Source organism: Myripristis murdjan, chromosome 24 (genome assembly GCF_902150065.1).
Source record: "Myripristis murdjan chromosome 24, fMyrMur1.1, whole genome shotgun sequence".
Lineage (NCBI taxonomy): Eukaryota > Metazoa > Chordata > Actinopteri > Holocentriformes > Holocentridae > Myripristis > Myripristis murdjan.
In genome coordinates, this window is record NC_044003.1 from 681,847 (window position 1) to 753,935 (window position 72,089).

The following is a 72,089-nucleotide window of genomic DNA, read 5'->3' on the forward strand; positions in this document are numbered from 1 at the left end:
AGATCTCCTGCAGGCTTTGACCAGTGGCAGCAGCCCCAGAAGAGCCTCCTCTGAAGCAGAGTATTTCTTCAGGTCAAACACCTCCAGATCTTCTTCTGATGACAGTAAGATGAAGACCAGAGCTGACCACTGAGCAGGAGACAGTTTGTCTGTGGAGAGACGTCCTGAACTCAGGTACTGTTGGATCTCCTCCACTAGAGAATGGTCATTCAGCTCATTCAGACAGTGGAACAGGTTGATGCTTCTCTCTGGAGAGGGATTGTCCCTGATCTTCTCCTTGATAAACTGGACTGTTTCCTGACTGGTCTGTGAGCCACTTCCTGTCTGTGTCAGCAGGCCTTGTAGGAGAGTCTGATTGGTCTGCAGTGAAAGACCGAGGAGGAAGCGCAGGAACAAGTCCAGGTGTCCATTTGGACTCTGTAAGGCCTTGTCCACAGCACTCTGGTAGAGGTGTTTTAGTTGGGAGATTGATTGTTCTTCTGACAGCAGATTGACTCCAGAGTTGATGAATGTCAGAAAGACATGAACAGCAGCCAGAAACTCCTGAACGCTAAGATGGACGAAGCAGAAAACCTTGTCCTGGTACAGCCCACGCTCCTCTTTAAAGATCTGTGTGAACACTCCTGAGTACACTGAGGCTGCTCTGATATCAATGCCACACTCTGCCAGGTCTGCTTCATAGAAGATCAGGTTGCCTTTCTCCAGCTCCTCAAAAGCCAGTTTTCCCAGAGACAGGATCATCTCCCTGGTCTTTGGAGTCCAGACAGGATCTGTCTCAGCTCTCCCATGATACTTGATGTTCTGCACTTTGGACTGGACCACCAGGAAGTGGATGTACATGTCAGTCAGGGTCTTGGGCAGGTCTCCTCCCTCACTGGTTTTCATCACGTCCTCCAGAACTGTAGCAGTGATCCAGCAGAAGACTGGGATGTGGCACATGATGTGGAGGCTTCGTGACGTCTTGATGTGGGAGATGATTCTGCTGGCCTGCTCCTCATCTCTGAATCTCTTCCTGAAGTATTCCTCCTTCTGTGGGTCAGTGAAGCCTCTCACTTCCGTCACCATGCCAACGCACTCAGGAGGGATCTGATTGGCCGCTGCAGGTCGTGCGGTTATCCAGAGGCAAGCAGAGGGAAGCAGGTTCCCCTTGATGAGGTTTGTCAGCAGAACGTCCACTGAGGTGGACTCTGTAACATCAGTCAGGATCTGGTTGTTGTTGAAGTCCAGAGGAAGTCGACACTCATCCAGACCGTCAAAGATCAACACAACCTGGAACTGCTCAAACCTGCTGATTCCTGCTTCTTTGGTCTCAGTGAAGAAGTGATGAAGAAGTTCCACCAAGCTCAACCTTTTCCCTCTCAGCAGATTCAGCTCTCTGAAAGTGAATGGAAATGTGAAGTGGACATGCTGGTTGGCTTTGTGTTCAGCCCAGTCCAGAGTGAACTTCTGTGTTAAGACTGTTTTCCCAATGCCAGCCACTCCCTTTGTCATCACTGCTCTGATTGGTTGATCTCTTCCAGGTAAAGGTTTAAAGATGTCTTCACATTTGATTGGTGTTTCTGGTCTGGCTGGTTTCCTGGATGCTGTTTCAATCTGTCTGACCTCATGTTCCTCATTGAGCTCTCCACTCTCTCCCTCTGTGATGTACAGCTCTGTGTAGATCTGATTCAGAGGTGTTGGGTTTCCTGCTTTAGCAATCCCCTCAAACAGACACTCAAACTTCTTCTTCAGGTTAGATCTGAGTTCATGTTGGCACCCTGCGAGAGTTTCTGAGTGAAAAAAAAAAAAAAGAAAAAACAAACAAATGGATATTGTATTAAATGTAATCTTAGTATTTCTTGGTAAAAGTATCTATTGACACTTTTGAACTCTAAGAGTTTAGCAAAGGCTATTTCATTTTGTCTGCAATCATTTCCATGACAACAGTACAATGACATGGTTAAAGGATAACGCTGGTATTTTTCAGCACGGGCCCTATTTGTCCACCTTTTGGGGTTCAAATGTTTGATAGGGACTAAAAATGTTTGAAACTGGTCCTGTACTGAGTAATATTGCTTCAGCCAGCAGCTACAAAACAGGCTAGTTTTTCTGTCCAATTACTTCCTCTAAAACATGGTTATTATAAGTGTCTTACAACATTATGGAAGAAAGGAACTGGTATGGAGTCAGGAAAAATAGGTACAAAAAAGGTCAGGTTTGGGAATTGAGCTGCAGTCTCTGTGACATGATACCAAATCTGTCTCGCTTCACGCTGTCTCACAGCAATGGCTGGTGTTGTGTATGTGAGGTCCTGCGTCTTGTGCGCCCACCATCCACCCCGACCGCCTCCCTATGTGGATCTAATACTCATTTGTAAAAAGTGTCAGAGGCTGATATAATCTAATTGAAGTTTTTTGGTGTTCAGCGGAGCTCAACTCGGCTGGTTTAAGTGAAAAACTGAATTTAAAATCTCAGAGTTTAGGAGATCTGGGCATCGAGTGCACAGCCAAATAGAGGGAAAAAATGAAGCAAGATTAAAAACAGATTAAGGCTAAGATTTTATTCTGGGCACTTCATGTCCCTCATGGTTGGTTCCTCATTCAATAGAAAGAGGCAACAAAAAGCAGAACTTAAACTTCACAGATTCTGAGGAGTGCCAGGTTATGGAAAGTTCCAGATTATCCTTGATAGTGATTTACCTCATAACTGCTGGTGGAAAAATTAGTCCTGACTGTGTGCGGCCAAATGTGAAAAGCAACATTTTTCATGTGAACTTTTTGTTCTGATTTTTACACAAAAATTAACAAACCAACACTTTAACCAGGTTATCTGTGGGGATTGTGCTCATTCCACCTTTAATCTCACCTTTAATTTAATTACAGCAGAGGGTAGAAATACAAACATTTCCATTTTCCCATCATTCCTCCTTTCCATTCTGTTAAAGGAGTTCAAAGCCTCTTACTGCTCTGCAGACGCTCAGCCAGCTCCTCCTGCTTCATTCTCCTCAGGAAGTGCAGTGTGATCTGCAGAAAAGCCTCTCTGCTGCTCCAGCTCTGCTCTTCCTCCTCACCGTCCAACACCTCCTCATCCTCCCTCTGCCTCTCTAAGCATTCTGGGTAATCTGGACTCAGAGACCTGTGGAGGTTTTTCAGCTCCTTCTTCACAAAGGTGACCATGTTCTCCTCCAGCACCTGCAACAGAAAAATAAAGGAAACAGACTTCCACATTAAAATCTGGACACAAAACACCAAATCAAATCCAGGTCAAAGAGGCTGAAAGATGTAAAGAGAGCAGCACGGAGACGATTCTGAGCAGAATGGTTGTTTTTCAGTTGGTATGTTGTTGTACATTTACACACCATAAATATGGAGGCCAGGTCTGTTTGATGCTGCTGGGCAGACTGAGCACTGGGAACCTCTGAGCTCTGCTGGTGGACTCTGTGGAGGACACACACACACACATGCACACACACACACATACAATGTTTTGAAAGAGGAAACTCTTTTGAAACTCTTTTGAAATAATTACCCATGATCCACAGAGTGCTTTCTGCTTTTGAAGTCATTACGATTCTCCATTGACTTGTCACTCTTGGAGGACACACAACTGGGCTCAGGTTCAGGTTCAGGTTCAGGTTCAGGTTCAGGTTCAGGTCCAGGTTCAGGTCCAGGCCTTCAACACAACACACACACAGCTTTTCCTGTGAATAATGCTGCTGTGCTGATTTGCCTGCTGAGCTCTGAGATGGAGAACAGTCATGGACAGTAAGAGATCCTCGTCTTACCTCTGAGCTGTGGTCTGGCTGTCATGTTCTCCAGACAGAGTGGTTCTAGAGGCGGGGAACCTCCTCTCTCTCTTCCCAGCCGGTTCCATAGCAGAGCCAACACAAACACAGCGGCTGATTGATGACAACAAGCTTTCCATGACAGGATGTGTGCTGTCTTCCTGTCAACACCATGTCACATATATAGAGTGAACGTAACACTCAGAGCAGCCGCCCTTTACATCAAACCCACTGAGCAGCTTCATCTACAGAGGACTTTGAATCCTCTGGGACTCTTCACACATGGACTGACAACAACTGACAGACAGAAAAGTTTCATTTCATCATCTAAACAAAATTCACTTTGTTTTACTTTTACTTTCCAAGGGGTAAATTTGTGAATGGTCACGTGATGTTGCTGTGACGTCTGATAGGTGTTATATCCAGGTCAAGGTATGACAGACAAAATTTTAAGCCTGTTTAGAAGAAAAAAATAAACCAAAAATTGATTACTAATTTCTTGCTTTTTTTTTCAAGCTGCAAATGCTCATGTTTCACAGGGTTAGTATGAAAATAGTAGGTGATCGTTCTAGATGTTACAAAGTGTAAAAGTAATATAGCAGGTGAAACAACAGGTGATGTTTTCCTCTCCTGGTGTGTCAGTGGCAGTGTCTGTTGTTGTCTGGTTGTTTCTGTATTTTTTACTGTTGAAATGATCTCAGATCACACTCCCTGACTCTGACTTGGGTCATCAATAATAATTTAAAAAAAAAAAAAAGAAGAAACAAAAACAATTTAAACATTTTAGATAAAGTTGATTATGTCATGATCTGTGTTGAAAATTATGACCCAATGAACATTTAAGACAGGGAAACATGAAAATCCTGTTCTGCGTCACAGCGTCAGCCCTGTGTGTGCGTGTGTGTGTGTGTGTGTGTACTGTTGATCTGAGAGTGATGTCACTTTCCTCATGGAGTCAGTCTCAGAGGATCGTGTGTAGATGGTAACCTTAGATTTGCGAAATTCGCGCATGCACACTAGATTAAAAACAGTGGCACTTCACTCTGCCTTGATACCAACGTTAATACTGACGGCATCGCGAGAGTTTCGCAAATCCAAGGTTACCTTCCTGAGAGGCGCGTATCAGGAGAGAGTGGGGGGCGCAGAGAGAGCGAGGTAGACGATAAACAGAGAGAGAGAGAGAAAGTAGACAAAACAAACGTCTTGCAACCAGGAGAGGTTCACACACACACACACACACACACACACACACACACACACACACACACACACACACACACACACACACACACACACACACAGCGGCCTGTCCTCACCTGTAGTGAGAGCGGGGAGTCCAGTGGAGTCCAGCTGCTTCACAGTCTCTGCTCTGCTCTCCTGTTCACTTTCTGACTGCTGAGCACTTTCACACAACTCCCATTAAAAAGAGTCAACTTCCTGTTTCCACACAGCGGCTGCTAACACAGGACACTTTGGAGTCAACTGGACAATCTGCACTTTGAGCACAGAGGGAGCGGCACGGCGGATTCAGAGCAGGATGAGGCTCTGATTTCACTTTCCCATTCTGTTTACGGAGCAGGAGCGCCACCAAGTGGACATGAAGGGAACTTCTCTCAATCCTTTCCCTCCGTCCAGACAATATAAACTTGAACACCACACCTCTCACCTGGGAGACACAGATGGATTTCAAATCCATCGTTTCAAGATGTTTTCATTCCAGCGCCAATATTGTTTACAGTTTAAAAATATTTCTCATGACAAGAATCCCAGTCCGTTTGAATCTTAACGAGCAAGCTCCTAAATATGCTGCCCTCTCCCCATTTGCTGTTAATAACATATTCGACCCCCTTTTGAGTATATTTGATTGTTGTGCATGTAACTGCATTACTACAGGAAAATAAAAAACAAACAAACACTTATTTAACACCTTTTTAATCTATTTTACTGCGTTTTAAATCACATTACTTCATTTGTTCCTTGTTCTTTTTAATAATAATACTGATAATAATAATACTGATAATAATAATAATAATAATAATAATAATAATAATGTATACAGACTCAAATGACGGTGCTGTTCTTTGAATCCCCAGGCGCTACGAGTTTTCACTGTAATCCAATAAAGAGACATTGCAAATCAATTTGTTTAGGGATGCAATATATTTTTGGCCATAAGGTGGCGGTCTACGTGCTGCTGGTGCTGTTCCGACTGCTCCTCTGCTGCTGGTGCATTTATTTTACAGGGTCCATGCTGAGTTACAGGCAGAGACAGAAAAGACGCTTGATGCTCTGTCCGGAGATCAAACTTCCCAGCTGATTTGCAGCCGCAGTCCCTGGGCAGCTGAGCAGAGCTGCAGCACACACACACACACACACACACAGTCACATTCACAGGGCTTTTCAAATTAAAACACCTCTTACTGTAAAATAAGGATGAACAAGCCATTTAAGACGCGTTGTGAGTGCAGGATTGATTTCCTCGTAGCTGAAAAAGTCTGAGGTCATTTTGATATGAGATGGTGAAGAGCTCCAGTTTGTTGTCTTGATAGAGGAAGCAGCCAAAGCACAAGTGGAAGATGTACAGGAGAGAAAGCAGTTTGTCACAGCTGAGGAGCTCGTCATGCACAGCACATCCATTCCTCCAAGGCAGTGGTTCTCAGACTTTAGGAGAAGTAACATGGAAGGGCGCAAGGCAGTAATATCGCCAAGGGCGACAACATAGGCAGAACCGCCACAGGTTATAGCCGCACATCTCTGTGGGAAATCTTACAGGTACTGTCCGTGGTGCTGAATCTGACTCAGCGGGTACTGTCCGTGGTGCTGAATCTGCCTCAGCAGGTGCTGTCCGTGGTGCTGAATCTGCCTCAGCAGGTAGCTACTGTCCGTGGTGCTGAATCTGTCTCAGCAGGTACTGTTCGTGGTGCTGAATCTGCCTCGGCAGGTAGCTACTGTCCGTGGTGCTGAATCTGTCTCAGCAGGTACTGTTCGTGGTGCTGAATCTGCCTCGCCAGGTACTGTCCGTGGTGCTGAATCTGTCTCAGCAGGTACTGTTCGTGGTGCTGAATCTGCCTCGGCAGGTACTGTCCATGGTGCTGAATCTGCCTCCGCAGGTACTGTCCGTGGTGTTGAATCTCCTGAGGCACTTCATTCTCTTTATTATAGAAAGCTCAAAGCTCTTATGGCGTTTAAAGCTCCATAAAATTTATGGAGGATCTTGTTCAGCTCTTCTTTACTTACAGGTGAGAAATCAGCTGTTTGCCCGTGTTTGTCAGGTAGTCTTGTAGACATTTGACGGCCCAAGACGTTGACCGGGCCGTACCGGCTTCATTTCCTGATCTCTCAGCTGATCCAGCTCTTCACTCATCACTCTGGCGCAGGGTTGGACTGGGAACCCTTTTCACAACAGGCGCCAACGCCGTTGGCTGTTGCGCTAGACTTTTTCCCCTTCTTTTTCTTTTTCTTTTTCTTTTGCTCGGCCCAACGGAGAAATCCCCGGTTTCCCCGTACGCCAGTCCGCCCTTGCTCTCGCGTGTCTCGGCTTTTTCTGTTGTCCTGTCTTCCTCGTTCAGCCATTTATCCAAACGAAGGTCGCCGAAAAAAATCAAAATTGACAAAACGGTCCATCATGCAGGCTAACAAAGCTGAGAGTGGCTTTTGATGCCGGTTTCAGTGAAACGTTTCGTGTTGCCATGAAAACCCCACAGACCCGGGCAATACGATATAGGCCTAGGCGGAGTAGCCTAATATTTAGCCGTGCTGTCATGTTCATTGGAGCACATTCTAAACGTCTGACCAATCAGATTGCTCGGTCGGATCTACGTGTTGTATAATTAAAAAAAAAAAAAAAAATCTCACGTACCCCTGGAGTTCCTCCAAGTACCCCAGGGGTACGCTTAGCCTACCCCCATTTGAGAAACTGTGCTCCAAAGGACCAGGAGCCGTAAAGCTGCGACTGAACTGTAAAACCCTGAAGAGGAAACTCTTCAAAGCGAAGATGATCATATTTAGAAAGGTCATGACAATGCTGATCAGTAGGCCTATTGTAACCATAGACATAAGCACAAGATAGTGACATTAAGTTTTCACTGTTTTAGGGACGCTCAAGACCACCTACACTTCATCTCAGCACCCCTAAATAACACAAACTTAAATAAATAAATAAATAAATAAATAAATAATAACAATAACAACAACACTTATTAGCGTATTACATGGACGCAGATTTGGATGTGCACGGTCTCTACCAATGTCAAGGAACTGATAAATATTCCCTGCCCACATATTTTATATTTCTGTCATCAGTTCTGGTTGTTTCAGGCCTGTGAGCGGCTGCTGGGAACTCTAAGCAGACTGAGTTGCCAGGTTTGTGTGTTTTGTACAAAAAGTGCGCTGTTCTTTACAGAGACGGAGAGGTGAAGCACAACATAAGGGGGATTACCGACATGGCAACCGTCAGCCTGCGCTACGCAGCTGTTGCCTAGCAGCAGCGCTGACGTCAGCTTCTGTTCTGCAAGACGACGCGAGCGGCAGGAGATTTGAATTTAACGGTCGGTGTTTCTGGTTTAAAACATCGACGATTTATGATTCAATCATCACAGCTTTTTTTTTTTTTTTTTTTTTTTAAAAACTAAGGTCTTCTTTGGACAGAGCCGATATCAGTCCGTTTAATTTTTAAACTCCAGCCGTAACGTTTGCTAGCTTGCGTTCGTCGCTCAAACGTCACGGTTAGTTTAGTTTAGTTTAGTTTAGTTTATTTGTTTCACACATGTAGCCTACTCATACAAAAAAGAAAGGCGGGGAACGAAAATAAAGAAAAAACAAAACAAAACAAAACAAAACAAACAAAAAAAAAAACAAGAAAAATATGTGTGAGGTGTGGTTAGAAACTTATAGAGGCTTATATGAAATCCACACCCAAGAAAATATACTATTGTTAAAATACACACAATACAAAACTCACAAATACATATTAAATGTTCAAGTTGAAAATATCATGTAAAAAAGAAAAAGATATTAAGTGGTTCTATTTTTCTAAATCAAGAACAGAAGAACATTTTTAAGTTTCTTTTTGTATATGGACAACGACAGAGAAGAATCAGTTAAATGTTCATAGTTATTCCACATAATAACACCACGATATCTAATATCGTGGTGAATTGACCATAGGATGTTTTATACAGTGGAAGATGAAGATTTTTGGCTTGTCGAGTTGAATAATTATGGAATTGAGAATTACCAAGAGGTAAATCATCAGTCTTATGTTTCACTTGAAAACAAATGTACAGACTTGAAGAACATTGACATCAAAGATAGTTAACAGTTTCAATTTAAAAAAGAGAGGTGCACTTGGAGCAATAGCCTTGGAAAAAGTTGCTATTCTAACAAAAAGCTTTTAATATTTTGTGCATATAAGACGGAAAAGTGCTTGTGTTAGATACGGATAAATTAAAGAATAATATAATATAAGAAAACATGAACTGTGTACAAAATCTCTTATTTTTCTTAAAATCCCAAGCGATTTTGTGAGCTTTTTGCAGACAAAACCAACCTGTTCTCTCCAAGAGAGTTTATCATCAATTAGAATGTCCAAAAACATGTTGTTGAAACTTTAACTATTTCTTCAGTATGAATATGAAGTTTAATTTGTTCACTGTCATATTTCCTATTCCCAGCAAATAGCATGAAATTGGACTTCTTGACATTTAATGAAAGTTTAATGAAACCATGTTGAGTAAATCCTGAGATCGTGATTTAGGTCTCTGATGAGAGGTGTTGAATTTCTATTTGAGACAAAAATGCTGGTATCATCTGCAAAGAAGAAAGGCATTGGTGTTAGATACTGCTGCAAGGTCATTAATATAAACAAGAAATAATAAAGGTCCTAAAATGGACCCTTGAGGTACACCATATTGTATTGTATTTCTTTGTGACTCGTGACCATTAATAAGAACATATTGGTTTCTATTGTGAACATAATTACTGAGCCACTTGTGAATATTACCATGAAAACCATATCTAAACAATTTCAAAAGCAAAATAGAGTGGTCTACGGTGTCAAACGCTTTAGAAAGGTGTAAAAATACACTTATTGCAAATTCGTTATCATCTAATGCTGCATGTATTCTATCAGTAAGTTCTAAGAGTGCCATATAAGTTGAATGATTTTTACGAAACCCATATTGATGATTATAAAAAATATTGTGTGTTTTCAAGTGTTCCAGGATTCTTTTGTACACTAGTTTTTCTAAAATCTTTGAAAAACAAGGCAATATAGAAATTGGTCGATAGTTTGTAAAGGATCCTGGATCACCTGTTTTAAACAACAGAATGACTTTGGCTATTTTTAAATCATGAGGTATGGTACCAGTTTCCATGGACAATGCAAAGATAAATGTTAAAGGCTCAATAGTAGAAGAAATGTTTTCTTTAATTAAGGAAGCACAAATACCATCATGACCAGGTGCAGATATTTTTAATCCCATTATAATGTCATTAACCTCTTTAGAGTCAGGCAAATCAAATTAGCAAGGGATGGAAAATAACCTTTTATATACTCTAATGGGTTGTGTTTTGTATCAGCTATTTTTGTAGTAAAAGATGCACCAACACTAGAAAAGAAAACTTTCAGGCTATATCATTTGGATCATTAAGAGTAGAATTTCTATCGTTAAAGGTTGAAGGAAATTGAGTTGAGGCTTTTTTTCTTTGAAGTAACTGATTAATAACTTTCCATGTAGCCTTGATATTCTTTTCAGACTTTGTAAACTGATCACTGTGGAACCGTTTCTTGGCAGCTCTAAGGAGATGGGTGTATTTATTTTTATGAGATTTATAAGTAGCCAAATTTAAGGGGTTGGTGAGAAAAGACATTTTCTGTTTATTTTTAAGTTTGGAGGACTTTTCCAACCCAGCAGAAAACCAAGGGTTATAGTATTTTTTTTTTTCCACTATGAACAGACAGAGCAACCAGTGGAAAACATTTTGTGAAGATTGAATTAAATATTTCTATAAATTTTTCATATGCTGAGTTTACAGTTAAATTTTCTGTAACTGATTGCAGAGCTATTTTTTATTTCTCGGTTTGAACGTCTCAGTTTGAACATCAAACCAAGAAGAGAACAATATGGAGAACATCGGGTTCTTTATGAAGAAGAAGCAAAGTGTAAGTAAGAACTGAGCTAAGTTAAGAATGTTCTGGAATCACAGCTGAGCCAACAGTCTCCATCTTTGATGTTTAATAAACTTCATACCCGCCGCTCTTTTTCACGACTGGATCACCAGCTGAGTTATTAGAGGCCGGTTCATTTTTACATCAATATAATTTCTATGGAAAGTTAGCCACAGCATCCTGATGTGTTTGTGAATGTGATGCATCATTTAATGAGGGGAATCTAGCAGCAGGTGGCGCTGCAGGGTCTCAGGTGAGGTCTCTGGCTGTGAGTTCAGGAATTATTTGAAATAAAAAAAAAAAATAACGAAGTTTTTGAGAGGAATATGTCTGAGCATTGCTGTGGCTCTGTCATGAATGCAGCATTTTATTATCTGCAGAAAACTCTGGCCGTTTATGAGCTGCTGTTAAAATCCAGTGGAAATTCATTTGTTGGTTTGATTTAGGGAGGAAGTCAGACAGGAGAAGAAGCAGCTGAAGAGGCTCAGCTCTATAAGACTTTGTCGCTCCAATGAGGTGAAAACCTGCTTCAGTTTGGATCATCTGGATTCAGGTGTTGCTTCATTGTGAATCAACAGAGCTCGTCGTTGGACAACTGCTATGCTGCGGTGGATTCATCCGCCAGCGTCGGTCTTCTACTGGCTAAACTGGAGCTGCACTGGAGCTACTGGAGTGTCACTGGAACACCAAGCACCAGAGATTGGGACGTCAGAGCACCTATGACGGCCAGCGTTTGGGGTATGTGACAAACATGGCCATGGAATAAATTGTGCGCGCACATTAAAATCAGAAATACAATGTGCTGGTTGCAGTTGATTTAAACAAACTGTCATTTTGAGGACTAATTAAGCCGATGACTTCCTATGAATACAGAAGAGGGCTCGCCCCGGTAGCCCACCGGATAAGAGTGTGCTCCACATGCCCTGATCGCAGGGTCCTGGGTTCAAATCTGAACTCAGGCCACCTGCTGCATGTCACCTCCTCCCTCTCCTGTCTCCCCCATCTTCCTCCACCATCAAATAACCCATGATAATAACCCATGATAAACTGGTGGTGAATGAGGCTCAACTTGTGCGTGCAAGAGAACTTGCAACAGGCACAGTGACAAAATGCTCTGTTAAATTAACATCTCAGTTTACAAAATGAGAGACTACTAAGAACTGTCGTCCTGCTGCTGATGACAGTGACAATGATAGACAGGAGGTTAGTGTTGAAACTCATGACAGTGGTTCAGATGTTATGTCAGTAAACGGTCACGTCAGAAAAACTCCAAAACCAGTAAATCTTTGACTTCCTCAGAGGCGGACAGGGCTGCACTCATGGCTCGTGTGGCTACTTTAGAGGAGAAGCACGCTTTGGAGGAGCAGGAAGATCTCCTAAGGAGGAAGAAGCAGCAGACTGAGCTGGATGCTGAAGTAGCAGCCTCACTATGAGGCCAGCAGCGCTCCACACCTGTGACAGCAGCAGTGATTCAGCTGGACAGGCTGATGGAATGGAGTCTGGCTGAAAACCCACCGGACTGATGGTCCTCTTCCACAGTTTTGCTTATTCAATAACTCTGTGAAATAACTCTGAATGAACTCAAAATCTGAAGCAGTGAATTGGTTTATTATATCACCTTATGCCTGGTATACACTGCGATTTTGGACCGTCCCAGACCAAAGTTGACCGTCGTGAAAGAAATCTTTGATCTTGGCTCCAAAACGGTGGTCCTATGTCGCACTGTGAGGGAGGTTCAGAGACGGCCGTTGTCACGGTCTTGAGTCCACAGATAAGCCGAAAGACTGACAGTGTGAGAAAATTGGGATGACCATCTCACAGTGTGACAGCTCATTTATTATCACTCTTATAGGCCTGTAATAAGGATACTTAAGTCTTGCAGTTTGTTCTGGACATGAGCAGAGATTAACTATTTGTTTAGTCCGGCCCAGGACATGGGCTATGACCAGCCTATTAATGTCTATGTGAAGTATTTTTAGGTACTTGACTTTTGCTCTTTGTCCACCTGGTCTCTCCAGTACTTTACATAATACTTTCACTTCTCTATTAACTACACAGAATAATGATTCATACTTTTAACACCAAATCTGTATTTACATTCTTACTTATACACTCAGTGTCCACTTTCCCCAATCTAATGCAGTTCAGTGCAACAGCTCTGCCATAATTTCTGCCTTTTATAATGTTCAGTTTCTGTTGACAGTGTGGAGGATGTCTACAATTAATTATTACTGAGGTTGTAGTTTACAGAGATCTTGTACTGGACGACTTTATATTCAGAGGTGTTTCTCATTTTTTGTCCTCCCTTTTTATATACATGAGGGGGACAGAATAGTGGAAACAGCTGTCAGTAAAGTGCAGTTCAGTCCAACAGCAGCACTAACTATGAGCTCAATGCCAAACATAGAAGTGAATGAACACCTCTGTTACCGTGACAACAAGACAAGCTGAGCATTATAGGCAGCAGGAGTGCAAACTTTATGGCACAACAGCTGGATTGGATTAGTACAGGTGGAGTTGATGAAGTGGACACTGAATGTAAATGATTATTTTGTAAAACAATCAATATTAGACTCTTTATTGTTATTTTCCATAAACACATATTGATCAATCAAATGCAATCATACAACCAAGGTTACATTCATTATGAATATTCATTGTAGTCACTTCATCACTGGTATAATAATCAACATTAGATTTTGTGATTATTCTCAACATGTTAGTCCTACATTCTGTTGTTACATGTTAGTGGGATACTTATCTCTGTTTAACTGTGACTCTATTTACTCACATTTCTATTTAACCTCCATTGTCTCCTCTGACTGTTATCCTCTTGGTGAGTTTCCTCCTGGGGCGTTGTCTCCCAGGCTGGACTTGGTGTTCTCTGGGTGTTTTCCTCTGTGGGCTTGTTTCTCCTGCTGGACATGATAACTTGGGAACTGGTGACATGTTGGTGTCGTATTCGATGAGCAGTTCTGGTTTTCCACTGCTTTCTGGATCCTCAGTGGTCGAATGGGGTTGTGGGGATTCTGTGTTTTCCTCGATGTTCTTGTGCTTTGGATTTTGAGGAACTCTCTCTGTCTTGTCTGGGCTGTAATGTGGCCTTCTCCAGTGCTGAGGCCTGTGTGTGTACTGGGGTCTATGTGTGCACTGTGGCCTGTGTGGCTGTCTCACTTCCTTTTTGGCTGCTTTTGTGGCCTCCTGAGTCTGTCACTCAGTCTATCATCGCTGTCTGTTATTTCAGGCTTTTTGACCGTGTGGAGAGCTATCATATCAAAGCAGATGTCTTTGATCAGCAGTGTGAGTGTTTCTCCACACAGGAGGCGACTTTCACTCCTCAAATGTCACACAGAGACACTGTGGAGCCATATTCCCAAATCCTGAACCCCGGGTACAGAGGCTCAGTGAAGGTGTTGTTGAAGGTGTGGAGGTGGATCAGTGTGTCAGAGGAGACGCTGTAGAAGGACAGAGAGCCAGCAGGCCAGTCCAGATACACTGCCACTCTGTTAGAGGGGGGGGCAGGAATGGCTGTATATTTGTTGTTGTGCCACGCATAGAAACCACCATCATAGCAGGTCAGAGTCCAGGACTTGTCATTATATCCAAGAACAGAGTCATAATTGTCTCCTTTCCTGCTGATTCCTTTGTAAGTCACTCCCATATAAACCTTTCCCTCCCACTTGATCTCCCAGTAGCAGCGACCAGTCAGACCATCACTACACAGGATCTGTCTCCAGGAGTCAAACCTCTCTGGGTGATCAGGATATGGCTGCTCCTCTGTCACTGCTGTCACCTTCCTGTTGTCATCACACAGGACAATTTCTCTGTTTGCTGTGTTTCTGTCCAGTTTGAGTTCACAGGAATCTGATGGAGAGAACAAGACACAACAGACCTGCTGTGGTTATTATCTGCTCATTTTCAACAACAATAATTTGATTATTGATTTGTTAACTCTTTGATGATGACACATTGTGCATGTGGGTGTGTGTGCGTGCACATGTGGGTGTGTGTGTGTGTTCAGATCATTCCTGTCATTAGGGTCCTATGTGCCTGCTCCTGTTACCTGTTGCTTGTGTCCACTGGTTCAGGCCTTGCACAATACCTGTCTATTGGGGGTGTAACGATACACAAAAATCATGGTTCGGTACGTACCTCGGCTTTGAGGTCTCAATTTGGTACATTTTCGAAACAATATGGGAACAAAATGCAAAATATTAAATTGCTTTAAATATTTATGTTTGTTAAGAACTTCATTGTAACATTATACAAAATATAGAAAAAAAAAATAGAATACTGCTGCCAAGTGCTGGTAATAAGTTTTCCAATAAATATTCTCATTATAAACAAAATATATATAAAATAAGTTTTCCGATGGGTAAAATATTGACATAAACATAATATATATAAAATATATATTTATAAAAACTCCGATGGCAGTTGTTATAGCTTTGGCCCGATCTGAATTGCTAGGGAGAGGCTGCTTGAATGCCGTAGTCAGCGGCGTTTGCACTAGGGTGTTTTTTTTTTTTTTTTTCTTGTACCAGAGATATTCACACTAGGATGACGCCGTTTCAAATGAAATAGCCTGTTTGTCGTGTTGCCATGAACGTATCCGATCTCAGCTGAGCAATGTCCGCACACTGTCTTCGTTTTATCCACTTGTCTTTGTCTGTGGCAATATTTGACCAGGAAGCTGGAGTGTTCTCAAACAGGAGATTTTAAGGGCAAGGGACGGTCTTCAAGCTCTAGTTTCTCGCTAGTGCCAGTTTCGGTAGCATTAGCCGTAGCCATGACATCAGTGCTCAGGCTTCAGGTCATGCATCAGGTGTAGATTATTATGCTTCTTCTTTGACAGACTAGACGCTTCCACGGCGTACTGCTCCCCTCTAATGTTTCGGACGTGTAGCTGCAGGTGGATATGGATAAATGAAAACAAAACTTATGTTCCGCTACCTATTATATTTGTGTGGTAACTCACCCGTGCTGTACCGAACCCAATGCCCTGTACCGAACCCAACGCCCTGTATCGAAAATTTTCAATACGAATACATCTATCGTTAGCCTACACTCCTACTGTCTAGCACAATGATATTAATCCAAGGGTATTCATATTGATCATATTATGCGACATTTTCCCAACAGAAGCAGTGGAAAGAGTAGGAGTTTTGTGAGTATAAGAATATATCATCTGCATACAGATTAATTTTATGTTGTGAGTTGGCATCTTGAATTCCTTCAGTTTTATTGTTGTGTCGTGTTGCTGCTGTGAGTGGTTCGACAAAAATGCCAAACAGGGATGGAGAGAGAGGGCATCCTGGTCTGGAGTGTGAAGTGTGGTGAAGTGACCCCATTCGTGATTATTGTGGCCCTAGATGAAGTGTACAGTACTTTTATCCAATAGATGAACGACTGTCCAAAACCAAATTTGTGCAGGGTGCTAAATAGGAAAGTCCGGTTAACTTTGTCAAATGCTTTTCCAGCATCTAGAAAAACAATTATGGTTTTGTTTTGTTTTGGTTGTGATATATTGATTAAGTTAAAAGGTCTACGGATGTTATCTGTTGCATGCCTGTTTTTGATGAAGACTGTCTGGTTAGGGTGGATTAGATTGGGGCTGAATGTCTCTATTCTGGTTGTGAGTGTTTTAGTGCTACTTTTTAGGCTGATATTGATTAATGAGAGGGATGGTAGCTGGATGGTTAAATTTTGATTTCTGTAGTTATTTGACAAAATAGTGGTGATAAAACATCACTGAAATGTTTATAGTATTCAGTTGGAAATCCATCGGGTTCAGGTGATTTATTGTCTGGCATTTTTTAAGTGCTTTATGGAGTTCTTCAATGATGTGGGGTGCATCTAAAATGTTTGCTTATTCTTTAGGTCGTCTAGGTAACTAGATAACTCTATTATCTGATTGGCTGGTTTCATGATCTGAAGACTACAGGCTGCTATAGAATTTATGTGAAACATTATTTATTTCCTGTGGATTGTGGGTAATATTACCTGTAGAATGCATATTGACAGGAGAGTGCTTACGTATAATAGTTTCCAGTTGGGGTTTAAGTTGGTTCAATTCATTTTAGATTTGATCAGTGAGGTTACTGGTATGTAGGTTTGTTAAATGTGGAATTTGTTGTTCTAATGTGTTGTCTTTTTTGTGCATGCGTGTGTGTGTGTGTGTGTGTGTGTGTGTGTATGTGTGTGTGATGAATATGAAATGATTTTACCTCGCATTACTGCTTTACCCATTTCCCATAACAGTGACTGTCTTCGAATCACTGAGTTGAAATTGGGGTCTTGTAAAAGTGATGTATTAAAGCGCCATCTTGTAGGAAGTTTAATATGTGCTTTAATGTTTATTGAGTGTGAGACTGGAGCATGATCACAGGGTATGATTGAGTGGATTGTGTTTTCTTTGATATGTTGGGTGAGTGAGTTACTGACAAGAAAATAGCCAGTTCTAGAGTAAGACTGATGTAGGGAAGAAAAATATGAATATTCTCTCATGATGGGTTTGTCATTCTCCAACTATCGCCAGGTCCATAATCACACATGTATTGTTTTATTATTTCAGTGGAGTGCCAGTTTCTTGAGCTGCCAAATGTGCTTGAGCAGTCATTGAGGGATTGATAACAGTATTGAAGTCTACAGCTAATATATTCTCACATAATAAAGAAAAGAAGTTGTGAAAGAAGATGTATGCTTTTTGTTTTTCCCATTTTCTTTCAAGATAAGGAACTAAAGGGCACTACATTCCCAATGTAGTGGCCTTTAGTTCCTTTCCTTTGCTTTTGACCAGTTCTTTTTGCTTATAATGTTCAAATTTGGCGATGATGGGTCTGGGTGGGTTGTCTATGCGTTTTCCGAAGCGGTGAAGTCTGTGGAAAGTGATGTTTTGGACTGTGTCGAGTGGAAGTGTCAGCTGAAAGTTTATTAGTGATTCTGGGTCATCGGGTGATTTTTCTGGGATGCCTGAGAAGATGAGATTATCGCGCGTGGAATGGGTTTGTAAGTCCAGAATGGTTTGTTTTCTTTACTGACAGTTTGCATCTGATCAGTGAGTGATTTGAGAGATGTCTGTAAGTTGTGGTTTGTTGTTGAGCAAATTCCAGGCTGTCGCGCATGTGACTGATGTCCTCACGTGGTGAAACAAAGACATCAGGTTTTTTTATGCTGGCAGGGAGGTTTGGGGGTCTTCGGTGTCTGTTGCAGAGTCCTTTTTTTGTTCTGTTCTGGGGGTTTGGCGTGTCCAAGGGGTCTACTTTGTTTTACCGTTTGAAGTAATGATCACAAAGGCTTCAAGGTCCGTTATATCCTCCACTGTTAGTGTTGTCTGTATCGGGCCATTCTGTCTTTAATCTTGTCTGCTCTCTTTTGAAGCTTTGTTATTGAATGTGCTTCCCTGTGTGTTCTGTTTCTGCTGGAACTCACTCACTGTGATTCAATAAAATAAATAAAATCAAATGAATCCACACTTACACTTGCTCAGACCTGGTTTCAACCACTGCTCTCCACCATGGTCCACGCTGGAGGAAGAAACAGAGTCAGAGCAGCAGATTCTCTTTGAGGATGGAAACATGGGCAGTAAATAAACTTCCCTATGAAGGATTTAGCAGACCACGTCACTCATATCCACCATTAAACATGAAACAATGTTCCTCAGGCCTCTGTAAGACATTGTGTGTGTCTCTCCATACCTGAGAGCCTCCAGTCTCCAGGTTGGATCCTCCAGTCCAGCAGAGAGCAGCTTCACTCCTGAGTCTCCTGGATGATTGTAGCTCAGGTCCAGCTCTCTCAGATGGGAGGGGTTGGAGCTCAGAGCTGAGGCCAGAGAAGCACAGCCTTCCTGTGTGAGCAGACAGCCTGACAGCCTGCACACCATCACAAAAACAATCAGTCCACCACATCATCTGCTTTGTGTTTTCACAAAAACCTACACAGGTTAGGAATCTGTTCAGTGACATGAAGCTGCATGTAAATCAGGATTGAACTGGTCATGTGTTGAGCAGGTTGAGGAATCCTGACCTGAGAGCCTCCAGTCTGCAGTGTGGACTCTCCAGTCCAGCAGAGAGAAGCTTCACTCCTGAATCCTGCAGCTGGTTGTTACTCAGGTCCAGCTCTCTCAGACTAGAGGACTGGGAGCTGAGAACTGAGGCCAGAGCTGCACAGCTTCTCTCTGACAGATTACAGCCACTCAGCCTGAAGAAGAAGTAGAGATAAAAACAAAAATATTAAACTTACTTTTTCTCTTGTGGAGATTACAATATGATGTATAAAATATACCCAGTTATTTATAAACCTACACAGATTTCCTGGAGGCTTTGACCAATGGCAGCAGCCCCAGAAGAGCCTCCTCTGAAGCAGAGTATTTCTTCAGGTCAAACACCTCCAGATCTTCTTCTGATGACAGTAAGATGAAGACCAGAGCTGACCAATGAGCAGGAGACAGTTTGTCTGTGGAGAGACGTCCTGAACTCAGGTACTGTTGGATCTCCTCCACTAGAGAATGGTCATTCAGCTCATTCAGACAGTGGAACAGGTTGATGCTTCTCTCTGGAGAGGGATTGTCTCTGATCTTCTCCTTGATGAACTGGACTGTTTCCTGATTGGTCTGTGAGCTACTTCCTGTCTGTGTAAGCAGGCCTTGTAGGAGAGTCTGATTGGTCTGCAGTGAAAGACCCAGGAGGAAGCGCAGGAACAAGTCCAGGTGTCCATTTGGACTCTGTAAGGCCTTGTCCACAGCACTCTGGTAGAGGTGTTTTAGTTTGGAGGTTGATTGTTCTTCTGACAGCAGATTGACTCCAGAGTTGATGAATGTCAGAAAGACATGAACAGCAGCCAGAAACTCCTGAACGCTCAGATGGACGAAGCAGAAAACCTTGTCTTGGTACAGCCCACGCTCCTCTTTAAAGATCTGTGTGAACACTCCTGAGTACACTGAGGCTGCTCTGATATCAATGCCACACTCTGCCAGGTCTGCTTCATAGAAGATCAGGTTGCCTTTCTCCAGCTCCTCAAAAGCCAGTTTTCCCAGAGACAGGATCATCTCCCTGGTCTTTGGAGTCCAGACAGGATCTGTCTCATCTCTCCCATGATACTTGATGTTCTGCACTTTGGACTGAACCACCAGGAAGTGGATGTACATCTCAGTCAGGGTCTTGGGCAGGTCTCCTCCCTCACTGGTTTTCAACACATCCTCCAGAACTGTAGCAGTGATCCAGCAGAAGACTGGGATGTGGCACATGATGTGGAGGCTTCGTGACGTCTTGATGTGGGAGATGATTCTGCTGGCCTGCTTCTTATCTGTGAATCTCTTCCTGAAGTATTCCTCCTTCTGTGGGTCAGTGAAGCCTCTCACCTCTGTCACCATGCCAACACACTCAGGAGGGATCTGATTGGCCGCTGCAGGTCGTGCGGTTATCCAGAGGCAAGCAGAGGGAAGCAGGTTCCCCTTGATGAGGTTTGTCAGCAGAACGTCCACTGAGGTGGACTCTGTAACATCAGTCAGGATCTGGTTGTTCTTGAAGTCCAGAGGAAGTCGACACTCATCCAGACCGTCAAAGATCAACACAACCTGGAACTGCTCAAACCTGCTGATTCCTGCTTCTTTGGTCTCAGTGAAGAAGTGATGAAGAAGTTCCACCAAGCTCAACCTTTTCCCTCTCAGCAGATTCAGCTCTCTGAAAGTGAATGGAAATGTGAAGTGGACATGCTGGTTGGCTTTGTGTTCAGCCCAGTCCAGAGTGAACTTCTGTGTTAAGACTGTTTTCCCAATGCCAGCCACTCCCTTTGTCATCACTGCTCTGATTGGTTGATCTGTTCCAGGTAAAGGTTTAAAGATGTCTTCACATTTGATTGGTGTTTCTGGTCTGGCTGGTTTCCTGGATACTGTTTCAATCCATCTGACCTCATGTTCCTCATTGAGCTCTCCACTCTCTCCCTCTGTGATGTACAGCTCTGTGTAGATCTGATTCAGAGGTGTTGGGTTTCCTGCTTTAGCAATTCCCTCAAACAAGCATTCAAACTTCTTCTTCAGGTTAGATCTGAGTTCATGTTGGCACCCTGTGAGAGTTTCTGAGTGGAAAAAAAAAAAAAAAAGAAAAAACAAACAAATGGATATTGTATTAAATGTAATCTTAGTATTTCTTGGTAAAAGTATCTATTGACACTTTTCAACTCTAAGAGTTTATCTGAAATCATTTCCATGACAACAGTTCAATGACATGGTTAAAGGATAACACTGGTATTTTTCAGCCTGAGCCCTATTTGTCCACCTTTTGGGGTCCAAATGATTGATAGGGACTAAAAATGTTTGAAACTGGTCCTGTACTGACCAATATTGCTTCAGCCAGCAGCTACAAAACAGTCTAGTTTTTCTGTCCAATTACTTCCTCTAAAACATGGTTATTTTAAGTGTCTTACAACATTATGGAAGAAAGGAAATGGTATGGAGTCAGGAAAAGTAGGTACAAAAAAGGTCAGGTTTGGGAACTGAGCTGCAGTCTCTGTGACACGATACCAAATCTGTCTCGCTTCACACTGTCTCACAGCAATGGCTGGTGTCGTGCATTTAAGGTCCTGTGTCTTGTGCGCCCACCATCCACCCCGACCACCTCCCTATGTGGATCTAATACTCATTTGTAAAAAGTGTCAGAGGCTGATATAATCTAATTTAAGTATTTTGGCGTTCAGCGGAGCTCAACTTGGCTGGTTTAAGTGAAAAACTGAATTTAAAATCTCAGAGTTAAGTAGATCTGGGCATCGAGTGCACAGCCAAATAGAGGGGAAAAAATGAAGCAAGATTAAAAACAGATTAAGGCTAAGATTTTATTCTGGGCACTTCATGTCCCTCATGGTTGGTTCCTCATTCAATAGAAAGAGGAAACAAAAAGCAGATCCTGAGGAGTGCCAGGTTATGGAAAGTTCCAGATTATCCTTGATAGTGATTTACCTCATAACTGCTGGTGGAAAAATTAGTCCTGACTGTGTGCGGCCAAATGTGAAAAGCAGCATTTTTCATGTGAACTTTTTGTTCTGATTTTTACACAAAAATTAACAAACCAACACTTTAACCAGGTTACCTGTGGGGATTGTGCTCATTCCACCTTTAATCTCACCTTTAATTTAATTACAGCAGAGGGTAGAAATACAAACATTTCCATTTTCCCATCATCCCTCCTTTCCATCCTGTTAAAGGAGTTGAAAGCCTCTTACTGCTCTGCAGACGCTCAGCCAGCTCCTCCTGCTTCATTCTCCTCAGGAAGTGCAGTGTGATCTGCAGAAAAGCCTCTCTGCTGCTCCACCTCTGCTCTTCCTCCTCACCGTCCAACACCTCCTCATCCTCCCTCTGCCTCTCCAAGCATTCTGGGTAATCTGGACTCAGAGACCTCTGGAGGTTTTTCAGCTCCTTCTTCACAAAGGTGACCATGTTCTCCTCCAGCAGCTGCAACAGAAAAATAAAAGAATCAGACTTCCACATTAAAATCTGGACACAAAACACCAAATCAAATCCAGGTCAAAGAGGCTGAAAGATGTAAAGAGAGCAGCACGGAGACGATTCTGAGCAGAATGGTTGTTTTTCAGTTGGTATGTTGTTGTACATTTACACACCATAAATATGGAGGCCAGGTCTGTTTGATGCTGCTGGGCAGACTGAGCACTGGGAACCTCTGAGCTCTGCTGGTGGACTCTGTGGAGGACACACACACATCTGAAATCTGAAAACAGAAAAAACATCTGTTTTATCATCAGTTTGAAATAATTACCCATGATCCACAGAGTGCTTTCTGCTTTTGAAGTCTTTACGATTATCCATAGACCGGTCACTCTTCATGGACACACAACTGGGCTCAGGTTCAGGTTCAGGTTCAGGTTCAGGTTCAGGTTCAGTTTCAGGCCTTCAACACAACACACACAGAGCTTTTCCTGTGAATAATGCTGCTGTGCTGATTTGCCTGCTGAGCTCTGAGATGGAGAACAGTCATGGACAGTCAGAGATCCTCGTCTTACCTCTGAGCTTTGGTCTGGCTGTCATGTTCTCCAGACAGAGTGGTTCTAGAGGCGGGGAACCTCCTCTCTCTCTTCCCAGCCGGTTCCATAGCAGAGCCAACACCTTGACACAAACACAGCGGCTGATTGATGACAACAAGCTTTCCATGACAGGATGTGTGCTGTCTTCCTGTCAGCACCATGTCACATATACAGAGTGGACGTAACACTCAGAGCAGCCGCCCTTTACATCAAACCCACTGAGCAGCTTCATCTACAGAGGACTTTGAATCCTCTGGGACTCTTCACACATGGACTGACCACAACTGACAGGCAGAAAAGTTTCATTTCATCATCTAAACAAAATTCACTTTGTTTTACTTTTACTTTCCAAGGGGTAAATTTGTGAATGGTCACGTGATGTTGCTGTGACGTCTGATAGGTGTTATATCCAGGTCAAGGTATGACAGACAAAATTTTAAGCCTGTTTAGAAGAAAAAAATAAACCAAAAATTGATTACTAATTTCTTGCTTTTTTTTTCAAGCTGCAAATGCTCATGTTTCACAGGGTTAGTATGAAAATAGTAGGTGATCGTTCTAGATGTTACAAAGTGTAAAAGTAATATAGCAGGTGAAACAACAGGTGATGTTTTCCTCTCCTGGTGTGTCAGTGGCAGTGTCTGTTGTTGTCTGGTTGTTTCTGTATTTTTTACTGTTGAAATGAACTCAGATCACACTCCCTGACTCTGACTTGGGTCATCAATAATAATTTAAAAAAAAAAAAAAAGAAGAAAGAAAAACAATTTAAACATTTTAGATAAAGTTGATTATGTCATGATCTGTGTTGAAAATTATGACCCAATGAACATTTAAGACAGGGAAACATGAAAATCCTGTTCTGCGTCACAGCGTCAGCCCTGTGTGTGCGTGTGTGTGTGTGTGTGTGTACTGTTGATCTGAGAGTGATGTCACTTTCCTCATGGAGTCAGTCTCAGAGGATCGTGTGTAGATGGTAACCTTAGATTTGCGAAATTCGCGCATGCACACTAGATTAAAAACAGTGGCACTTCACTCTGCCTTGATACCAACGTTAATACTGACGGCATCGCGAGAGTTTCGCAAATCCAAGGTTACCTTCCTGAGAGGCGCGTATCAGGAGAGAGTGGGGGGCGCAGAGAGAGCGAGGTAGACGATAAACAGAGAGAGAGAGAGAAAGTAGACAAAACAAACGTCTTGCAACCAGGAGAGGTTCACACACACACACACACACACACACACACACACACACACACACACACACACACACAGCGGCCTGTCCTCACCTGTAGTGAGAGCGGGGAGTCCAGTGGAGTCCAGCTGCTTCACAGTCTCTGCTCTGCTCTCCTGTTCACTTTCTGACTGCTGAGCACTTTCACACAACTCCCATTAAAAAGAGTCAACTTCCTGTTTCCACACAGCGGCTGCTAACACAGGACACTTTGGAGTCAACTGGACAATCTGCACTTTGAGCACAGAGGGAGCGGCACGGCGGATTCAGAGCAGGATGAGGCTCTGATTTCACTTTCCATTCTGTTTACGGAGCAGGAGCGCCACCAAGTGGACATGAAGGGAACTTCTCTCAATCCTTTCCCTCCGTCCAGACAATATAAACTTGAACACCACACCTCTCACCTGGGAGACACAGATGGATTTCAAATCCATCGTTTCAAGATGTTTTCATTCCAGCGCCAATATTGTTTACAGTTTAAAAATATTTCTCATGACAAGAATCCCAGTCCGTTTGAATCTTAACGAGCAAGCTCCTAAATATGCTGCCCTCTCCCCATTTGCTGTTAATAACATATTCGACCCCCTTTTGAGTATATTTGATTGTTGTGCATGTAACTGCATTACTACAGGAAAATAAAAAACAAACAAACACTTATTTAACACCTTTTTAATCTATTTTACTGCGTTTTAAATCACATTACTTCATTTGTTCCTTGTTCTTTTTAATAATAATACTGATAATAATAATACTGATAATAATAATAATAATAATAATAATAATAATAATAATAATGTATACAGACTCAAATGACGGTGCTGTTCTTTGAATCCCCAGGCGCTACGAGTTTTCACTGTAATCCAATAAAGAGACATTGCAAATCAATTTGTTTAGGGATGCAATATATTTTTGGCCATAAGGTGGCGGTCTACGTGCTGCTGGTGCTGTTCCGACTGCTCCTCTGCTGCTGGTGCATTTATTTTACAGGGTCCATGCTGAGTTACAGGCAGAGACAGAAAAGACGCTTGATGCTCTGTCCGGAGATCAAACTTCCCAGCTGATTTGCAGCCGCAGTCCCTGGGCAGCTGAGCAGAGCTGCAGCACACACACACACACACACACACAGTCACATTCACAGGGCTTTTCAAATTAAAACACCTCTTACTGTAAAATAAGGATGAACAAGCCATTTAAGACGCGTTGTGAGTGCAGGATTGATTTCCTTGTAGCTGAAAAAGTCTGAGGTCATTTTGATATGAGATGGTGAAGAGCTCCAGTTTGTTGTCTTGATAGAGGAAGCAGCCAAAGCACAAGTGGAAGATGTACAGGAGAGAAAGCAGTTTGTCACAGCTGAGGAGCTCGTCATGCACAGCACATCCATTCCTCCAAGGCAGTGGTTCTCAGACTTTAGGAGAAGTAACATGGAAGGGCGCAAGGCAGTAATATCGCCAAGGGCGACAACATAGGCAGAACCGCCACAGGTTATAGCCGCACATCTCTGTGGGAAATCTTACAGGTACTGTCCGTGGTGCTGAATCTGACTCAGCGGGTACTGTCCGTGGTGCTGAATCTGTCTCAGCAGGTACTGTCTGTGGTGCTGAATCTGCCTCAGCAGGTAGCTACTGTCCGTGGTGCTGAATCTGTCTCAGCAGGTACTGTTCGTGGTGCTGAATCTGCCTCGGCAGGTAGCTACTGTCCGTGGTGCTGAATCTGTCTCAGCAGGTACTGTTCGTGGTGCTGAATCTGCCTCGCCAGGTACTGTCCGTGGTGCTGAATCTGTCTCAGCAGGTACTGTTCGTGGTGCTGAATCTGCCTCGGCAGGTACTGTCCATGGTGCTGAATCTGCCTCCGCAGGTACTGTCCGTGGTTTTGAATCTCCTGAGGCACTTCATTCTCTTTATTATAGAAAGCTCAAAGCTCTTATGGCGTTTAAAGCTCCATAAAATTTATGGAGGATCTTGTTCAGCTCTTCTTTACTTACAGGTGAGAAATCAGCTGTTTGCCCGTGTTTGTCAGGTAGTCTTGTAGACATTTGACGGCCCAAGACGTTGACCGGGCCGTACCGGCTTCATTTCCTGATCTCTCAGCTGATCCAGCTCTTCACTCATCACTCTGGCGCAGGGTTGGACTGGGAACCCTTTTCACAACAGGCGCCAACGCCGTTGGCTGTTGCGCTAGACTTTTTCCCCTTTCTTTTTCTTTTTCTTTTTCTTTTGCTCGGCCCAACGGAGAAATCCCCGGTTTCCCCGTACGCCAGTCCGCCCTTGCTCTCGCGTGTCTCGGCTTTTTCTGTTGTCCTGTCTTCCTCGTTCAGCCATTTATCCAAACGAAGGTCGCCGAAAAAAATCAAAATTGACAAAACGGTCCATCATGCAGGCTAACAAAGCTGAGAGTGGCTTTTGATGCCGGTTTCAGTGAAACGTTTCGTGTTGCCATGAAAACCCCACAGACCCGGGCAATACGATATAGGCCTAGGCGGAGTAGCCTAATATTTAGCCGTGCTGTCATGTTCATTGGAGCACATTCTAAACGTCTGACCAATCAGATTGCTCGGTTGGATCTACGTGTTGTATAATTAAAAAAAAAAAAAAAAATCTCACGTACCCCTGGAGTTCCTCCAAGTACCCCAGGGGTACGCTTAGCCTACCCCCATTTGAGAAACTGTGCTCCAAAGGACCAGGAGCCGTAAAGCTGCGACTGAACTGTAAAACCCTGAAGAGGAAACTCTTCAAAGCGAAGATGATCATATTTAGAAAGGTCATGACAATGCTGATCAGTAGGCCTATTGTAACCATAGACATAAGCACAAGATAGTGACATTAAGTTTTCACTGTTTTAGGGACGCTCAAGACCACCTACACTTCATCTCAGCACCCCTAAATAACACAAACTTAAATAAATAAATAAATAAATAAATAAATAAATAAATAATAACAATAACAACAACACTTATTAGCGTATTACATGGACGCAGATTTGGATGTGCACGGTCTCTACCAATGTCAAGGAACTGATAAATATTCCCTGCCCACATATTTTATATTTCTGTCATCAGTTCTGGTTGTTTCAGGCCTGTGAGCGGCTGCTGGGAACTCTAAGCAGACTGAGTTGCCAGGTTTGTGTGTTTTGTACAAAAAGTGCGCTGTTCTTTACAGAGACGGAGAGGTGAAGCACAACATAAGGGGGATTACCGACATGGCAACCGTCAGCCTGCGCTACGCAGCTGTTGCCTAGCAGCAGCGCTGACGTCAGCTTCTGTTCTGCAAGACGACGCGAGCGGCAGGAGATTTGAATTTAACGGTCGGTGTTTCTGGTTTAAAACATCGACGATTTATGATTCAATCATCACAGCTTTTTTTTTTTTTTTTTTTTTTTAAAAACTAAGGTCTTCTTTGGACAGAGCCGATATCAGTCCGTTTAATTTTTAAACTCCAGCCGTAACGTTTGCTAGCTTGCGTTCGTCGCTCAAACGTCACGGTTAGTTTAGTTTAGTTTAGTTTAGTTTATTTGTTTCACACATGTAGCCTACTCATACAAAAAAGAAAGGCGGGGAACGAAAATAAAGAAAAAACAAAACAAAACAAAACAAAACAAACAAAAAAAAAAACAAGAAAAATATGTGTGAGGTGTGGTTAGAAACTTATAGAGGCTTATATGAAATCCACACCCAAGAAAATATACTATTGTTAAAATACACACAATACAAAACTCACAAATACATATTAAATGTTCAAGTTGAAAATATCATGTAAAAAAGAAAAAGATATTAAGTGGTTCTATTTTTCTAAATCAAGAACAGAAGAACATTTTTAAGTTTCTTTTTGTATATGGACAACGACAGAGAAGAATCAGTTAAATGTTCATAGTTATTCCACATAATAACACCACGATATCTAATATCGTGGTGAATTGACCATAGGATGTTTTATACAGTGGAAGATGAAGATTTTTGGCTTGTCGAGTTGAATAATTATGGAATTGAGAATTACCAAGAGGTAAATCATCAGTCTTATGTTTCACTTGAAAAACAAATGTACAGACTTGAAGAACATTGACATCAAAGATAGTTAACAGTTTCAATTTAAAAAAGAGAGGTGCACTTGGAGCAATAGCCTTGGAAAAAGTTGCTATTCTAACAAAAAGCTTTTAATATTTTGTGCATATAAGACGGAAAAGTGCTTGTGTTAGATACGGATAAATTAAAGAATAATATAATATAAGAAAACATGAACTGTGTACAAAATCTCTTATTTTTCTTAAAATCCCAAGCGATTTTGTGAGCTTTTTGCAGACAAAACCAACCTGTTCTCTCCAAGAGAGTTTATCATCAATTAGAATGTCCAAAAACATGTTGTTGAAACTTTAACTATTTCTTCAGTATGAATATGAAGTTTAATTTGTTCACTGTCATATTTCCTATTCCCAGCAAATAGCATGAAATTGGACTTCTTGACATTTAATGAAAGTTTAATGAAACCATGTTGAGTAAATCCTGAGATCGTGATTTAGGTCTCTGATGAGAGGTGTTGAATTTCTATTTGAGACAAAAATGCTGGTATCATCTGCAAAGAAGAAAGGCATTGGTGTTAGATACTGCTGCAAGGTCATTAATATAAACAAGAAATAATAAAGGTCCTAAAATGGACCCTTGAGGTACACCATATTGTATTGTATTTCTTTGTGACTCGTGACCATTAATAAGAACATATTGGTTTCTATTGTGAACATAATTACTGAGCCACTTGTGAATATTACCATGAAAACCATATCTAAACAATTTCAAAAGCAAAATAGAGTGGTCTACGGTGTCAAACGCTTTAGAAAGGTGTAAAAATACACTTATTGCAAATTCGTTATCATCTAATGCTGCATGTATTCTATCAGTAAGTTCTAAGAGTGCCATATAAGTTGAATGATTTTTACGAAACCCATATTGATGATTATAAAAAATATTGTGTGTTTTCAAGTGTTCCAGGATTCTTTTGTACACTAGTTTTTCTAAAATCTTTGAAAAACAAGGCAATATAGAAATTGGTCGATAGTTTGTAAAGGATCCTGGATCACCTGTTTTAAACAACAGAATGACTTTGGCTATTTTTAAATCATGAGGTATGGTACCAGTTTCCATGGACAATGCAAAGATAAATGTTAAAGGCTCAATAGTAGAAGAAATGTTTTCTTTAATTAAGGAAGCACAAATACCATCATGACCAGGTGCAGATATTTTTAATCCCATTATAATGTCATTAACCTCTTTAGAGTCAGGCAAATCAAATTAGCAAGGGATGGAAAATAACCTTTTATATACTCTAATGGGTTGTGTTTTGTATCAGCTATTTTTGTAGTAAAAGATGCACCAACACTAGAAAAGAAAACTTTCAGGCTATATCATTTGGATCATTAAGAGTAGAATTTCTATCGTTAAAGGTTGAAGGAAATTGAGTTGAGGCTTTTTTTCTTTGAAGTAACTGATTAATAACTTTCCATGTAGCCTTGATATTCTTTTCAGACTTTGTAAACTGATCACTGTGGAACCGTTTCTTGGCAGCTCTAAGGAGATGGGTGTATTTATTTTTATGAGATTTATAAGTAGCCAAATTTAAGGGGTTGGTGAGAAAAGACATTTTCTGTTTATTTTTAAGTTTGGAGGACTTTTCCAACCCAGCAGAAAACCAAGGGTTATAGTATTTTTTTTTTTCCACTATGAACAGACAGAGCAACCAGTGGAAAACATTTTGTGAAGATTGAATTAAATATTTCTATAAATTTTTCATATGCTGAGTTTACAGTTAAATTTTCTGTAACTGATTGCAGAGCTATTTTTTATTTCTCGGTTTGAACGTCTCAGTTTGAACATCAAACCAAGAAGAGAACAATATGGAGAACATCGGGTTCTTTATGAAGAAGAAGCAAAGTGTAAGTAAGAACTGAGCTAAGTTAAGAATGTTCTGGAATCACAGCTGAGCCAACAGTCTCCATCTTTGATGTTTAATAAACTTCATACCCGCCGCTCTTTTTCACGACTGGATCACCAGCTGAGTTATTAGAGGCCGGTTCATTTTTACATCAATATAATTTCTATGAAAAGTTAGCCACAGCATCCTGATGTGTTTGTGAATGTGATGCATCATTTAATGAGGGGAATCTAGCAGCAGGTGGCGCTGCAGGGTCTCAGGTGAGGTCTCTGGCTGTGAGTTCAGGAATTATTTGAAATAAAAAAAAAAAATAACGAAGTTTTTGAGAGGAATATGTCTGAGCATTGCTGTGGCTCTGTCATGAATGCAGCATTTTATTATCTGCAGAAAACTCTGGCCGTTTATGAGCTGCTGTTAAAATCCAGTGGAAATTCATTTGTTGGTTTGATTTAGGGAGGAAGTCAGACAGGAGAAGAAGCAGCTGAAGAGGCTCAGCTCTATAAGACTTTGTCGCTCCAATGAGGTGAAAACCTGCTTCAGTTTGGATCATCTGGATTCAGGTGTTGCTTCATTGTGAATCAACAGAGCTCGTCGTTGGACAACTGCTATGCTGCGGTGGATTCATCCGCCAGCGTCGGTCTTCTACTGGCTAAACTGGAGCTGCACTGGAGCTACTGGAGTGTCACTGGAACACCAAGCACCAGAGATTGGGACGTCAGAGCACCTATGACGGCCAGCGTTTGGGGTATGTGACAAACATGGCCATGGAATAAATTGTGCGCGCACATTAAAATCAGAAATACAATGTGCTGGTTGCAGTTGATTTAAACAAACTGTCATTTTGAGGACTAATTAAGCCGATGACTTCCTATGAATACAGAAGAGGGCTCGCCCCGGTAGCCCACCGGATAAGAGTGTGCTCCACATGCCCTGATCGCAGGGTCCTGGGTTCAAATCTGAACTCAGGCCACCTGCTGCATGTCACCTCCTCCCTCTCCTGTCTCCCCCATCTTCCTCCACCATCAAATAACCCATGATAATAACCCATGATAAACTGGTGGTGAATGAGGCTCAACTTGTGCGTGCAAGAGAACTTGCAACAGGCACAGTGACAAAATGCTCTGTTAAATTAACATCTCAGTTTACAAAATGAGAGACTACTAAGAACTGTCATCCTGCTGCTGATGACAGTGACAATGATAGACAGGAGGTTAGTGTTGAAACTCATGACAGTGGTTCAGATGTTATGTCAGTAAACGGTCACGTCAGAAAAACTCCAAAACCAGTAAATCTTTGACTTCCTCAGAGGCGGACAGGGCTGCACTCATGGCTCGTGTGGCTACTTTAGAGGAGAAGCACGCTTTGGAGGAGCAGGAAGATCTCCTAAGGAGGAAGAAGCAGCAGACTGAGCTGGATGCTGAAGTAGCAGCCTCACTATGAGGCCAGCAGCGCTCCACACCTGTGACAGCAGCAGTGATTCAGCTGGACAGGCTGATGGAATGGAGTCTGGCTGAAAACCCACCGGACTGATGGTCCTCTTCCACAGTTTTGCTTATTCAATAACTCTGTGAAATAACTCTGAATGAACTCAAAATCTGAAGCAGTGAATTGGTTTATTATATCACCTTATGCCTGGTATACACTGCGATTTTGGACCGTCCCAGACCAAAGTTGACCGTCGTGAAAGAAATCTTTGATCTTGGCTCCAAAACGGTGGTCCTATGTCGCACTGTGAGGGAGGTTCAGAGACGGCCGTTGTCACGGTCTTGAGTCCACAGATAAGCCGAAAGACTGACAGTGTGAGAAAATTGGGATGACCATCTCACAGTGTGACAGCTCATTTATTATCACTCTTATAGGCCTGTAATAAGGATACTTAAGTCTTGCAGTTTGTTCTGGACATGAGCAGAGATTAACTATTTGTTTAGTCCGGCCCAGGACATGGGCTATGACCAGCCTATTAATGTCTATGTGAAGTATTTTTAGGTACTTGACTTTTGCTCTTTGTCCACCTGGTCTCTCCAGTACTTTACATAATACTTTCACTTCTCTATTAACTACACAGAATAATGATTCATACTTTTAACACCAAATCTGTATTTACATTCTTACTTATACACTCAGTGTCCACTTTCCCCAATCTAATGCAGTTCAGTGCAACAGCTCTGCCATAATTTCTGCCTTTTATAATGTTCAGTTTCTGTTGACAGTGTGGAGGATGTCTACAATTAATTATTACTGAGGTTGTAGTTTACAGAGATCTTGTACTGGACGACTTTATATTCAGAGGTGTTTCTCATTTTTTGTCCTCCCTTTTTATATACATGAGGGGGACAGAATAGTGGAAACAGCTGTCAGTAAAGTGCAGTTCAGTCCAACAGCAGCACTAACTATGAGCTCAATGCCAAACATAGAAGTGAATGAACACCTCTGTTACCGTGACAACAAGACAAGCTGAGCATTATAGGCAGCAGGAGTGCAAACTTTATGGCACAACAGCTGGATTGGATTAGTACAGGTGGAGTTGATGAAGTGGACACTGAATGTAAATGATTATTTTGTAAAACAATCAATATTAGACTCTTTATTGTTATTTTCCATAAACACATATTGATCAATCAAATGCAATCATACAACCAAGGTTACATTCATTATGAATATTCATTGTAGTCACTTCATCACTGGTATAATAATCAACATTAGATTTTGTGATTATTCTCAACATGTTAGTCCTACATTCTGTTGTTACATGTTAGTGGGATACTTATCTCTGTTTAACTGTGACTCTATTTACTCACATTTCTATTTAACCTCCATTGTCTCCTCTGACTGTTATCCTCTTGGTGAGTTTCCTCCTGGGGCGTTGTCTCCCAGGCTGGACTTGGTGTTCTCTGGGTGTTTTCCTCTGTGGGCTTGTTTCTCCTGCTGGACATGATAACTTGGGAACTGGTGACATGTTGGTGTCGTATTCGATGAGCAGTTCTGGTTTTCCACTGCTTTCTGGATCCTCAGTGGTCGAATGGGGTTGTGGGGATTCTGTGTTTTCCTCGATGTTCTTGTGCTTTGGATTTTGAGGAACTCTCTCTGTCTTGTCTGGGCTGTAATGTGGCCTTCTCCAGTGCTGAGGCCTGTGTGTGTACTGGGGTCTATGTGTGCACTGTGGCCTGTGTGGCTGTCTCACTTCCTTTTTGGCTGCTTTTGTGGTCTCCTGAGTCTGTCACTCAGTCTATCATCGCTGTCTGTTATTTCAGGCTTTTTGACCGTGTGGAGAGCTATCATATCAAAGCAGATGTCTTTGATCAGCAGTGTGAGTGTTTCTCCACACAGGAGGCGACTTTCACTCCTCAAATGTCACACAGAGACACTGTGGAGCCATATTCCCAAATCCTGAACCCCGGGTACAGAGGCTCAGTGAAGGTGTTGTTGAAGGTGTGGAGGTGGATCAGTGTGTCAGAGGAGACGCTGTAGAAGGACAGAGAGCCAGCAGGCCAGTCCAGATACACTGCCACTCTGTTAGAGGGGGGGGCAGGAATGGCTGTATATTTGTTGTTGTGCCACGCATAGAAACCACCATCATAGCAGGTCAGAGTCCAGGACTTGTCATTATATCCAAGAACAGAGTCATAATTGTCTCCTTTCCTGCTGATTCCTTTGTAAGTCACTCCCATATAAACCTTTCCCTCCCACTTGATCTCCCAGTAGCAGCGACCAGTCAGACCATCACTACACAGGATCTGTCTCCAGGAGTCAAACCTCTCTGGGTGATCAGGATATGGCTGCTCCTCTGTCACTGCTGTCACCTTCCTGTTGTCATCACACAGGACAATTTCTCTGTTTGCTGTGTTTCTGTCCAGTTTGAGTTCACAGGAATCTGATGGAGAGAACAAGACACAACAGACCTGCTGTGGTTATTATCTGCTCATTTTCAACAACAATAATTTGATTATTGATTTGTTAACTCTTTGATGATGACACATTGTGCATGTGGGTGTGTGTGCGTGCACATGTGGGTGTGTGTGTGTGTTCAGATCATTCCTGTCATTAGGGTCCTATGTGCCTGCTCCTGTTACCTGTTGCTTGTGTCCACTGGTTCAGGCCTTGCACAATACCTGTCTATTGGGGGTGTAACGATACACAAAAATCATGGTTCGGTACGTACCTCGGCTTTGAGGTCTCAATTTGGTACATTTTCGAAACAATATGGGAACAAAATGCAAAATATTAAATTGCTTTAAATATTTATGTTTGTTAAGAACTTCATTGTAACATTATACAAAATATAGAAAAAAAAAATAGAATACTGGTAATAAGTTTTCCAATAAATATTCTCATTATAAACAAAATATATATAAAATAAGTTTTCCGATGGGTAAAATATTGACATAAACATAATATATATAAAATATATATTTATAAAAACTCCGATGGCAGTTGTTATAGCTTTGGCCCGATCTGAATTGCTAGGGAGAGGCTGCTTGAATGCCGTAGTCAGCTGCGTTTGCACTAGGGTGTTTTTTTTTTTTTTTTTCTTGTACCAGAGATATTCACACTAGGATGACGCCGTTTCAAATGAAATAGCCTGTTTGTCGTGTTGCCATGAACGTATCCGATCTCAGCTGAGCAATGTCCGCACACTATCTTCGTTTTATCCACTTGTCTTTGTCTGTGGCAATATTTGACCAGGAAGCCGGAGTGTTCTCAAACAGGAGATTTTAAGGGCAAGGGACGGTCTTCAAGCTCTAGTTTCTCGCTAGTGCCAGTTTCGGTAGCATTAGCCGTAGCCATGACATCAGTGCTCAGGCTTCAGGTCATGCATCAGGTGTAGATTATTATGCTTCTTCTTTGACAGACTAGACGCTTCCACGGCGTACTGCTGCCCTCTAATGTTTCGGACGTGTAGCTGCAGGTGGATATGGATAAATGAAAACAAAACGTTTTCACTCCGCTACCTATTATATTTGTGTGGTAACTCACCCGTGCTGTACCGAACCCAACGCCCTGTACCGAACCCAACGCCCTGTATCGAAAATTTTCAATACGATACATCTATCGTTAGCCTACACTCCTACTGTCTAGCACAATGATATTAATCCAAGGGTGTTCATATTGATCATATTATGCGACATTTTTCCCAACAGAAGCAGTGGAAAGAGTAGGAGTTTTGTGAGTATAAGAATATATCATCTGCATACAGATTAATTTTATGTTGTGAGTTGGCATCTTGAATTCCTTCAGTTTTATTGTTGTGTCGTGTTGCTGCTGTGAGTGGTTCGACAAAAATGCCAAACAGGGATGGAGAGAGAGGGCATCCTGGTCTGGAGTGTGAAGTGTGGTGAAGTGACCCCATTCGTGATTATTGTGGCCCTAGATGAAGTGTACAGTACTTTTATCCAATAGATGAACGACTGTCCAAAACCAAATTTGTGCAGGGTGCTAAATAGGAAAGTCCGGTTAACTTTGTCAAATGCTTTTTCAGCATCTAGAAAAACAATTATGGTTTTGTTTTGTTTTGGTTGTGATATATTGATTAAGTTAAAAGGTCTACGGATGTTATCTGTTGCATGCCTGTTTTTGATGAAGACTGTCTGGTTAGGGTGGATTAGGTTGGGGCTGAATGTCTCTATTCTGGTTGTGAGTGTTTTAGTGCTACTTTTTAGGCTGATATTGATTAATGAGAGGGATGGTAGCTGGATGGTTAAATTTTGATTTCTGTAGTTATTTGACAAAATAGTGGTGATAAAACATCACTGAAATGTTTATAGTATTCAGTTGGAAATCCATCGGGTTCAGGTGATTTAATGTCTGGCATTTTTTAAGTGCTTTATGGAGTTCTTCAATGATGTGGGGTGCATCTAAAATGTTTGCTTATTCTTTAGGTCGTCTAGGTAACTAGATAACTCTATTATCTGATTGACTGGTTTCATGATCTGAAGAGTACAAGCTGCTATAGAATTTATGTGAAACATTATTTATTTCCTGTGGATTGTGGGTAATATTACCTGTAGAATGCATATTGACAGGAGAGTGCTTACGTATAATAGTTTCCAGTTGGGGTTTAAGTTGGTTCAATTCATTTTAGATTTGATCAGTGAGGTTACTGGTATGTAGGTTTGTTAAATGTGGAATTTGTTGTTCTAATGTGTTGTCTTTTTTGTGCATGCGTGTGTGTGTGTGTGTGTGTGTGTGATGAATATGAAATGATTTTACCTCGCATTACTGCTTTACCCATTTCCCATAACAGTGACTGTCTTCGAATCACTGAGTTGAAATTGGGGTCTTGTAAAAGTGATGTATTAAAGCGCCATCTTGTAGGAAGTTTAATATGTGCTTTAATGTTTATTGAGTGTGAGACTGGAGCATGATCACAGGGTATGATTGAGTGGATTGTGTTTTCTTTGATATGTTGGGTGAGTGAGTTACTGACAAGAAAATAGCCAGTTCTAGAGTAAGACTGATGTAGGGAAGAAAAATATGAATATTCTCTCATGATGGGTTTGTCATTCTCCAACTATCGCCAGGTCCATAATCACACATGTATTGTTTTATTATTTCAGTGGAGTGCCAGTTTCTTGAGCTGCCAAATGTGCTTGAGCAGTCAATTGAGGGATTGATAACAGTATTGAAGTCTACAGCTAATATATTCTCACATAATAAAGAAAAGAAGTTGTGAAAGAAGATGTATGCTTTTTGTTTTTCCCATTTTCTTTCAAGATAAGGAACTAAAGGGCACTACATTCCCAATGTAGTGGCCTTTAGTTCCTTTCCTTTGCTTTTGACCAGTTCTTTTTGCTTATAATGTTCAAATTTGGCGATGACGGGTCTGGGTGGGTTGTCTATGCGTTTTCCGAAGCGGTGAAGTCTGTGGAAAGTGATGTTTTGGACTGTGTCGAGTGGAAGTGTCAGCTGAAAGTTTATTAGTGATTCTGGGTCATCGGGTGATTTTTCTGGGATGCCTGAGAAGATGAGATTATCGCGCGTGGAATGGGTTTGTAAGTCCAGAATGGTTTGTTTTCTTTACTGACAGTGTGCATCTGATCAGTGAGTGATTTGAGAGATGTCTGTAAGTTGTGGTTTGTTGTTGAGCAAATTCCAGGCTGTCGCGCATGTGACTGATGTCCTCACGTGGTGAAACAAAGACATCAGGTTTTTTTATGCTGGCAGGGAGGTTTGGGGGTCTTCGGTGTCTGTTGCAGAGTCCTTTTTTTTGTTCTGTTCTGGGGGTTTGGCGTGTCCAGGGGGTCTACTTTGTTTTACCGTTTGAAGTAATGATCACAAAGGCTTCAAGGTCCGTTATATCCTCCACTGTTAGTGTTGTCTGTATCGGGCCATTCTGTCTTTAATCTTGTCTGCTCTCTTTTGAAGCTTTGTTATTGAATGTGCTTCCCTGTGTGTTCTGTTTCTGCTGGAACTCACTCACTGTGATTCAATAAAATAAATAAAATCAAATGAATCAAATGAATCCACACTTACACTTGCTCAGACCTGGTTTCAACCACTGCTCTCCACCATGGTCCACGCTGGAGGAAGAAACAGAGTCAGAGCAGCAGATTCTCTTTGAGGATGGAAACATGGGCAGTAAATAACCTTCCCTATGAAGGATTTAGCAGACCACGTCACTCATATCCACCATTCAACATGAAATAATATTCCTCAGGCCTCTGTAAGACATTGTGTGTGTCTCTCCATACCTGAGAGCCTCCAGTCTCCAGGTTGGATCCTCCAGTCCAGCAGAGAGCAGCGTCACTCCTGAGTCTCCTGGATGATTGTAGCTCAGGTCCAGCTCTCTCAGATGGGAGGGGTTGGAGCTCAGAGCTGAGGCCAGAGAAGTACAGCCTTCCTGTGTGAGCAGACAGCCTGACAGCCTGCACACCATCACAAACACAATCAGTCCACCACATCATCTGCTTTGTGTTTTCACAAAAACCTACACAGGTTAGGAATCTGTTCAGTGACATGAAGCTGCATGTAAATCAGGATTGAATTGGTCATGTGTTGAGCAGGTTGAGGAATCCTGACCCGAGAGTCTCCAGTCTGCAGTGAGGACTCTCCAGTCCAGCAGAGAGAAGCTTCACTCCTGAATCCTGCAGCTGGTTGTTACTCAGGTCCAGCTCTCTCAGACTAGAGGACTGGGAGCTGAGAACTGAGGCCAGAGCTGCACAGCTTCTCTCTGACAGATTACAGCCACTCAGCCTGAAGAAGAAGTAGAGATGAAAACAAAAATATTAAACTTACTTTTTCTCTTGTGGAGATTACAATATGATGTGTAAAATATGGCCAGTTATTTATAAACCTACACAGATCTCCTGGAGGCTTTGACCAGTGGCAGCAGCCCCAGAAGAGCCTCCTCTGAAGCAGAGTATTTCTTCAGGTCAAACACCTCCAGATCTTCTTCTGATGACAGTAAGATGAAGACCAGAGCTGACCACTGAGCAGGAGACAGTTTGTCTGTGGAGAGACGTCCTGAACTCAGGTACTGTTGGATCTCCTCCACTAGAGAATGGTCATTCAGCTCATTCAGACAGTGGAACAGGTTGATGCTTCTCTCTGGAGAGGGATTGTCCCTGATCTTCTCCTTGATAAACTGGACTGTTTCCTGACTGGTCTGTGAGCCACTTCCTGTCTGTGTCAGCAGGCCTTGTAGGAGAATCTGATTGGTCTGCAGTGAAAGACCGAGGAGGAAGCGCAGGAACAAGTCCAGGTGTCCATTTGGACTCTGTAAGGCCTTGTCCACAGCACTCTGGTAGAGGTGTTTTAGTTGGGAGGTTGATTGTTCTTCTGACAGCAGATTGACTCCAGAGTTGATGAATGTCAGAAAGACATGAACAGCAGCCAGAAACTCCTGAACGCTCAGATGGACGAAGCAGAAAACCTTGTCCTGGTACAGCCCACGCTCCTCTTTAAAGATCTGTGTGAACACTCCTGAGTACACTGAGGCTGCTCTGATATCAATGCCACACTCTGCCAGGTCTGCTTCATAGAAGATCAGGTTGCCTTTCTCCAGCTCCTCAAAAGCCAGTTTTCCCAGAGACAGGATCATCTCCCTGGTCTCTGGAGTCCAGAGTGAATCTGTCTCAGCTCTCCCATGATACTTGATGTTCTGCACTTTGGACTGGACCACCAGGAAGTGGATGTACATCTCAGTCAGGGTCTTGGGCAGGTCTCCTCCCTCACTGGTTTTCATCACGTCCTCCAGAACTGTAGCAGTGATCCAGCAGAAGACTGGGATGTGGCACATGATGTGGAGGCTTCGTGACGTCTTGATGTGGGAGATGATTCTGCTGGCCTGCTTCTCATCTCTGAATCTCTTCCTGAAGTATTCCTCCTTCTGTGGGCCAGTGAAGCCTCTCACTTCCGTCACCATGCCAACGCACTCAGGAGGGATCTGATTGGCCGCTGCAGGTCGTGTGGTTATCCAGAGGCAAGCAGAGGGAAGTAGGTTCCCCTTGATGAGGTTTGTCAGCAGAACATCCACTGAGGTGGACTCTGTAACATCAGTCAGGATCTGGTTGTTCTTGAAGTCCAGAGGAAGTCGACACTCATCCAGACCGTCAAAGATCAACACAACCTGGAACTGCTCAAACCTGCTGATTCCTGCTTCTTTGGTCTCAGTGAAGAAGTGATGAAGAAGTTCCACCAAGCTCAACCTTTTCCCTCTCAGCAGATTCAGCTCTCTGAAAGTCAATGGAAATGTGAAGTGGACATGCTGGTTGGCTTTGTGTTCAGCCCAGTCCAGAGTTAACTTCTGTGTTAAGACTGTTTTCCCAATGCCAGCCACTCCCTTTGTCATCACTGCTCTGATTGGTTGATCTGTTCCAGGTAAAGGTTTAAAGATGTCTTCACATTTGATTGGTGTTTCTGGTCTGGCTGGTCTCCTGGATGCTGTTTCAATCCATCTGACCTCATGTTCCTCATTGAGCTCTCCACTCTCTCCCTCTGTGATGTACAGCTCTGTGTAGATCTGATTCAGAGGTGTTGGGTTTCCTGCTTTAGCAATCCCCTCAAACAGACACTCAAACTTCTTCTTCAGGTTAGATCTGAGTTCATGTTGGCACCCTGCGAGAGTTTCTGAGTGAAAAAAAAAAGAAAAAACAAACAAATGGATATTGTATTAATTGTAATCTTAGTATTTCTTGGTAAAAGTATCTATTGACACTTTTGAACTCTAAGAGTTTAGCAAAGGCTATTTCATTTTGTATGCAATCATTTCCATGACAACAGTTCAATGACATGGTTAAAGGATAACACTGGTATTTTTCAGCACGGGCCCTATTTGTCCACCTTTTGGGGTACAAATGATTGATAGGGACTAAAAATGTTTGAAACTGGTCCTGTACTGAGCAATATTGCTTCAGCCAGCAGCTACAAAACAGGCTAGTTTTTCTGTCCAATTACTTCCTCTAAAACATGGTTATTATAAGTGTTTTACAACATTATGGAAGAAAGGAACTGGTATGGAGTAAGGAAAAGTAGGTACAAAAAAGGTCAGGTTTGGGAATTGAGCTGCAGTCTCTGTGACATGATACCAAATCTGTCTCGCTTCACACTGTCTCACAGCAATGGCTGGTGTCGTGCATTTAAGGTCCTGTGTCTTGTGCGCCCACCATCCACCCCGACCGCCTCCCTATGTGGATCTAATACTCATTTGTAAAAAGTGTCAGAGGCTGATATAATCTAATTTAAGTTTTTTGGTATTCAGCGGAGCTCAACTCGGCTGGTTTAAGTGAAAAACTGAATTTAAAATCTCAGAGTTTAGGAGATCTGGGCATCGAGTGCACAGCCAAATAGAAGGAAGAAATGAAGCAAGATTAAAAACTGATTAAGGCTAAGATTTTATTCTGGGCACTTCATGTCCCTCATGGTTGGTTCCTCATTCAATAGAAAGAGGCAACAAAAAGCAGAACTTAAACTTCACAGATTCTGAGGAGTGCCAGGTTATGGAAAGTTCCAGATTATCCTTGATAGTGATTTACCTCATAACTGCTGGTGGAAAAATTAGTCCTGACTGTGTGCGGCCAAATGTGAAAAGCAGCATTTTTCATGTGAACTTTTTGTTCTGATTTTTACACAAAACCAATTAACAAACCAACACTTTAACCAGGTTATCTGTGGGGATTGTGCTCATTCCACCTTTAATCTCACCTTTAATTTAATTACAGCAGAGGGTAGAAATACAAACATTTCCATTTTCCCATCATTCCTCCTTTCCATCCTGTTAAAGGAGTTCAAAGCCTCTTACTGCTCTGCAGACGCTCAGCCAGCTCCTCCTGCTTCATTCTCCTCAGGAAGTGCAGTGTGATCTGCAGAAAAGCCTCTCTGCTGCTCCACCTCTGCTCTTCCTCCTCACCGTCCAACACCTCCTCATCCTCCCTCTGCCTCTCTAAGCATTCTGGGTAATCTGGACTCAGAGACCTCTGGAGGTTTTTCAGCTCCTTCTTCACAAAGGTGACCATGTTCTCCTCCAGCAGCTGCAACAGAAAAATCAAAGAATCAGACTTCCACATTAAAATCTGGACACAAAACACCAAATCAAATCCAGGTCAAAGAGGCTGAAAGATGTAAAGAGAGCAGCACGGAGACGATTCTGAGCAGAATGGTTGTTTTTCAGTTGGTATGTTGTTGTACATTTACACACCATAAATATGGAGGCCAGGTCTGTTTGATGCTGCTGGGCAGACTGAGCACTGGGAACCTCTGAGCTCTGCTGGTGGACTCTGTGGAGGACACACACACACACATGCACACACACACACATACAATGTTTTGAAAGAGGAAACTCTTTTGAAACTCTTTTGAAATAATTACCCATGATCCACAGAGTGCTTTCTGCTTTTGAAGTCATTACGATTCTCCATTGACTTGTCACTCTTGGAGGACACACAACTGGGCTCAGGTTCAGGTTCAGGTTCAGGTTCAGCTTCAGGTTCAGGTCCAGGTTCAGCTTCAGGCCTTCAACACAACACACACAGAGCTTTTCCTGTGAATAATGCTGCTGTGCTGATTTGCCTGCTGAGCTCTGAGATGGAGAACAGTCATGGACAGTCAGAGATCCTCGTCTTACCTCTGAGCTTTGGTCTGGCTGTCATGTTCTCCAGACAGAGTGGTTCTAGAGGCGGGGAACCTCCTCTCTCTCTTCCCAGCCGGTTCCATAGCAGAGCCAACACAAACACAGCGGCTGATTGATGACAACAAGCTTTCCATGACAGGATGTGTGCTGTCTTCCTGTCAACACCATGTCACATATACAGAGTGGACGTAACACTCAGAGCAGCCGCCCTTTACATCAAACCCACTGAGCAGCTTCATCTAGAGAGGACTTTGAATCCTCTGGGACTCTTCACACATGGACTGACAACAACTGACAGACAGAAAAGTTTCATTTCATCATCTAAACAAAATTCACTTTGTTTTACTTTTACTTTCCAAGGGGTAAATTTGTGAATGGTCACGTGATGTTGCTGTGATGTCTGATAGGTGTTATATCCAGGTCAAGGTATGACAGACAAAATTTTAAGCCTGTTTAGAAGAAAAAAATAAACCAAAAATTGATTACTAATTTCTTGCTTTTTTTTTTCAAGCTGCAAATGCTCATGTTTCACAGGGTTAGTATGAAAATAGTAGGTGATCGTTCTAGATGTTACAAAGTGTAAAAGTAATATAGCAGGTGAAACAACAGGTGATGTTTTCCTCTCCTGGTGTGTCAGTGGCAGTGTCTGTTGTTGTCTGGTTGTTTCTGTATTTTTTACTGTTGAAATGAACTCAGATCACACTCCCTGACTCTGACTTGGGTCATCAATAATAATTAAAAAAAAAAAAAAAAGAAACAAAAACAATTTAAACATTTTAGATAAAGTTGATTATGTCATGATCTGTGTTGAAAATTATGACCCAATGAACATTTAAGACAGGGAAACATGAAAATCCTGTTCTGCGTCACAGCGTCAGCCCTGTGTGTGTGTGTGTGTGTGTGTGTGTGTGTGTGTGTGTGTATGTGTGTGTGTGTACTGTTGATCTGAGAGTGATGTCACTTTCCTCATGGAGTCAGTCTCAGAGGATCGTGTGTAGATGGTAACCTTAGATTTGCGAAATTCGCGCATGCACACTAGATTAAAAACAGTGGCACTTCACTCTGCCTTGATACCAACGTTAATACTGACGGCATCGCGAGAGTTTCGCAAATCCAAGGTTACCTTCCTGAGAGGCGCGTATCAGGAGAGAGTGGGGGGCGCAGAGAGAGCGAGGTAGACGATGAACAGAGAGAGAGAGAGAGAAAGTAGACAAAACAAACGTTTTGCAATCAGGAGAGGTTCTCACACACACACACACACACACACACACACACACACACACACACACACACACACACACACACACACACACACACCCCGAGCGGCCTGTCCTCACCTGCAGTGAGAGCGGGGAGTCCAGTGGAGTCCAGCTGCTTCACAGTCTCTGCTCTGCTCTCCTGTTCACTTTCTGACTGCTGAGCACTTTCACACAACTCCCATTAAAAGAGTCAACTTCCTGTTTCCACACAGCGGCTGCTAACACAGGACACTTTGGAGTCAACTGGACAATCTGCACTTTGAGCACAGAGGGAGCGGCACGGCGGATTCAGAGCAGGATGAGGCTCTGATTTCACTTTCCATTCCGCTTACGGAGCAGGAGCGCCACCAAGTGGACATGAAGGGAACTTCTCTCGATCCTTTCCATCAGTCCAGACAGTATAAACCTGAACCTCACGCCTCTCACCTGGGAGACACAGATGGATTTCAAATCCATAGTTTGAAGATGTTTTCATGCCAGCGCCAATATTGTTTACAATTTAAAAATATTTCTCGACAATAATCCCAGTCCGTTTGAATCTTAACGAGCAAGCTCCGAAATATGCAGCCTTATCCTCATTTGCTGTTAATAACATATTCGACCCCCTTTTGAGTATATTTGATTGTTGTGCATGTAACTGCATTACTACAGGAAAAAAAAAACAAAACAAAACACTTATTTAACACCTTTTTAATCTATTTTACTGCGTTTTAAATCACATTAATTCATTTGTTCCTTGTTCTTTTTAATAATAATAATAATAATAATAATAATGTATACAGACTCAAATGACGTTCTTTGAATCCTCTGGCGCTACGTGTTTTCACTGTCATCCAATAAAGAGACATTGCAAATCAATTTATTTAGGGATGCAATATATTTTTGGCCATAAGGTGGCGGTCTACGTGCTGCTGGTGCTGTTCCGACTGCTCCTCTGCTGCTGGTGCATTTATTTAACAGGGTCCATGCTGAGTTACAGGCAGAGACAGAAAAGACGCTTGATGCTCTGTCCGGAGATCAAACTTCCCAGCTGATTTGCAGCCCCAGTCCCTAGGCAGCTGAGCAGAGCTGCAGCACGCACGCACGCACGCACGCACGCACGCACGCACGCACGCACGCACGCACGCACGCACGCACGCACACACACACACACACACACACACACACACACACACACACACACAGTCACATTCACAGGGCTTTTCAAATTAAAACACCTCTTACTGTAAAATAAGGATGAACAAGCCATTTAAGATGCGTTGTGAGTGCAGGATTGATTTCCTTGTAGCTGAAACAGTCTGAGGTCATTTTGATATGAGATGGTGAAGAGCTCCAGTTTGTTGTCTTGATAGAGGAAGCAGGCAGTAAAATAGGCAGAACCGCCACAGGTTGTAGCCGCACATCTCCGTGGAAAATCTTACAGGTACTGTCCGTGGTGCTGAATCTGCCTCAGCAGGTAGCTACTGTCCGTGGTGCTGAATCTGCCTCAGCAGGTACTGTCCGTGGTGTTGAATCTCCTGAGGCACTTCATTCTCTTTATTATAGAAAGCTCAAAACTCTTCTGGAGCTTAAAGCTCCATAAAATTCACGGAGGATCTTGTTTAGCTCTTCTTTCCTTACAGGTGAGAAATCAGTTGTCTGCCCGGTGTTTGTCAGGTAGTCTTGTAGACATCTGACGGCCCAAGACGTTGACCGGGCCGTACCGGCTTCATTTCCTGATCTCTCAGCTGATCCAGCTCTTCACTCGTCACTCTCGCGCAGGGCTGGACTGGGAACCCTTTTCACAACAGGCGCCAACGCCGTTGGCTGTTGCACTAGACTTTTTTCCCTTTCTTTTTCTTTTTCTTTTGCTTCTTCTTTGTCTCGTGGCCCGGCCCATCGGCCCAAAGGAGAAATCCCCGGTTTCCCCATACGCCAGTCCGCCCTTGTTCTCGCGTGTCTCGGCTTTTTCTGTTCTGTCTTGTCTTCCTCGTTCAGCCATTTTTCCAAACGCAGGTCGCCGAAAAAAATCAAAATTGACAAAGCGGTCCATCATGCAGGCTAACAAAGCTGAGAACGGCTTTTGATGCCGGTTTCAGTGAAACGTTTCGTGTTGCCATGAAAACCCCACAGACCAGGGCAATACGATATAGGCCTAGGCAGAGTAGCCTAATATTTAGCAGTGCTGTCATGTTCATTTGAGCACATTGTAAACGTCTGACCAATCAGATTGCTCGGTCGGATCTACGTGTTGTATAATTTTTTTTTAAATCTCACGTACCCCCTGGAGTTCCTCCAAGTACCCCCAAGGGTAGGCTACGTGTACCCCCATTTGAGAAACTGTGCTCCAAAGGACCAGGAGCCGTAAAGCTGTGACTGAACTGTAAAACCCTGAAGAGGAAACTCTTCAAAGCGAAGATGATCATATTTAGAAAGGTCATGACAATGCTGATCAGTAGGCCTACTGTAACCATAGACATAAGCACAAGATAGTGACATTAAGTTTTCACTGTTTTAGGGACGCTCAAGACCACCTACACTTCATCTCAGCACCCCTAAATAACACAAACTTAAATAACTATATAAATAAATAAATAATAACAATAACAACAACACTTATTAGTTAGCGTATTATATGGACGCAGATTTGGATGTGGACGGTCTCTACCAATGTCAAGGAACTGATAAATATTCCCTGCCCACATATTTTATATTTCTGTCATCAGTTCTGGTTGTTTCAGGCCTGTGAGCGGCTGCTGGGAACTCTAAGCAGACTGAGTTGCCAGGTTTGTGTGTTTTGTGCAAAAAGTGCGCTGTTCTTTACAGAGACGGAGAGGTGAAGCGCAACATAAGGGGGATACCCGACATGGCAAACGTCAGCCTGCGCTACGCAGCTGTTGCCTAGCAGCAGCGCTGACGTCGGCTTCTGTTCTGCGAGACGAAGCGAGCGGCAGGAGATTTGAATTTAACGGTCGGTGTTTCTGGTTCAAATCATCAACGATTTATGATTCAAACATCGCAGCTTTTTAAAAAAAATAAGGTCTTCTTTGGACAGAGCCGATATTAGTCCGTTTAATTTTTAAACTCCAGCCGTAACGTTTGCTAGCTTGCGTTCTTCGCTCAAACGTCTCGGTTAGTTTAGTTTAGTTTAGTTTATTTGTTTCACACATGTCGCCTACTAATACAAAAAAGAAAGGCTGGGAATGACAAAAACAAAACAAAACAAACAAAAAAAAGAAAACAAGAAAAGTATGTGTGAGGTGTGGTTAGAAACCTACAGAGGCTTATATGAAATCCACACCCAAGAAAATATACTATTGTTAAAATACACACAATACAAAACTCACAAATACATATTAAATGTTCAAGTTGAAAATATCATGTAAGAAAGAAAAAGATATTAAGTGGTTCTATTTTTCTAAATCAAGAAACTTCAACAGAAGAGCATTTTTAAGTTTCTTTTTGTATATGGACAATGACAGAGAAGAATCAGTTAAATGTTCATAGTTATTCCACATAATAACACCACGATATTTAATAGAGAATTGACCATAGGATGTTTTATACAGTGGAAGATGAAGATTTTTGGCTTGTCAAGTTGAATAATTATGGAATTGAGAATTACTGACAAAATAACATCGAAAACCAAGAAGTAAATCATCAGTCTTATGTTTCACTTGAAAAACAAATGTACAGACTTGAACAATATTGATATCAAAGATAGTTAACAGTTTCAATTTAAAAAAGAGAGGTGCACTTGGAGCAATAGCCTGGGAAAAAATTGCTATTCTAACAAAAGGCTTTTGTAACAATAACATTTTGTGCATATAAGACGGAAAAGTGCTTGTGTTAGATACGGATAAATTAAAGAATAATATAATGTAAGAAAACATGAACTGTGTTCAAAATCTCTTATTTTTCTTAAAATCCCAAGCGATTTTGTGACCTTTTTGCAGACAAAACCAACCTGTTCTCTCCAAGAGAGTTTATCATCAATTAGAATGCCCAAAAACATGTTGTTGAAACTTGAACTATTTCTTCATTATGAATATGAAGCTTAATTTGTTCACTGTCATATTTCCTATTCCCAGCAAATAGCATGAAATTGGACTTCTTGACATTTAATGAAAGTTTATTTGTTTGAAACCATGTTGAGTAATTCATGAGATCGGGATTTAGGTCTCTGATGAGAGGTGTTGAATTTCTATTTGAGACAAAAATGCTGGTATCATCTGCAAAGAGGAAAGGCATTGTGGTGTTAGATACTGCTGCAAGGTCATTAATATAAACAAGAAATAATAAAAGTCCTAAAATGGACCCTTGAGGTACACCATATTGGATTGTATTTCTTTTTGACTCATGACCATTAATAAGAACATATTGGTTTCTATTGTGAACATAATTACTGAGCCACTTGTGAACATTACCATGAAAACCATATCTAAACAATTTCAAAAGCAAAATAGAGTGGTCTACGGTGTCAAACGCTTTAGAAAGGTGTAAAAATACACTTATTGCAAATTCGTTATCATCTAATGCTGCACGTATTCTATCAGTAGGTTCTAAGAGTGCCATATAAGTTGAATGATTTTTACGAAACCCATATTGATGATTACAAAAAATATTGTGTGTTTTCAAGTGTTCCAGGATTCTTTTGTACACTAGTTTTTCTAAAATCTTTGAAAAACAAGGCAATATAGAAATTGGTCGATAGTTTGTAAAGGATCCTGGATCACCTGTTTTAAACAACGGAATGACTTTGGCTATTTTTAAATCATGAGGTATGGTACCAATTTCCATGGATAATGCAAAGATAAATGTTAAAGGCTCAATAGTAGAAGAAATGTTTTGTTTAATTAAGGAAGCACAAATTCCATCATGACCAGGTGCAGATATTTTTAATTCCATTATAATGTCTTTCAACTCTTTAGGGTCAGGCAAATCAAACTTAGCAAGGGATGGAAAATAACCTTTTATATAGTCTAATGGGTTGTGTTTTGTATCAGCTATTTTTGTAGCAAAAGATGCACCAACACTAGAAAAGAAATCATTAAACTTACAGGCTATATCATTTGGATCATTAAGAGTAGAATTTCTATCGTTAAAGGTTGAAGGAAATTGAGTTGAGGCTTTTTTTCTTTGAAGTAACTGATTAATAAGTTTCCATGTAGCCTTGATATTCTTTTCAGACTTTGTAAACTGATCACTGTGGAACCTTTTCTTGGTAGCTCTAAGGAGATGGGTGTATTTATTTTTATGAGATTTATAAGTAGCCAAATTTAAGGGGTTGGTGAGAAAAGACATTTTCTGTTTATTTTTAAATTTGGAGGACTTTTCCAACCCAGCAGAAAACCAAGGGTTGTAGTATTTTTTCCCACTATGAACAGACAGAGCAACCAGTGGAAAACATTTTGTGAAGATTGAATTAAATAGTTCTATAAATTTTTCATATGCTGAGCTTACATTACTCTCCTTGTATACCTGTTCAAAGGGGACTTTTTCCAGCATTTCTTTGAATTTTGCTTTATTGGTTGAGTTAAATTTTCTGTAACTGATTGCAGAGCTATTTTTTATTTCTCGGTTTGAACATCAAACCAAGAAGAGAACAATATGGAGAACATCGGGTTCTTTATGAAGAAGAAGCAAAGTGTAAGTAAGAACTGAGCTAAGTTAAGAATGTTCTGGAATCACAGCTGAGCCAACAGTCTCCATCTTTGATGTTTAATAAACTTCATACCCGCTGCTCTTTTCCACGACCGGATCACCAGCTGAGTTCTTAGAGGCCGGCTCATTTTTACATCAATATAATTTCTATAGAAAGTTAGCCACAGCGTCCTGATGTGTTTGTGAATGTGATGCATCATTTAATGAGGGGAATCGAGCAGGTAGATCTGAGTTCACGTTGGCACCCTGTGAGAGTTTTTGAATAATAAAAAAAATAAATAAAAACAAGAAAAAAACAAATGGATATTGTATCAAATTTAATGTGAGTATTTCACAACTCTAAGAGTTTAGCAACGTCTATTTCAGTTGTTCTGCAATCATTTCCTTGCCAGCAGTTCAATGGCATGGCTAAAGGATAACACTAGTATTTTTCAGCCTGGGCCGTATTTGTCCACTTTTTGGGATGCAAATGTCTGATAGGGACTAAAAATGTTTGAAACTGGTCCTGTACTGAGCAATATTGCTTCAGCCAGCAGCTACAAAACAGGCCAGTTTGCCTATCCAATTACTTTCAATAAAAGATGGTTATTATAAGTGTCTTACAACATTATGGAAGAAAGGAACTGGTATGGAGTAAGGAAAAGTTTAGGTGTAGGCACAAAAAAGGTCAGGTTTGGGAATTGAGCTGCAGTCTCTGTGACACGATACCAAATGGCTGGTGTCGTGCATTTAAGGTCCTGTGTCTTGTGCGCCCACCATTCAACCCGACCACCTCCCTATGTGGATCTAATACTCATTTGTAAAAAGTGTCAGAGGCTGATATAATCTAATTTAAATTTTTTGGTGTTCAGCGAAGCTCAACTCGGCTGGTTTAAGTGAAAAACTGAATTTAAAATCTCAGAGTTTAGGAGATCTGGCCATCGAGTGCACAGCCAAATAGAGGGAAGAAATGAAGCAAGATTAAAACTGATTAAGGCTAAAATTTTATTCTGGGCACTTCGCGTCCCTCATGGTTGGTTCCTCATTCAATAGAAAGAGGAAACAAAAAGCAGAACTTAAACTTCACAGATCCTGAGGAGTGTCAGGTTATGGAAAGTTCCAGATTATCCTTGATAGTGATTTAACTCATAACTGCTGGTGGAAAAATTAGTCCTGACTGTGTGCAGCCAAATGTGAAAAGCAACATTTTTCATGTGAACTTTTTGTTCTGATTTTTACACAAAAATTAACAAACCAACACTTTAACCAGGTTATCTGTGGGGATTGTGCTCATTCCACCTTTAATCTCACCTTTAATTTAATTACAGCAGAGGGTAGAAATACAAACATTTCTATTTTCCCATCATTCCTCCTTTCCATCCTGTTAAAGGAGTTCAAAGCCTCTTACTGCTCTGCAGACGCTCAGCCAGCTCCTCCTGCTTCATTCTCCTCAGGAAGTGCAGTGTGATCTGAAGAAAAGCCTCTCTGCTGCTCCACCTCTGCTCTTCCTCCTCACTGTCCAACACCTCCTCATCCTCCCTCTGCCTCTCTAAGCATTCTGGGTAATCTGGACTCAGAGACCTCTGGAGGTTTTTCAGCTCCTTCTTCACAAAGGTGACCATGTTCTCCTCCAGCAGCTGGAACAGAAAAATAAAAGAATCAGACTTCCACATTAAAATCTGGACACAAAACACCAAATCAAATCCAGGTCAAAGAGGCTGAAAGATGTAAAGAGAGCAGCACGGAGACGATTGTGAGCAGAATGGTTGTTTTTCAGTTGGTATGTTGTACATTTACACACCATAAATATGGAGGCCAGGTCTGTTTGATGCTGCTGGGCAGACTGAGCACTGGGAACCTCTGAGCTCTGCTGGTGGACTCTGTGGAGGACACACACACACACATGCACACACACACACATACAATGTTTTGAAAGAGGAAACTCTTTTGAAACTCTTTTGAAATAATTACCCATGATCCACAGAGTGCTTTCTGCTTTTGAAGTCATTACGATTCTCCATTGACTTGTCACTCTTGGAGGACACACAACTGGGCTCAGGTTCAGGTTCAGGTTCAGGTTCAGCTTCAGGTTCAGGTCCAGGTTCAGCTTCAGGCCTTCAACACAACACACACAGAGCTTTTCCTGTGAATAATGCTGCTGTGCTGATTTGCCTGCTGAGCTCTGAGATGGAGAACAGTCATGGACAGTCAGAGATCCTCGTCTTACCTCTGAGCTTTGGTCTGGCTGTCATGTTCTCCAGACAGAGTGGTTCTAGAGGAGGGGAACCTCCTCTCTCTCTTCCCAGCCGGTTCCATAGCAGAGCCAACACCTTGACACAAACACAGCGGCTGATTGATGACAACAAGCTTTCCATGACAGGATGTGTGCTGTCTTCCTGTCAACACCATGTCACATATACAGAGTGGACGTAACACTCAGAGCAGCCGCCCTTTACATCAAACCCACTGAGCAGCTTCATCTACAGAGGACTTTGAATCCTCTGGGACTCTTCACACATGGACTGACAACAACTGACATTTACAAAGCTCTGATCAGCCTCTCAGTAAAATCCATTTTGTTGATTATTACTTTTCTAGGGGTAAATTTGTGATTTTTAAATTTTATTTAATTAAATTGTTTTTGTCGTAATTTAATTTTAAATGTGCATCTGTAATAAATATAAATTGCTGACTTGTAACTGCTTTTGCTGGTTTTCTTATTTTTCTCTTATTTTTTTCTTCATGTATATTTTTTAAAAAATTTGTTTAAATTTATTTTTCAAGCAACTGATTACTAATTTCTTGCTTTTTTATTTTTCAAGCTGCAAATGCTCAGGTTTCAGAGGGTTACTATGAAAATAGTAGGTGATAGTTCTAAATGTTATAAAGTGTAAAAGTAATATAGCAGGTGAAACAACAGGTGATGTTTTCCTCTCCTGGTGTTTCAATGGCAGAATAAAAGAATTTGATTCCAGCTGATCCAGGCTATCTGTCTGGTTGTTTCTGTATTTTTTACTGTTGAAATGAGTTCAGATCACACTCCCTGACTCTGACTTTGGTCGCCAATAAAAAAACAAAAACAAAACAAACAAACAAAAAAAAAACAATTCGAACATTTTAGATGAAGTTGATTTTGTCTTGATCAATGTTGAAAATTATGGCCAAATGAAAATTTAAGATAGGGAAACATGAAAATCCTGTTCTGCTTCACTGCATCAGCCCTGTGTGTGTGTGTGTGTGTGTGTGTGTGTGTGTGTGTGTGTGCGTGCGTGCGTGCGTGTGTGCGTGTGTGTGCGTGCGTGCGTGCGTGTGTGTGTGTATGTGTGTGTGTGTGTGTGTGTGTGTATTGCTGATCGGACAGTGATGTCACTTTCCTCATGAAGTCAGTCTCAGAGGAATGTGTTTAGATGGTAACCTAAGATTTGCAAAACTCTAATAAACTTTAATACTGACGGCATCGCCAGAGTTTCACAAATCCAGGGTTACCTTCTGGACAGGCACGTCTCAGGAGAGAGTGGGTGCAGTGAGAAAGAGTCAACGTGGATGTCTCGCTAGCAGAAGAACTCAACCACTTCTTCACCCGCTTCAAGTCATCCAGACCTACTACACCTCAGGTGTCCCAACCACGACCCTGCAGTCCTCTCACCCTCCAGGAACATCAGGTGAAGCGCGCACTGCTGATGATAACTCAGAGGAAAGCTGCTGGACCGGACGGTGTACTAGTTAAAGTGCTTCGTGCTTGTGCTGACCAACTAGCTGGTGTCCTGACAGGAATGTTCAACACCTGAGGTCCCGCCCTGCCTGAAGATAGCCACCATCATCTCAGTGGCCAAGAAAACAACCATAACAGGACCTGGTGACTACAGACCAGTGGCGTTATGATGTCTGTCGTTATGAAGTTTTCAAGAGGCTCGTTCTCCAGCACCTCAATGGCTGCCTCCCCAGACACTTCGACCCACATCAGTTTGCCTACAGGGCAAACTGCTCTACGGAGGACGCCATTTCCACTGCCCTCCACATGGCCCTAACACACCTCGAGCTCCCAGGCACCTACGTCAGGCTGCTGTTTGTCGACAATAGTTTGGCATTCCATATTATCATCCTTGACATCTTGGTGGAGAAACTGGCCAACCTGCCCCCATCCCACCGCACCACAGAGACTCCACTTTCTGCGGGTGCTACAGAGGCACCACCTGGACGAGAAACTCCTGGTGTCCTTCTACAGGGCCACCATAGAGTCTGTTCTGCTGTATTGTGTAGCACTGTGGTTTGCGGTCGGCTCGGCTGCTGACAGGGGGGCACTACAGAGGGTAACCAGGACTTCTGAAAAAATCCCCTGCTCAAAATCCTCAGAGGGAGGAAAGTTGGGTTCGCTGAGGGTGTTGGGACAAAGTTCAGTTATAAGTACACGAGTTGTTAGGGTGCCAACTGGACTCTGTGGCTCAGCCTGATGCTGCTGGATGCAGCTCAGAAATGTGCATGTTGGGTACAAAAGCAGCCAGTTCAGACAAAAATTGCCAGGACCGAATTTTTTTCTCAGTCTGACCCGGACTACCTGTCTGATCACATCAGAGCTTTGGAATTAAAAAACATCCTGTCAATGGTAATAAGACTCATCTTATTGAACATTTTACATGATCATTTTTGTTGACTCCATAATAAACTGTAACAATAAAATGTGTTAAAAAGCAGATATAAGATAAAAGACACCAAATTGTTATTTTTTTATTTAATAATGTGGAAGCAGTGATTTAATAGGTGATCTATTGTGCAGGTCAGAGATCTTCAGGTGGGTCGCTCCAAAGACATTAGAGAAGGATTTCATTCACCTGGACAGTGTCAGAAAATACTTCTTTGCACTTGTAAACCAGCTTTGCAGTGTGTCAGAGAGAAGGCACATAGAAATCATCAAGAAAAACCCAAACAACATCTCAAACTCACAGCTAGAACTTTATTAAACAAGACAACGTTACAGTCTGCTCAGGATCTTCCTCAGCTGTGAACAGCAGGTGATTGACACATTCTTATACAGTCACCTGCCAAAGAAATCTGAAGCAACTGGACTTTCTGTCATCACCACAGAAACATGAACACAATTCACAATCAGATAAACGTCTTGCAGCATGTAGCATTGATTATTATATGCAGAATACCTTTAACAAACATGACTTCATTACACTTTTAAACATCTCAATAATAATAAGAGTTTAAAATTAAAGACAATCAATCAATCGAAAACAAAAATAATCTCTGATATGGAGGTCAATCATTAATTTATTATTTATTTTGAATTTGTTTTGTTTCACTTGGTACGTTTGTGTGTGTGTGTGAGTGTGTTAGATATGCACACGAGTCATTTTTTGCAAGTTTAAATCGAGTCTCAAGTCTCTTATGGTTGTAATGAGTGTTTTATATCATTGGCTGCATCGCTGTGTCTAAGCTATTCAAAGCATCTACACCACTAGTATCACTCTTTTGTAAAGTTTTTTTTTTAAAAGTATTTTACAATAAAAGAACATGTATAAGTTATGGAAGCTGTTGGGTTTTCTCTGCTTTCTGTTTGAAACAGAAAGCAAACAAACAGAAAGTGTGGACCCACTGTTAGAAAACATGGACTGGATCCCTCCCTCACATAAAACTACAGCCCAATTTCGAAATGACATTTTATAGTAAAAAAAATTGGGGAAAAAATAGTGTTTAAACAACGTCTCTCTGCGCTGGAAGGTAACAGCATTTGTGAGTGTCAGTCTGGGTTCCTGAAGAATCTCAGCACTGAGACGGCTCCAGGTTACTGAAGGTCTCTCACTGGCTGCTGATGGCGGCGTTTGCTGCGTTCTCGTGGTCTTGGACCTCAGCGCAGAACACGACTGATCACAGCCTCCTGTCACACAGACTGAGGCACTGGCTGGGGATTTCTGGAACAGCTTCAGAACGACTACCTGTCGGATAGGAGGCTCAGAGTCTCTGTGAATAACTGTGTCTCTCCAGTTTCTCCTGTTACAGTATGGTGTGCCTCAGGGGTCGGTTTTGGGACCAATTTCATTTTCTTTATACATGCTTCCCCTTGGGCAAATTATTCATAGACATGACGGTTCCTTTCTTTGTTATGCTGATGATACACATGAAGTACCTGCTCGTTTCAACCAGAACCAAGAGACTTGACTGGCTCCCAGCATGTTTACAATAGATTTAAAGATCTTACTGATTACTTTCAAGGCTCTTCATGGCATCTGATCTCTTCTCTGACTTCTTAGTACTGAACATACTGGTACAAACTTTGAGATCCTCGGGCAGACGTCTTTTGCCAGTTCCGGAGGCCCGGCTGAAAGCTAAAGGGGACAAAGCCGTTATGGCCCCGAGGTTCTTGGGTCCTTTCTTAAAATAAACTTTTCTGATTTTACTTGACTTGTAATTTTCTTTGAACTGTCTTTTAAACCCTATGAACCATGCACTTAACACAAAACCCCTTTTTTCCACCATTAAAATACTAAATGTGGACTTGGGACACGCACTAAATGCATTGCACCATGCTCTGCAGACGGTCCACACAGATCATAAAAAGAGAGCCCCTTGTGTTTTTAGATGTGTTGGTTTCCTGTGCCCTCTTTGTGTCAGTGTCATTGTTGGAGCCATTTTATTGAGTCTAGGTGTTAGTGATTTATTTTGACCACAAGGGTGTACTCTAGTTCTTTTAGTTATGTTTATTTGGGTTAATTGGTAGCCGCCCAGACACAGGTGCTTAAGAGTCTCTGAGGTCTGACTTCCTATGTTAACCTGCCTTAATTGTATTAAATATGTTAAATGCTGCAGGCCTGTGTGGTCTCCTGCATTTGGGTCCTCAGAACCTAAAATCTCAAGTCTCAAGTGACTGTGTGTGCAGTTTCAGCACAAGTCCCACACTCAAATCCCCATCTCTGGTGTGTGTGTGTGTGTGTGTGTGTGTGTGTGTGTGTGTATGTGTGTGTGTGTGTGTGTGTGTGTGTGTGTTAATCCACACTGAAGGCAACTCTCAACCCTCAAATTAACACAGAGACACTGAGGAGTCATCTATCCAGAAATCAAACCCCGGGTACAGAGGGTCAGTGAAGGTGCTGTTGAAGGTGTGGAGGTGGATCAGTGTGTCAGAGGAGACGCTGTAGAAGGACACAGAGCCAGCAGGCCAGTCCAGATACACTGCCACTCTGTTAGAGGAGGGGGGGACACGGATGTTTGTATATCTGTTATTGTGTATGGCAGTGAAACCACCATCCGAGCAGATCAGACTCCAGGACTTGACATTCCTGCCAAACCCACAGTCATCACTGTTTCCTCTCCTGCCGATTCCTCTGTAAGTCACTGCTATATAAACCCTTCCTTTCTTCTCGACCTCCCAGTAGCAGCGACCAGTCAGACCATCACTACACAGGATCTGTTTCCAGAAGTCAAACCTCTCTGGGTGATCAGGATATGGCTGCTCTTCTGTCACTGCTGTTGCCTTCCTGTTGTCCTCAGACAGAACGAGGTTTTTGTGAGCTGTGTTTATGTCCAGTTTGACTTCACAGGAATCTGATGGAGAGAACAAGACACAACAGACCTGCTGTGGTTATTATCTGCTGATTTATTAACAGTTTGATTATTGATTTGTTAATACTTTGATGATGACACTCAGGCTCTGTCCCAATTCAAAGGCTGTACGCTACCTAGGTCATATTTGTTTACCTGACGAGGTGAGGAGACCGTACCGAGGCTGCAGAGGCGGCGCTAAGCTAGAGGCTAAGCGGCTGGAGAAGAAGTGGCGATACAAACCTACGGTACCTTCGGTAATCATGGGGAATGTGAACTCACTGCCCAACAAGATCGACGAGCTGGCTGCGCTGGTGAAAAATGTCAAGATCTACAGAGAGTGCAGTTTGTTGTGCTTTACTGAAACGTGGCTAACGACCAGCATCCCAGCACAGTCAGGTCGGACCGAGACAACAAAGCCTGCGGGAAGCGGAAAGGAGGGGGGCTCGCGGTGTACGTGAACACAAGGTGGTGTAATTCTGGGCATGTAAGTGTGAAGATCTGCATCTGCTGCAGGGACATAGAACTTCTGGCCGTAAGTTTACATCCCTATTACTTGCCCAGAGAGTTTGGACACGCCATTGTGGTCATTGTTTACATTCCGCCCCGAGCCGACGCGGATGTCGCGTGTGACGTCATCCACTCCGCTGTTGATAAACTCTCAACACAGCATGTGTTGATCTCCGGGGACTTCAATAATGTGACCCTAGACAATACACTTCCTGCTTTTTTCCAGTATGTGGACTGTAACACCAGGGGAAATAAGACTATTGACCTGCTGTATGCAAATGTAAAGGACGCATACAGGGCCACCCCACTGCCTGCACTGGGAAAAGCTGACCATAATCTTGTTCTGCTTCAGCCTCACTACAAACCAAAGGTGAGGAGACTACCCACAACCACACGGTCATTCAGGAAGTGGTCTCCTGAGGCAGAGCACGCTCTGAGAGACTGCTTTGGCACTACTGACTGGGATGTACTGCAGGGGTCGTACAGCGGGAACATCGAGGGGGTTGTGGACTGCACCACTGACTACATTAACTTCTGTATGGATGTTGTTGTTCCTGTAAGAACGGTGCGCTGCTATGCGAACAACAAGCCCTGGATCACGAGTCACATTAAAGGCCTCCTGAACCAGAAGAAGAAGGCCTTCAAAGACGGTGATAAGCAGGAGCTGAAACGCGTGCAGCGGGAACTCAGAGTCCAGCTTAGGGAGGCAAAGGAGCAATACAGAAGGAAGTTGGAGCAGAAGATGCAGAACAACAGCATGAGGGAGGTGTGGGACGGGATGAAGATCATCAACGGCTGTAGATCCAGGCAGGGGGCCACCATTGAGGGGGATGGGGGGAGGGCGAACAAGTTGAACAACTTTTTCAACAGGTTTGACCACCCCATCTCACTCTCACCTCTGACCACCCTGCCCCCCACACCCCCATCTGCTCCCCTCCCCCCGCTACAAGTGGACAGACGTGATGAGGAGACCCCCTCCCTGCCTACATTCACAGCAGCCCAGGTGTGTGGAGAACTGAGGAGGCTTCGCCCCAGCAAAGCTGCAGGTCCAGATGGAGTATCCCCACGACTGCTGAAGGTCTGCGCGTCAGAGCTGGGAGACCCTCTGCAGCACATCTTCAATCTGAGCCTGGAGCAGGGGAGGGTCCCACTGCGGTGGAAAACATCATGCATCGTCCCAGTCCCAAAGAAGCCACGTCCTGCAGAGCTGAATGACTTCAGGCCGGTCGCCCTGACGTCACATGTGATGAAGACCATGGAGCGGCTGCTGCTAGACCATCTGAGACCGTAGGTGAGCCATGCCCTCAACCCACTGCAGTTTGCGTACCAAGAGAAGGTGGGAGTGGAGGACGCCATTGTCTACATGCTACACCGATCCCTCTCTGACCTGGACAGGGGCAGTGGTGCTGTGAGAATCACATTTCTGGATTTCTCCAGCGCCTTCAATACCATCCAGCCCCAGCTGCTTGGTCACAAACTGACTGATATGGGAGTAGGCTCACACCTGACGGCATGGATCATGGACTATCTGACAGGCAGACCTCAGTATGTGCGACTGGGGGACTGCAGGTCAGACACTGTGATCAGCAGCACAGGAGCGCCGCAGGGGACTGTGCTCTCTCCAGTCCTGTTCACCCTGTACACGTCGGACTTCCAGTACAACTCGGAGTCCTGCCACGTGCAGAAGTTCGCGGACGACACGGCCATCGTGGGATGTATCAGCGGTGGACAGGAGGAGGAGTACAGGAAACTCATCCAGGACTTCGTAGCATGGTGCGGTTCCAACCACCTCCACTTGAACGCCTCCAAGACAAAAGAAATGGTGGTGGACTTCAGGAGGACCAGGCCTCACCCAGAGCCCGTAAGCATCAACGGTGCCTGTGTGGAAATGGTGCAGACCTACAAATACCTGGGAGTGCAGCTGGATGATAGACTGGACTGGACGGCCAACACTGAGGCTCTGTGCAGGAAAGGACAGAGCCGACTGTACTTCCTCAGGAGGCTGGCGTCCTTCAACATCTGCAAAAAACTGCTGCTGATGTTCTACCAGTCTGTTGTGGCGAGCGCCCTCTTCTATGCGGTGGTGTGCTGGGGAGGCAGCATCAAGAAGAGGGACGCCTCACGACTGGACAAACTGGTGAGGAAAGCGGGCTCTGTTGTGGGCACACAACTGGAGAGCCTGACATCTGTGGCAGAGCAACGGGCGCTCAGCAGGCTCCTGTCAATCATGGACAATCCACTGCATCCACTGCACAGCGCCACCACCAGGCAGAGGAGCAGCTTCAGTGACAGGCTGCTGTCACTGTCCTGCTCCACCGACAGACTGAGGAAATCATTCCTCCCCCACGCCATGCGGCTTTTTAACTCCACCCGGAGGAAATAACTGGTAGATAACACGTAAAGACTGGAGGGGAAGGGGTGATTCCATAAGGCTGGAGCAAGTCTGACAGTTCCTGACTGACCCCGGGTGTCGGTTACCTGTTCCGGTTCTGTCGATGGTCTTGGTCTCATGGTTTCACACTAACTCTGAACCTCGGTCGGAGCGTGTGTTCCTCAGATTTAGGTTATTTTCCACTGCTGTTTAAATTGTTCGTACTTCTGTTTAAATTGTTCATATTTCCTTGTTTATAGTGTTTATATTGCTTACTGCTATTTATCATCTGTGTATACTGTATATTTCTTCTAAATTTGCACATTGACCTACCTCTATGCACATTTTATACACCCATGCACTGTTAGGTGCCGCCTCCTCCTGTCCCTGTCTGTGTGTTTTTCCTCTGTTTTCCCCTCCCCCTTGTGTTGTCCTTCTGCTTTGTAGGCTCGGCAGGCAGGTGGCAGGCTTATCTCCCTCACCTGTTCCACTCACGCACCTGGTTCTCATCCTGTCATCATCCCATCAATCTACCGCCTTTATATTCCTGGTCCAGACCTCCACTCATCGCCAGTTCGTCGTTTACCAAAGCGTGGTAACTACTCGGCTCCTGTGTTTTGTGCTTGCATTATCTCCGGTTAAGCATTTTTGTGATTTCTTGGATTTCCCTGTTTTCCTCAGACCCTGCCTCTCCGTGCCCTGCCTGCCACGTTGAGCCTCGCTGGTGGATCTCCCGTGTTTTTTGTTCTTGTTTTTGTCCCACAAGTCCCTTATTAAACTGTGTTCCTTTTTACCGCACTCCGCCTTGTGGGTCCAGTTTTTCCCTGAGCTTCAAGCTTAACATGCACTCGTTTTTTTGCACATTGCTTTTTGCACACTGGGTTGTAGTTAGATCTTATTCTGTTGTACTTAGATCTTATTCTTTATTTTTTATTTATTTAATCTGTAATCTGTGGATACTGCTGAAAAACTGCGAATTTCCTTTGGGATGAATAAAGTATCTATCTATCTATCTATCTATCTATCTATCTATCTATCTATCTTTTACCGTGAGGGGTCCTGCAAATGCAGCCGACAGATCCAGCCTATTTTTGGCTAATTTGCAGGATACACCTCCACGATGCTTCGCGGCCGACATCACAGCCTACTTCCCAGGGTACCTTTTGGTCCAGTTGAATTTCTGGATCAGCCACCATTGCTGGAATTATGAAGCATGTTTTAGACTGTCTTAATGTTTATATCATGACGTTTTGATAAGTTTTCATGCCTGTAATTACCCCCATAGATTCGGTTTAGCTGTTGACTGTATACCAACAATGCCTGTAAATGCAAGTTTAGTTAGATGAGTTAGATAGGCATTTTGCATGATGTTTCCATAGCAACCATCAGCACATCAGGTACCATACCATACCACATATATTTATATAGCACATTTAAATACAAACGGAGTTGTGCCAAAGTGCTTTACAATAGATTATAAACATAAATCAATCAAAAACCATATATACAACATACCCAGTGCCACATAAAACATCAAATGCTCAAGCTGAAGATGGAAAAGCCAAAGTGTAGAAATGAGCCTTGAGGCGTGTTTTAAACACCTGAAGGGTAGGGGCTTGGGGGCTGCCACAGCAAAGGCTCGGCTGCCTCTGAGCTTCAGTCTGGTTCTGGGCACGGACAATAGAAGCTTGTCTGAGGATCTGAGTGTCCTTGAAGGAACATAGGGTTCCAGCAAGTCCAACAGGTATACGAGTGCCAAACCATTTATACACTTAAAAACAAAGAGCAAGATTTTGAAATCAATCCTGTATTGCACTGGAAGCCAGTGGAGGGAGGACAATACATGGTCTCGTTTTCGTGTACCTGTAAGCAAACGGGCAGCGGCATTCTGGACTAACTGCAAGCGAGAAATGGAGGCCTGACAATTATCTTAATTTTCTGCATCTTCACGAATACAAAATAAAATAAAATACGTAAAACTACAGAATCCATGTTGTCCATCTTGAGAGCGCTGAAGCTGCTTATTGTTTTGTTTCATGCACAGGTGTTCACTGACACACCTCCGAAACCTACTTCAGCATTTTATGCTGCATCACTCGAATGCGCTTCGGGAAGCTTCGATAATAATGATGTAGGAATCTTCCACAGGCTACACCGTCCCAATTCACTAAACTTTTAGTTCCAGTAGTCCTGATATCGGCACCTACGTCGGACACCTCCTACGTGGGCACCGTAGGCTGCATCCCAGAAGTCATCTAGCCCTTAGATTGAGACAGACCCATTGTGTCAGCCGTCCTCTTCATTCACAGCAGGATCTGAATGAATGGACGTCACAAACTGCTGTGGAAATTCTGTAAGAGCTATTTATTAATTTGTATGAAATAATATAACAAACACTATTACTGGACTATTTGTCAATGGGTCCTTTAATTACTGAAAAAGTATAAACGTTTAGACAGTTGGGTAAACTGTTCTAAGACCTTGGATATAATTTTGGACAGTTTTCTGTGTTGAGATGTTGTGTCTGTAGGTTTAATGTCTGTGAAAACAACAAAGATGAAGAGGTAGTTTAACAAATAAGCAAGGCTTTGTATGAGTGTGTTAACTGTTTTTACTGTATGTGTAAAAATTAGTTTGTAAAATGTGTAAATGTTAAAAGAATAAAGATTGTCTTTGGTGGAGCATCAAATGTGATGTTGTTTGGTTTAACAGGCAAAAGCAGCTGAGAACAAGCAGCAGAAACTGCAGCTGCAGCATCTAAACAGCTGAATGTTTGCTGCTTTGTGTTCAGGAGTCAAACTAAATCCACACTTACACTTCCTCAGTCCTGGTTTCAACCACTGCTCTCCACCATGGTCCACCCTGGAGGAAGAAACAGAGTCAGAGCAGCAGATTCTCTTTGATGATGGAAACATGGGCAGTAAATAACCTTCCCTATGAAGGATTTAGCAGACCATGTCACTCATATCCACCATTCAACATGAAACAATATTCCTCAGCCCTCTGTTAGACATTGTGTGTGTCTCTCCATACCTGAGAGCCTCCAGTCTCCAGGTTGGATCCTCCAGTCCAGCAGAGAGCAGCTTCACTCCTGAGTCTCCTGGATGATTGTAGCTCAGGTCCAGCTCTCTCAGATGGGAGGGGTTGGAGCTCAGAGCTGAGGCCAGAGAAGCACAGCCTTCCTGTGTGAGCAGACAGCCTGACAGCCTGCACACCATCACAAACACAATCAGTCCACCACATCATCTGCTTTGTGTTTTCACAAAAACCTACACAGGTTAGGAATCTGATCAGTGACATGAAGCTGCATGTAAACTGAGATTTAAAGGTAAAAAATGTAATATAATTCTTCTTCAAGTGTGCATATGATCATAACACAGCAGAAAAGGTTCACGAATGTTGCTGATCAATTTCAGTCAATCTACTGTTACAACGATGGCAGCTGAGATTTGAGCAATGAAAATGGCCTAACTGGTTTCGCATTGTGTTTGTTTTGGAGACATGAATGTTGTCACCAAGTTTCATGGTGATCCACCACAAAGCTTTGGAGATTTGTTGCTCTGGACCTAACTGCTGAGCGACCGACACGGTGACGTACAGGCCTCTGTTTCACAGCAGGGCAAGAAGGGATGAAGACAAAAACACATGATCCTGATATGGATCTTATATGGTTACACTTTGCAGATTCAGGATCACTGAGCTGAGACAAACTGCTTTGAGTGAATGGACCTTAGTGTGAAATATGAGAAATCAGTCAATCACTGTAAATGGACATTACCTGAGAGCCTCCAGTCTGCAGTGTGGACTCTCTAGTCCAGCAGAGAGCAGCTTCACTCCTGAATCCTGCAGGTTGTTGTCACTCAGGTCCAGTTCTCTCAGACTAGAGGACTGGGAGCTGAGAACTGAGGCCAGAGCTGCACAGCTTCTCTCTGACAGATTACACACACTCAGCCTGAAGAAGAAGTAAAGATAAAAATAATAATATAACACCGAGTTTTCTCTTGTGGAGATAACTATGTTACGTGTGTGAAATATGTCCAGTTATCTCTTAACCTACACAGATTTCTTGGAGGCTTTGACCAGTGGCAGCAGCCCCAGAAGAGCCTCCTCTGAAGCAGAGTATTTCTTCAGGTCAAACACCTCCAGATCTTCTTCTGATGACAGTAAGATGAAGACCAGAGCTGACCACTGAGCAGGGGACAGTTTGACTGTGGAGAGACGTCCTGACCTCAGGTACTGTTGGATCTCCTCCACTAGAGAATGGTCATTCAGCTCATTCAGACAGTGGAACAGGTTGATGCTTCTCTCTGGAGAGGGATTGTCCCTGATCTTCTCCTTGATGAGCTGGACTGTTTCCTGATTGGTCTGTGAGCCACTTCCTGTCTGTGTCAGCAGGCCTCGTAGGAGAGTCTGATTGGTCTGCAGTGAAAGACCCAGGAGGAAGCGCAGGAACAAGTCCAGGTGTCCATTTGGACTCTGTAAGGCCTTGTCCACAGCACTCTGGTAGAGGTGTTTTAGTTGGGAGGCTGATTGTTCTTCTGACAGCAGATTGACTCCAGAGTTGATGAAGGTCACAAAGACATGAACAGCAGCCAGAAACTCCTGAATGCTCAGATGGACGAAGCAGAAAACCTTGTCCTGGTACAGCCCACGCTCCTCTTTAAAGATCTGGGTGAACACTCCTGAGTACACTGAGGCTTCTCTGATATCAATGCCACTCTCTGCCAGGTCTGCTTCATAGAAGATCAGGTTGCCTTTCTCCAGCTCCTCAAAAGCCAGTTTTCCCAGAGACAGGATCATCTTCCTGGTCTCTGGAGTCCAGACTGGATCTGTCCCAGCTCTCCCATGATACTTGACATTCTGCACTTTGGACTGAACCACCAGGAAGTGGATATACATCTCAGTCAGGGTCTTGGGCAGGTCTCCTCCGTCACTGGTTTTCAACACATCCTCCAGAACTGTAGCAGTGATCCAGCAGAAGACTGGGATGTGGCACATGATGTGGAGGCTTCGTGACGTCTTGATGTGGGAGATGATTCTGCCGACCTGCTCCTCATCTCTGAATCTCTTCCTGAAGTATTCCTCCTTCTGGGGGTCAGTGAAGCCTCTCACTTCTGTCACCATGCCAACACACTCAGGAGGGATCTGATTGGCTGCTGCGGGTCGTGAGGTTATCCAGAGGCAAGCAGAGGGAAGCAGGTTCCCCTTGATGAGGTTTGTCAGCAGAATGTCCACTGAGGTGGACTCTGTAACATCAGTCAGGATCTGGTTGTTGTTGAAGTCCAGAGGAAGTCGACACTCATCCAGACCGTCAAAGATCAACACAACCTGGAACTGCTCAAACCTGCTGATTCCTGCTTCTTTGGTCTCAGTGAAGAAGTGATGAAGAAGTTCCACCAAGCTCAACTTTTTCCCTCTCAGCAGATTCAGTTCTCTGAAAGTGAATGGAAATGTGAAGTGGACATGCTGGTTGGCTTTGTGTTCAGCCCAGTCCAGAGTGAACTTCTGTGTTAAGACTGTTTTCCCAATGCCTGCCACTCCCTTTGTCATCACTGTTCTGATTGGCTGATCTGTTCCAGGTAAAGGTTTAAAGATGTCTTCACATTTGATTTGTGTTTCTGGTCTGGCTGGTTTCCTGGATGCTGTTTCAATCTGTCTGACCTCATGTTCCTCATTGAGCTCTCCACTCTCTCCCTCTGTGATGTACAGCTCTGTGTAGATCTGATTCAGAAGTGTTGGGTTTCCTGCTTTAGCAATCCCTTCAAACAAACACTCAAACTTCTTCTTCAGGTTAGATCTGAGTTCACGTTGGCACCCTGTGAGAGTTTCTGAGTCGGGGAAAAAAAAACAAAAAAAAAAAAACAAAAAAAAAAACAAATTGATATTGTATAAAATTTAATGTGATTATTTCACAACTCTAAGAGTTTAGCAACGTCTATTTCAGTTGTTCTGCAATCATTTCCTTGCCAGCAGTTCAATGGCATGGCTAAAGGATAACACTGGTATTTTTCAGCACGGGCCCTATTTGTCCACCTTTTGGGGTTCAAATGACTGATAGGGACTAAAGATTTTTTAAACTGGTCCTGTACTGAGCAATATTGCTTCAGCCAGCAGCTACAAAACAGGCTAGTTTGCCTGTCCAATTACTTCCAATAAAAGATGGTTATTATAAGTGTCTTACAACATTATGGAAGAAAGGAACTGGTATGGAGTTAGTTATAGGCACAAAAAAGGTCAGGTTTGGGAATTGAGCTGCTGTCCCTGTGACACGATACCAAATCTGTCTCGCTTCACGCTGTGTCACAGCAATGGCTGGTGTCGTGCATGTAATGCCCCTTTTCCACTAGTACCTACTCAGCTCGACTCGGCTCGACTCTACTCGGTTTAAGAGCTTTTCCATTAGGTCGTAGTACCTGCTAGCAGGTCCCATTTAGCACCTACTCAGCCGGGGTTCCAAGCGAGCTGAGTCGAGCTGAGTCGAGCTGAAAATGTGACGTAAACGCCGTGCAGGCAACTGATTGGACAGGGAGTGACGAGAGCGACTCCCGCACGAAAACAAAACCCGACATTTAAAAAAAAAAAAAAAAAGACGGCAACAGCGGCCGTGCGCATTGATCGTCAGTGAAGTTGTCAAAGTCGGAAAATGGCAAGCACACCGCTACCGCGGTCAAATAAAGACGTGGAGACTTTTCTGAGCTTTGTGGCGGCCCAAAGAATCCAGGGGGAGCTGGACGGTGCGCCGGCGACTCCACCCACGGCGAGGTGCTACTCAATTGTAATGGAAAACCACCTAAACCGTGTCGAGGCGAGTAGAGTCGAGCCGAGTCGAGCCGAGTAGATACTAATGGAAAAGGGCCATAAGGTCCTGTTTCTTGTGCGCCCACCATCCACCCCGACCACCTCCCTACGTGGATCTAATACTCATTTGTAAAAAGTGTCAGAGGCTGATATAATCTAATTTAAGTTTTTTGGTGTTCAGCGGAGCTCAACTCGGCTGCTTTAAGTGAAAAACTGAATTTAAAATCTCAGAGTTTAGGAGATCTGGGCATCGAGTGCACAGCCAAATAGAGGGAAAAAATGAAGCAAGATTAAAAACAGATTAAGGCTAAGATTTTATTCTGGGCAATTCGCGTCCCTCATGGTTGGTTCCTCATTCAATAGAAAGAGGAAACAAAAAGCAGAACTTAAACTTCACAGATTCTGAGGAGTGCCAGGTTATGGAAAGTTCCAGATTATCCTTGATAGTGATTTACCTCATAACTGCTGGTGGAAAAATTAGTCCTGACTGTGTGTGGCCAAATGTGAAAAGCAACATTTCTCATGTGAACTTTTTGTTCTGATTTTTACATAAAAATTAACAAACCAACACTTCAACCAGGTTAACTGTGGGGATTGTGCTCATTCCACCTTTAATCTCACCTTTAATTTAATTACAGCAGAGGGTAGAAATACAAACATTTCTATTTTCCCATCATTCCTCCTTTCCATCCTGTTAAAGGAGTTCAAAGCCTCTTACTGCTCTGCAGACGCTCAGCCAGCTCCTCCTGCTTCATTCTCCTCAGGAAGTGCAGTGTGATCTGAAGAAAAGCCTCTCTGCTGCTCCACCTCTGCTCTTCCTCCTCACCGTCCAACACCTTCTCATCCTCCCTCTGCCTCTCTAAGCATTCTGGGTAATCTGGACTCAGAGACCTCTGGAGGTTTTTCAGCTCCTTTTTCACAAAGGTGACCATGTTCTCCTCCAGCAGCTGCAACAGAAAAATAAAAGAATCAGACTTCCACATTAAAATCTGGACACAAAACACCAAATCAAATCCAGGTCAAAGAGGCTGAAAGATGTAAAGAGAGCAGCATGGAGACGATTCTGAGCAGAATGTTTGTTTTTCAGTTGGTATGTTGTTGTACATTTACACACCATAAATATGGAGGCCAGGTCTGTTTGATGCTGCTGGGCAGACTGAGCACTGGGAACCTCTGAGCTCTGCTGGTGGACTCTGTGGAGGACACACACACACACACACACACACACATGCGCGCACACACACACACACACACACACACACACAGACGCATAAAATGTTTTGAAAGAGGAAGCCCAGTCAACAGAGTCTTAAGGTTGAAATCAATTCTGTATCTCATGACTGTGAATCTGAAAACAGAAAAACATCTGTTTTATCATCAGTTTGAAATAATTACCCATAATCCACAGAGTGCTTTCTGCTTTTGAAATTTTTACGATTATCCATTGACCAGTCGCTCTTCATGGACACACAGCTGGGCTCAGGTCCAGGTTCAGGTTCAGGTTCAGGTTCAGGCCTTCAACACAACACACACAGAGCTTTTCCTGTGAATAATGCTGCTGTGCTGATTTGCCTGCTGAGCTCTGAGATGGAGAACAGTCATGGACAGTCAGAGATCCTCGTCTTACCTCTGAGCTTTGGTCTGGCTGTCATGTTCTCCAGACAGAGTGGTTCTAGAGGAGGGGAACCTCCTCTCTCTCTTCCCAGCCGGTTCCATAGCAGAGCCAACACCTTGACACAAACACAGCGGCTGATTGATGACAACAAGCTTTCCATGACAGGATGTGTGCTGTCTTCCTGTCAGCACCATGTCACATATACAGAGTGGACGTAACACTCAGAGCAGCCGCCCTTTACATCAAACCCACTGAGCAGCTTCATCTAGAGAGGACTTTGAATCCTCTGGGACTCTTCACACATGGACTGACAACAACTGACATTTACAAAGCTCTCATCAGCCTCTCAGCAAAATCCATTTTGTTGATTATTTCTTTTCTAGGGGTAAATTTGTGATTTTTAAATTTTACTTGATTAAATTGTTTTTGTTGTAATGTAATTTTAAATGTGCATCTGTAATAAATATAAATCGCTGACATGTAAGTGCTTTTGTTGGTTTTCTTATTTTTCTCTTTTTTTTTTTCTTCATGTATATTTTTTAAAAAACTTGTTTAAAGATATTTTTCAAGCAACCGATTCCTAATTTCTTGCTTTTTTATTTTTCAAGCTGCAAATGCTCAGGTTTCACAGGGTTACTATGAAAATAGTAGGCGATTGTTCTAAATGTTTTAAAGTATAAAATAATATAGCAGGTGAAACAACAGGTGATGTTTTCCTCTCCTGGTCTTTCAATGGCAGAATAAAAGAACTTGAATCCAGCTGATCCAGGCTATCTGTCTGGTTGTTTCTGTATGTTTCACTGTTGAAATGAGTTCAGATCACACTCCCTGACTGACTTGGGTCACCAGTAAAAAAAAAAAAAAAGAAAGTCTCACACACACACACACACACACACACACACACACACACACACACACACACACACACACATACACACACACACACACACACACACACACACACACACCCCGAGCAGCCTGTCCTCACCTGCAGTGAGAGCGGGGAGTCCAGTGGAGTCCAGCTGCTTCACAGTCTCTGCTCTGCTCTCCTGTTCACTTTCTGACTGCTGAGCACTTTCACACAACTCCCATTAAAAAGAGTCAACTTCCTGTTTCCACACAGCGGCTGCTAACACAGGACACTTTGGAGTCAACTGGACAATCTGCACTTTGAGCACAGAGGGAGCGGCACGGCGGATTCAGAGCAGGACGAGGCTCTGATTTCACTTTCCCATTCTGTTTACGGAGCAGGAGCGCCACCAAGTGGACATGAAGGGAACTTCTCTCGATCCTTTCCATCAGTCCAGACAATATAAACTTGAACCTCACGCCTCTCACCTGAGAGAAACAGATGGATTTCAAATCCATCGTTTGAAGATGTTTTCATTCCAGCGCCAATATTGTTTACAGTTTAAAAATATTTCTCATGACAAAAATCCCAGTCCGTTTGAATCTTAACGAGCAAGCTCCTAAATGTGCTGCCCCCTCCCCATTTGCTGTTAATAACATATTCCACCCCCTTTTGAGTATATTTGGTTGTTGTGCATGTAACTGCATTACTACAGGAAAAAAAAAAAACACTTATTTAACACCTTTTTAATCTGTTTTACTGCGTTTTAAATCACATTACTTCATTTGTTCCTTGTTCTTTTTAATAATAATAATAATAATAATAATAATAATGTATACAGACTCAAATGACGTTCTTTGAATCCTCTGGCGCTACGTGTTTTCACTGTCATCCAATAAAGAGACACTGCAGATCAATTTGTTTAGGGATGCAATATATTTTTGGCCATAAGGTGGCGGTCTACATGCTGCTGGTGCTGTTCCGACTGCTCCTCTGCTGCTGGTGCATTTATTTAACAGGGTCCATGCTGAGTTACAGGCAGAGAGAGAAAAGACGCTTGATGCTCTGTCCGGAGATCAAACTTCCCGGCTGATTTGCAGCTGCAGTCCCTGGGCAGCTGAGCAGAGCTGCAGCACACACACACACACACACACACACACACACACACACACACACACACACACACACACACACAGTCACATTCACAGGGCTTTTCAAATTAAAACACCTCTTACTGTAAAATAAGGATGAACAAGCCATTTAAGATGCGTTATGAGTGCAGGATTGATTTCCTCGTAGCTGAAAAAGTCTGAGGTCATTTTGATATGAGACGGTGAAGAGCTCCAGTTTGTTGTCTTGATAGAGGAAGCAGCCAAAGCACAAGTGGAAGATGTACAGGAGAAAAAGCAGTTTGTCACAGCTGAGGAGCTCGTCATGCACAGCACATCCATTCCTCCAAGGCAGTGGTTCTCAAACTTTAGGAGAAGTAACATGGAAGGGCGCAAGGCAGTAATATCGCCAAGGGCGGCAACATAGGCAGAACCGCCACAGGTTATAGCCGCACATCTCTGTGGAAAATCTGACAGGTACTGTCCGTGGTGCTGAATCTGTCTCAGCAGGTACTGTCCGTGGTGCTGAATCTGCCTCAGCGGGTACTGTCCGTGGTGCTGAATCTGCCTCAGCAGGTACTGTCCGTGGTGTTGAATCTCCTGAGGCACTTCATTCTCTTTATTTTAGAAAGCTCAAAGCTCTTATGGTGCTTAAAGCTCCATAAAATTTACGGAGGATCTTGTTCAGCTCTTCTTTACTTACAGGTGAGAAATCAGCTGTTTGCCCGGTGTTTGTCAGGTAGTCTTGTAGACATTTGACGGCCCAAGACGTTGACCGGGCCGTACCGGCTTCATTTCCTGATCTCTGAGCTGATCCAGCTCTTCACTCATCACTCTGGCGCAGGGTTGGACTGGGAACCCTTTTCACAACAGGCACCAACGCCGTTGGCTGTTGCGCTAGACTTTTTCCCCTTTCTTTTTCTTTTTCTTTTTCTTTTGCTTCTTCTTTGTCTCGTGGCCCGGCCCATCGGCCCAATGGAGAAATCCCCGGTTTCCCCGTACGCCAGTCCGCCCTTGTTCTCGCGTGTCTCGGCTTTTTCTGTTGTCCTGTCTTCCTCGTTCAGCCATTTATCCAAACGAAGGTCGCCGAAAAAAATCAAAATTGACAAAACGGTCCATCATGCAGGCTAACAAAGCTGAGAGCGGCTTTTGATGCCGGTTTCAGTGAAACGTTTCGTGTTGCCATGAAAACCCCACAGACCCGGGCAATACGATATAGGCCTAGGCGGAGTAGCCTAATATTTAGCCGTGCTGTCATGTTCATTGGAGCACAATCTAAACGTCTGACCAATCAGATTGCTCGGTCGGATCTACGTGTTGTATAATTTTTTAAAATCTCACGTACCCCCTGGAGTTCCTCCAAGTACCCCCAGGGGTTCGTGTACCCCCATTTGAGAAACTGTGCTCCAAAGGACCAGGAGCCGTAAAGCTGCGACTGAACTGTAAAACCCTGAAGAGGAAACTCTTCAAAGCGAAGATGATCATATTTAGAAAGGTCATGACAATGCTGATCAGTAGGCCTACTGTAACCATAGACATAAGCACAAGATAGTGACATTAAGTTTTCACTGTTTTAGGGACGCTCAAGACCACCTACACTTCATCTCAGCACCCCTAAATAACACAAACTTAAATAAATAAATAAATAATAACAATAACAACAACACTTATTAGTTAGCGTATTACATGGATGCAGATTTGGATGTGGACGGTCTCTACCAATGTCAAGGAACTGATAAATATTCCCTGCCCACATATTTTATATTTCTGTCATCAGTTCTGGTTGTTTCAGGGCTGTGAGCGGCTGCTGGGAACTCTAAGCAGACTGAGTTGCCAGGTTTGTGTGTTTTGTGCAAAAAGTGCGCTGTTCTTTACAGAGACGGAGAGGGGAAGCGCAACATAAGGGGGATACCCGACATGGCATACGTCAGCCTGCGCTACGCAGCTGTTGCCTAGCAGCAGCGCTGACGTCAGCTTCTGTTCTGCAAGACGACGCAAGCGGCAGGATATTTGAATTTAACGGTCGGTGTTTCTGGTTTAAAACATCGACGATTTATGATTCAATCATCACAGCTTTTTTTTTTTTTTTTTTTTTTTAAAATAAGGTCTTCTTTGGACAGAGCCGATATCAGTCCGTTTAATTTTTAAACTCCAGCCGTAACGTTTGCTAGCTTGCGTTCGTCGCTCAAACGTCACGGTTAGTTTAGTTTAGTTTAGTTTAGTTTATTTGTTTCACACATGTAGCCTA

General features: G+C 42.9%; 2 protein-coding genes across 2 annotated transcripts; both read right to left on the minus strand.

The window, feature by feature from the left end:
* Positions 1–13,325: 13,325 nt before the first annotated feature.
* Positions 13,326–14,691, minus strand: LOC115356631 (neoverrucotoxin subunit alpha-like; the record flags this gene model as incomplete). The annotated part of the gene is made up of 1 exon (XM_030047848.1): positions 13,326–14,691. A coding segment is annotated over one exon (423 nt), but the record flags the coding sequence as incomplete, so codon positions are not given.
* Positions 14,692–32,502: 17,811 nt separating this feature from the next.
* Positions 32,503–33,868, minus strand: LOC115356630 (neoverrucotoxin subunit alpha-like; the record flags this gene model as incomplete). The annotated part of the gene is made up of 1 exon (XM_030047847.1): positions 32,503–33,868. A coding segment is annotated over one exon (423 nt), but the record flags the coding sequence as incomplete, so codon positions are not given.
* Between the last annotated feature and the right edge of the window lie 38,221 nt (positions 33,869–72,089).